Source organism: Medicago sativa, chromosome 6 (genome assembly GCF_051527215.1).
Source record: "Medicago sativa cultivar Bolivia chromosome 6, Bolivia_mono, whole genome shotgun sequence".
Taxonomy (NCBI): Eukaryota; Viridiplantae; Streptophyta; class Magnoliopsida; order Fabales; family Fabaceae; genus Medicago; species Medicago sativa.
Genome location: NC_140754.1, coordinates 942,117 through 996,504, shown reverse-complemented (window position 1 = coordinate 996,504; position 54,388 = coordinate 942,117). Strand labels below are relative to the sequence as shown.

Here is a 54,388-nt window from a genome sequence, read left to right as displayed (position 1 = left end):
GCTAGGCAGGCAATCCTTAATTTTTTGCCAAAGATCAAGATCATGTTGAATTCGAGGATTAGGATGTGTCATTCCTTCCTCTCGGACAATTCGGTTGCTGTTTGTATTTTCCAGTTCTGCACCGTCGTTGTCAACAAATTGGGCAGTTGGTGAGACCTCCCTGTTAACAATGTCGACCTCAGTGTCTGTACCTTCAGTGATATGCACAACTAGTGTGTCCTGTTCTGCTGCCATACCAGTTTCAGTTTCCACAAGATCAGCTGCTGAAGCTTCTTCAAAATTTGGAATTTCTACATTGTCAACAACGTTTCCAACATTAGAAACAGGCAACGAATGTTGTACCATAACTTCCAATTCCTCCTCATCAGTGGGATGTTCCTCAATGTGCTCTTCAAGGGTCGCCAATTCTAACACGGGAACGGCCGGCTTAGGAAGCGTACCTTGAGGGATAACATCGGTGACATTTTTCTGAGCAAAACTAAAGCTACTGATTGATGTATTGATTTCTGCCGTATCTGTAGTAGCATTATTCGACACATCCGAAGTTGGAACTTGTTTAACCACAGGGACATATTGACTTGAAGAAGAAGCCCCTTTATCACCGCGAGGCTGGTGTGACACATTCTTAGGACCGGCTGCCACCTTGGCTTTACCACGATTCTCCTTATTCATATCTGGGTGCAGCCACTTACATAACGTTACGTCGTGCCCGATAACATAGCAATGATGACAAAAAAGGGGACGACGTTCATATTGTACTTCCACTTTGAAGGCAAAACCCTCCCGTTCGACAAGACTTGAAAAAGATTTATTGTATAAAAAATAAAACTTGTTTTAGGTTTCGCTTTACGGAATTGTGAATAGTTTAATCCAAGAAAAATTAACCACATGTACTAATTTAAAATTTTATGTAAACTCTAGTGTGGAATTTGTCTAGTGATAATCAATTGATATTTGCCCATAATTTAGCAAAGACGACCATATTTTCAACAAATTTTCAGATCATAGTTGATATACCGCATTGTATTGAACACATTATATATGTGTGTAATTTAATATTATTACCAAAAAGAAGCTACTCAATCACATACAAAAGATAGATAAATGAGATAAAATAAAAGTATAAGTAAAGACTTATTTTTAAATTAGGCTAAATTGCATATTTAATCCCTTAATTAATTTGTGAGTTTTATTTTGATCTCCTAATTGATAAAAGTTTGTTTTTGGTCCTTTAATTTCATGTCTTTTTGTCAATTTGGTCCTAGTCCGTTAATTTTAAGATTGTAGGTGGTCCACCGTAGACCTTATTAATTTATTTAATTTTAACCATTTGGTTATTTTGAAACAAAATAGACCCTTGAATCATGCAAGACCATAAAATGTAACAATGACTCATCAACACATAACCTTTCGTTCCTTTTCTTAATCCTCATCCTTCTATTTCTCCTTTATCTTCATCGACTTTAACAGAAATAATTCCAGAAGAAAAAAAAACTCAGACGGACCACCTACAATATTGGTCTATTTTATTTGTCAAAAATAATTTTGGTCTATTTTAGACATTTTGGATTAAAATTAATAGACGGTGACCAAATTGGCATACGGTGATGAATTAAGGAACCAAAACGAAACATTTATTAATTAGGGGACAAAAATGAAACTCACAAATCAAATAAGGGACCAAAAATGCAATTTAGCCTATAAAATAATAGCAAAGATTTGTTTGAAGGAAATCAATTAATAGAAAATACATTATATTAAAATTGTTTCAAAATATATATTTATATAAATAAAATAAAAGATATGGATTTGAAATTGTTTCAAAAAAATCAAAGAGTATTGAAGTTGTTTCAAAAATATCAAAGATATTAATTGTTTAGCCTATAAATTAATAGCGAAGATTTTGTTTTTAAGGAAAATTAATAATAAAGATTTGTTTGAAGTAAAACAATTAATAGAAAATATATTATATTGAAATTGTTTCAAAATGTATATTTTATTTAAATAAAATCAAAGATATTGATTTGAAATTGTTTCAAAAAGGATATATTTTGGACTTCAAAAAAATCAATGATATGGTATTGAAATTGTTTCAAAAATATATATTTTGGATTTAAATAAAATAAAATATATGGTTTCGAAATTGTTTCAAAAGGTAAATTTTGCATTCAAATAAAATCAAATATATGGTTTTGAAATAATTTAAAAAAAGTTATTCAAAAAAAAGAAATAATTTAAAAAGAAAAATATTTTCGATTAAAATAAAATCAAATATATGATTTTCAGAATTTTCAAAAGAAATATATTTTGGATTTAAATAAGAAGAGGCATATATTGACTCAAATAGTTACTCTTCATCTCCATCCTTCATTTCAACTTAATCGAATGGACTAGATTTTAGTCTTACTCTTGCAGTCAATATATCCCTCCTCTTTAAATAAAATAAAAAATATGGTTCTGAAATTGTTTCAAAAAGATATATATTTTATTTAATTTTTTGTTTGGGTCAAATATTTTATTTAAATTTATCTAAGAGGTTAGTCTATAAATAGAACTCAAATGGTATGGAATATCATGTCACTTTTTCAAACACCCTAAATAATAAACCCAAACTGAAAAGAAACCCTATGGTCTCTCTAAAGCTCTCTTTGATTTGGCTAACATCGGTCCCTAGAGAAGGTTTGTTTGACGACAAGATTTCTGCTCAATAGAGAAGGTTTGTTAGACAACAACATTTATGCAATTCATATCATTGATTCATGGCAAAATTGAATTAATCGAAAGAAGGGTAATTATATTTTTAATTATCTGATGCTCCTACTCTGTTTATATCATGATTTCCCTTCAATCGTTATACCATGATTTCCCTTCAATTGTATTTTCTGAGAGATTAACATGTTCTTTCAATTTTGTTATATAGTGTCTTCTATTAATTATCGTTACACTCAGGTTATTTTACAGTTCACGTAATCACTTAAAAAGACAATTCATTCTTTAAAGAGTCTAATGTGTCTAGGCTTATAATCGTGACCTAAAATTGATTTTTTTCTCCAAAGACTATTATGATTTCGGTATTTTTCATGATTTAGAAGAAAATACAACAAATTATGAATTTGTTTTGTTTAGACAAATTATGAATTTTTAAAACAGATATCGAAGTTTATTTTTCCTTAGGAAATATTTTATTATATGTAGTTTTTTGGTTACTCATATGATTTCGGTGTTTTTTATTTTAGAAGGAAATACAACAAATTTTGTTTTTTCAATACAAATTAAGAATTTTTAAAATAGATATTGAAGTTTATTTTTTCTTAGGAAATATGTAATTATATATTGTTTTTTGTTTACTCATATATTTTTTTTTTACAGGAAAGTTCATATATATAGTTTAAAATCCTAATCCTTGTATTAGAAAACAAAAACAAAAAAAAATGGTTGAAGCTGCAGATTTTTATTTACCTGATGATTGTTGGGAACATGTCTTACAATTCCTAAACAACGATGACGACGACCGTCACTACTTAAAGTCTCTCTCCGTCGTCTCCAAACAACTTCTCTCCCTTACCAACCGGCCCAAACTCTCACTCCGTGTGGTTAAACAAACACACCCTTTCCTTCATCGCCTCTTTAGAAGGTTCGCGTACCTAACATCCCTCAACCTCATGTATTTCTACTGTGACAAGGACGCACTTCTCTCTCAAATTGCTTGTTTTCGATTGAAAGTCACATCGCTCAAGCTCTCCGGAAAAATTCCCACAAATGGGTTACGAGCTTTCTCCAAAAAGATTACAACTTTAACCTCTCTCACATGCTCCAAGATTAATTGTGGTAGCAATGACCTGTTTCTTATCGCCGATTGTTTCCCCAATTTGCAACAACTTGATTTTACTTATTGCATTGACGTATCCGAGGAAAGTATTTATCATGTTTTAAGGACATGTCTTAAGATTACACATTTGAACTTAGACGGGTGTTATTTCGTGAAGCTACTTGGATTAAATTTTGAAGTTCCGAAATTGGAGGTGTTGAACTTATCAAATACAATAATTCATTGTCCAACACTTGATGTGATATCCAAGAGTTTTCCTGGGCTTTTGGAACTGATATTAGAACATTGTCCAGCTATCTCAAAAAGGGGAGTTGGGTGTGTGGTAGAAAAGTGCACACAATTGAGAGAGATCAATTTGAAGGAATGTCCTCTAGCGGCGACTGATATTGTTGCCTCAATTTCATTATCAAGGCCATCATTGAGAATGATAACAACTCCATTAAGTGAATATGATAAGATATTCGGCTGGCGTCATCGATATTAAGCAAATTTTTTGTTTTCAAAATAATTTTTTGCTCATCAGGTTGTCGTGTATTGCAAGTAGTTGGGTGTTATATGCTAGCTAATATATCCATGATTATTATTTGCCTAGGACGTATGAATTATTTAACTTAATTATGTCAATTTTATCATGTATTTTTGAGCCATTTGTGATCCTCTTGGCAACCTTTAAAATTAAAGATGAATTCAATAACTTCTTCTAGTTTTTGTGATTATATTTGTTACCTTTCTTCTCGGTTAACTGATTGTTATCCTTCTTCTTTTCTTTTCTTTTTTTTTTTTTTGAACCAAAATTATCCTTCTTCTTATATAATAGATACCTATTTTCTATATATATATGCTTTCTTGGTTAAACTTATACTCTTTTCTTTTTCTTCTAAAATAAAATTTACATATATGCTTTCTTGTCTCTTTCAAGGCATCATCATCCCCACTAACAAGAGTAAAATCTTATACCTCCTCTTGACCCACTTTTATATCTCTAAATTTTTTATCTCCATTGACATCATTCTTGGATCACATCTCTTCTAAGAGTATAAAGAATATCATTCATCTTTTCATTATAAAAATCAATTGGACCCCACCATTTCACATGATATTTCTCCCATCAACAAACCAAAACCTTCTCTATATAAACTCATTCCCACACAAACATATACTCTACCCCGTGAGAGTTCCTACATAAACTCATTCTATCTGTTCTTGCTTTTCTCAACAGTTGTGATCTTGGAGAAGGTTTTCGGTGATGGCCGATGATGGTAGTTATATGGTGTACACCCTGTACCCTATAACTACCCCCATTATCCATCATCGTTTGTAACATCTTCATCTCCCTTGTGTCTTTTTTATGATTTTTGTGTTGGACTTATGACTGTTATGACACTTAAGAATGCACTTATGACTGTTATGTTAAGTTGTTTTTCTTCCATTTGATCTTTATCTTCATCTTATAGAGTTGAAAAATCTGATATTGTAACTATAGTTAGTATCTTATATATAAAATGGAAAAACTATATTTCGGGGACTGTTTTGATCTTTGTGATTTCAAGATTTGCTGCAAACTGTTTTCATGCTACTGACTTTTTATGTTTATTATTACAGTTGTAGATGAAAATCCAAGTAACAGAACCTGCTATCCAACTTCTTGGAAGTTTAGGGTATGATCCAAGCTATATATGTATGGTGCTAGACTTGTGAAGCCAGTGATTCAACAAAATGTGGAAAATGAACTTGCAAAGGGTATTCTTAGAGGAGAATTTATGGAAGAGGACAGAATTTATTTTGCTTTCGATCTACTTTTGTCAAATTAGAATAAAAATTCAAGCAATAGTGGTTACATAGAAACATGTATCAAGTTCAAGCATAAGTGGTGACTAACTTGATCAACATGTCTGATACATTTTTCTTCTTCTTGTTTTTTTTTTTTGACTAAAATGTGTGATGCATTCTTATAAGTATGAACTTTTTCAAGTAATATTCGTTCAAATGCAAATATTTTTATGATCTTTTGAAACTTCACATCAATATGTGTAGTCCTTCTTGACAAGATACAATTGAACTCTACCTTGTTCAACATGTTCCTTTAAACGTTTGTAATTTAAATTTGAATTATTATGGAAGAAAAGAAAACAGATGAAACGTTTGGCTTTGAGAGGCACAAGTATTTTTAGAAACGAAATTCACAAGTCATGGTAATTTTGCTTTCAAATAATGCATATCATAATGATCATGGATGGATACATACAACAATGAAAGGTGACCATTAAATTCAATAAATGACAAATGGTAGTAGAACCTTTAATGATCATGGGGTACCAAATATTTTTCTGCTTTTGTGTTGTGTGTTTTCACTTCTCCATGTTGTTTTCAACAGTTGATGACCTACCCATTGTATTGGAATCATGAAAATACAATGAAAATAGAAAAAGGTTAGAAGTAGCAGAAAAAAGATTTAAATCATGAAAATGGAAGTTGACAGTTGCCTCTGCTGAAAATACAATTTATAGAAAATTTCATCATTATATTAAGGAGTAGTACCAGTACACTATCAAAAAGTTTCAATATTATCACTCCATGAGTTGCTTGTGGTATCAATTCTCTTAATTTATTTCATTTTTATATTAACTTAAACTTACCTATCCTAAGTTAAATTTATTAATGTTCATTTGGTTTATCCAATGTTGCCAAAGATTCAAGATATAACATACATAATTTGGGTTGGTCATCACAAATGAAATTTATTGTTACGTGAATGATCAAAATGTTGTGTGTTTAAATATTTGTAAATTTATTAGAGTTCTATTATTTGTAAGGTAAATGCTAAATACTTCTCTCATTAATTTAATCTCCATGAACTAAATCTTAATTGAAACTATGATCTGGAAGTTTTGGCTAAGAAAATCAAGTCAGCTTAGGCTAATAATATATTTCAAAAGTTAAAATAGTTCATAAAAGATACACATTTTTTTTAGGCTACCATGAATGATAGTGGTCTTGGTTTTCAACGCTGCTTAGCAGTGCCTTGTTTGGTCGGAGAATTTATGAGGTACATAAGATGAGTTCTTCCCTCCTAAACATTTTTAACCGAAAAGATCAAAGCATCTTATGTTTGCAATTAAAAAAATTAAGTGTTTACTATTTATAATTCAATATATTAAAATTGAAGTAATCAAAATGCTTAATTAAACGTTTGTAATTTAAATTAAAATTATTATGGAAGAAAAGAATCTTGGCTTTCAGAAACTACGAGGCACAAGTATTTTTAGAAACAAAATTCACAAGTCATGGTAATTTTACTTTCAAATAATGCATATCATGATGATCATGGATACAACAATGAAAGGTGACCAATAAATGACAAGTGGTAGCAGAACCTTTATTGCTTTTGTGTTGGGTTGGTATCACTCTTACTGCTGGCTTCTCCATGCAGTGATGACCTACCCTTGTATTGGTACCATACAAAAAAATGGAAAAGGGATAGCATGCAGCAGAAAATGAGACAAGGTACGTACAATTTTGTGTATGCTTCTATAATTGAGGACAAATTAATTGAGAACTAATTGAAAGTATCATATAAAAAAGGTAACGTAATGTGCATTTTAGATCGTATTGATATCCTTGTCAAAGGTTAAACAAAAAGCTATTTACTTTTGTGTGATTATCAACTAGAATCATCTTATTTTTATTTATTTAATATAAATTGAGGAAGAGAATATTATTAATTAAAGTGATATTAATAATCATTTTAAAATTGTTCCGGATAAAATTTGAACTTTGTTTCTTAAGGTTAGATAATCAAACTCTTAAGTATGAGATAAGACGTCATAGACTAAAAATATCATTGAATTAGCGAGTCAACTATTTAACTTTGCAATACAACTTTAACTTGTTAGGCCATCATGGACAAAGTGTTGAGAAAGAACCAAAGGGAAAATGATATCTAAGAAGGGTAAATTTCCTTTTTTGTTGGGATTATGTGCACTTAAGTATGATTCTATTGTAATCTCTTCATCTGATTGATTATATATAATCTTTGTTTCATTATATTAGTGAATTATTTATGTTCTTTATTCTTGTTTTCGACATGAAACTCCTCAATTGATTATTTCATTTAGAGTGCTTGACAAAAACTCATTATCTAAAGTATCTAAAATAATTTCATTTGTAGATGCCCACTTTCATATCATAATTCTATCATACAAATCAACTAACCCTGATAATATATAATCTATCAAGAGAATATATACTTGAAAGGTGTAGCTAATGAAATCTAATTCCAACATATCTTTTTTGTCTGTAAAGTTTCACTACATTTAGCGTGTCTATAGTTTATGAATATCAAATACTGTAATCCCTAACTTAAAACTATAGAACAACTAAATGACGAGAAATACCACAAATCTTTGTAAATACTATAATTAAAATATGGTAAATGCTAACAAATGTCCTAGCCCTAATAACACTTGTTAAGGAGTTTAATTTGTTCGACAACAAGATTTGGCTAACATCGGTCCCTAGAGATGGTTTAATTTGTTCGACAACAAGATTTGTGCTCACTAGAGAAGGTTTGTTCGACAACAAGATTCCCGCTTGGCTAACATCGGTCCCTAGAGAAGGTATGTTCGACGAAAAAATTTCTCCTCAATAAAAAAAGGTTTGTTCGACAACATGATTTCTGCTATTCAAGAGATAACATTCATATCATTGATTCATGGAAAAATTGAATTAATCAAAAGAAGGGAAATTATATTTTTAATTATCTTATGCGCCTACTCTCTTATATATCATAATTTCCATTAAATTGCATTTTTTTAGAGATTAGCATGCCCTTTCAATTCTGTTATATAGTGTCTTCTATTAATTTCTGCAACACTCAGGTTATTTTACGATTCACGTAATCACTTAAAAAGACAATTCATTCTTTAAAGAGTCTAATGTGTCTAGGCTTCTATTAAGTTGATTTTTTTCCTTCTCCAAAGAGTATTATGATTTCGATATTTTTTATGATTTAGAAGAAAATACAAAAAATTATGAATTTGGTTTTTTTAGAGAATTTCTGAACTTTTATAACAGATGTTGAAGTTTTTTTTTCTTAGGAAATATTTAATTATATATAGTTTTTTGTTTACACATATATAGTTTATTTGATCCTACACTCATGTACATATTTTTTTTTACAGGAAGGTTGATTGTATTAGAAAACAAAAACACAAAAATGGTTGAAGCTGCGTATTTTTATTTACCTGATGATTGCTGGGAACATATCTTGCAATTTATAAACAACGATGATGACGGCCGTCACTACATAAAGTCTCTCTTTGTTGTCTCCAAACAACTTCTCTCCCTCACCAATTAACCGGCACAAACTCTCACTCTGTGTCATTAAACAAACATGCCTTTTTCATCACCGCCTCTTTAGAAGGTTCACCTACCTCACATCCCTCGATATGATGTCCTTCCGTGGTGACAAGGACAAACTTCTCTCTAAAATCACTTGTTTCCGATTCAAACTCACATTTCTCAAGCTCTCCGAAAAAAATTCCTGCAAATGGGTTACGAGCTTTCTCCAAAAAGATTACAATTTTAACCTCTCTCATATGCTCCAACTGTTAAACTTCTAATTCCTGATATACACTTAACTTGATGCGCAAGTTTCCTTTGCAAACCTAGGGTTCTTATAGTGTTCCTACTTTAGATTACAAAACCTTAGATAGGAATTAGTTAGAGTTTGTTAGATTCTCATTGTATTATATATAGAACTCTGTAACAAACTCATCACATTGATTCAATAATATTCATAGTTTTTCTCTCTCTTTTCTCTTTCTTCTTCCCCAAGTTTCTGGTTTTTCTTCATCTTCCACCATGGAAATGGTGAAGTTTATGATGGTATTAGAGCTTCTCTAAGCTCTGTTGCGCATCGTTTTCTCGACTCTGATCTTCGTTCCAATTTCCTTTCGTTTCCCTGTTTTTCTTTCACCATGGTTCGTGGTAATGCGAATGGTGGCGTTATTGGCGGTCCTGTGGTTGCACCGGTTCAGGATCCGTCGCAACAACCTGGTAACGTGTATTACGTTCATCCTTCTGATGGACCTTCCTCCGTCGCCATTACACCAAAGCTTAGTCATTCAAACTACCATTCTTGGGCGCGTTCTATGCGTAGAGCTCTTGGAGGGAAGAACACGTTTGATTTTGTGGATGGTTCTATCACTGTTCCAACGGAGTTTGATCCGAATTTCAAAGCTTGGAATCGTTGCAATATGTTAGTTCATTCTTGGATTATGAATTCTGTTGAGGATTCAATTGCACAAAGCATTGTTTTTCTGGAAAACGCCATTGATGTATGGAACGAGCTCAAAGAACGTTTCTCCCAAGGTGATTTTATTCGTATCTCTGAATTACAATGTGAAATCTTCAGTTTGAAGCAAGATTCACGTTCTGTTACTGAATTTTTCACTGCTTTGAAAGTTTTATGGGAAGAACTTGAAGCCTATCTTCCTTCCCCTATTTGCGCATGTCCTCATCGTTGCATGTGTATCACTGGTGTGATGAATGCTAAACATCAACATGAGATCACGCGTTCCATTCGTTTTCTTACTGGTTTGAATGATTCATTTGATTTGGTTCGCTCTCAGATTCTATTGATGAATCCTTTACCAACTATAAATAGGATTTTCTCCATGGTTATGCAACATGAGAGGCAGTTTAGATTTTCACTTCCTGTTGATGAGTCAAAAATCTTGGTAAATTCAGTGGGTAAATCACAAGGAAGAGGACGTGGTAATGGTAACTCTAATGGTAATTTTCCCGGACAGAAGCGTTCTTGTTCTTTTTGTGGAAGGGAAAACCACACTGTTGATACTTGCTATAGGAAACATGGTTTTCCTCCAAACTATGGAAAGAAGAATTATGCAATGGTCAATAACTCTTCTCTTGAGATCAATGAAGAAAGGGAGGATTTGGAAGAATCAAAGAGTTGCAAAGGAACTAGCAACTCAGAACCATCTTTTGGTATCACTAAGGAGCAATATGAGCAACTTGTCACTCTTCTTCAGTCTCATCAAGCTTCCACAAGCAAGGTGAATCATGTGACTTCAGGTATAACTAGAATATCCTATTCTTTGAACCATTCAAGTTTTGGAACTTGGATTGTTGACTCTGGTGCTAGTGACCATATATGCTCTTCTCTCAAATTTTTTGATTCATATGCATCTATTATACCTATGCACATCAAGCTACCAAATGGTAATATGGCAATAGCAAAGTTCTCTGGTACAATCACTTTTTCACCAGAACTTGTTGCTAAAAATGTTCTATATGTTGCAGAATTCAAGTTAAATTTGTTATCTGTCCCTAAACTATGCATGGATAATAATTACATAGTGACTTTTGATAATGATAAATGTTTTATACAGGACAAGAGCAATTTGAGGATGACTGGTTTGGGTGAATTGATTGAAGGATTGTACTTTCTCAACCTTAACCCACAAGTTCATCAACCTGTTATAGCTTCATCTCAGGCCAGCTTTTCCACCACTTTCCTACCTCAAGAAGCCATGTGGCACTTTAGACTAGGGCATTTGTCTAATGATAGGTTGCTTAGCATGCAACAATCTTTTCCTTGTATTAAAGTTGATAGTCATTCTGTATGTGATATCTGTCATTACTCTAGACATAAAAAGCTTCCTTTCAAGCTCAGTGTAAATAAAGCTAGTCATTGTAATGAATTAATTCATTTTGATATATGGGGTCCTGTTTCTATTAGTTCAATTCATGGTCATAAGTATTTCATTACTGCACTTGATGATTACAGTCGTTTCACATGGATCATGTTGTGTAAAGCAAAATCTGAAGTTTCCAAATGTGTTCAAACCTTTATTCTTAACATAGAAACTCAATTTGACTGCAAAGTTAAAACTGTCAGAACTGATAATGGTCCAGAGTTTCTCATGCCTGAATTTTATTCTTCCGAAGGCATAAAACATCAAACTAGTTGTGTTGAAACTCCCCAACAAAATGGGAGATAGAAATAAAACATCAACATATCTTAAATGTTGCTAGAGCCTTGCTTTTTCAATCAAAACTCCCTAAAATTTTCTGGTCATACTCGGTTTTGCATGCCATTTACATCATTAACCGTATTCCAACTCCCTTATTGCAAAACAAGTCCCCTTACTTTCTTAGATATGGTCATGATCCAGATTTGAATGCTTTCAAAGTGTTTGGTTGTCTCTGTTATGCTTCAACCTTACATAATCATAGAACAAAGTTTGACTCTAGAGCTCAAAAATGTGTTTTCTTAGGTTACAAGCAAGGTATTAAAGGTGCTGTTTTATATGATTTAAATCATAGAAACATTCTTGCTTCTAGAAATGTAACCTATCATGAACACATCTTACCTTATTCCACTTCTAATCAATTGTTTCAGTGGCAATATCATTCTCATATGGCGACACTTATCTTTCTCATTTTACCTAGGTAAAGATACATACTTTAAACTTTTACCTTAGCCAACACTAATTGAATAAGCATCCATCCTTACTTATCACATCGAGAACTCCTCGCTTGTCTTATGATGCTTTCTTGTTAAACTTGTGTTACCAACCGAATGTTCTTTACGAAGATTCTTTCATACTAAAATTCCATGTTCTATGATTAACATTTAGCTTCCATGGCGCTACTCTGATTCCCACCAGTTGGCTTAAACCATTACTCTAATCCATTAGAGCAATTGAGACTTCGCATCTCTGCTTATCACTTGAATACTAACTTCTTGAACTATTCTCAAGATTTCCCATGTTGTAACCAATGTCACAATCCTACACTTGTCTTCACTACTGCCTTGTAAGAACAAAACTCGGGATAACTCATCTTATGCTCATGATACTTGACTTGGGGGTAAACCTTACGTTTCTGCTGGTTGGATTTACCTACTGAGGTATACATAACATACTTGAACTTGTTTTCGAGTAAACTCGAATTCCTTTAACAAACTCCCTAGCACTTGAACATATCTTCCTTGAACATCTAGCCTGGTACCTTTGCAAACTATATTTTGCTTAATCATACCAATGCTTGCTCGTTGATTTTCCTTTTAAAGAAAACTTCGTAAATTAACGCACGGGTCATTGACGTTGATGATTTTCTACTTTATAAATATATATCAAATTTAGGCCCCGGCCATTGCTTCGGGAATCATAGAACGAGTTGATAACACATACGTGTCACCAAACCTAGACTCTAATGAGTCTAGCCCGCTCTACAAGTGTCGTTGCAACCCGGTTCCTAGAAATTTTCCTATGAATTTTCAAAATGTCAAATTCAATCACCCATACGCACAAATCCATTACAGATGCCACTGAACAAGCTTCATCTCAGATTGAACCAACTAAACAAAACCAACCTGAAACCAACAAAGAGCCTGACCCAAACCTTTATGAACCAGATGTACATATAGATAACAACACTGCAGTTCAAAACCCAACACAAATTGAACCTGAACCACAACAGTTGCATATTAGAAAATCAACTAGAATCCCACATAAACCTAACCACCTTTCAGACTATGTGTGCAATTCTTCAAGTAATTCAACCAATCAGGCTTCTTCAGGTATACTCTACCTCTTAAGCATTATCATTCACTCAACAATATTTCTGCTTCCCACCAGAAATTTGCTTTGGCTATTACTGATGCTTCTGAGCCAGCTATTTACAAAGAAGCCAGTAAGCAAGAATGTTGGGTGAAGGCTATGAATTCTGAACTTAGTGCTTTAACTCAGAACAAAACTTGGATTTTTGTTGATACTCCACCAAATATAAAGCCCATAGGGAGCAAATGGGTTTATAAGATAAAGCACAAGTCAAATGGGACTATTGAGAGATAAAAGGCAAGATTGGTTGCTAAGGGCTATACTCAAGTTGAAGGGCTTGATTTCTTTGATATTTTCTCACCTGTAGCCAAGATAACAACTGTGAGAACTTTACTTGCCTTAGCATCCATAAATTCATGGCACCTGCATTAGATGGATGTAAACAATGCATTCCTCCATGGAGATTTAAATGAAGATGTTTACATGTGAGTTCCTCAAGGTGTTCATAGTCCCAAGCCTAATCAATTCTTTAAACTGTTAAAATCTCTATATGGTTTAAAGCAAGCCAGTAGAAAATGGTATGAGAAGCTAACTGGTTTTCTGCTTCATCAAGGGTACAAACAGTCTGCATTAGATCACTCATTGTTAATTCTACATAATGATGCATGTTTTACTTCTTTATTAGTCTATGTGGATGATGTCATATTAGCTGGAAATTCCATGATTGAGATAGATAGGATCAAAACTGAACTTGATACTGAGTTTAAGATCAAGGATCTTGGAAAGTTGAAATATTTTTTAGGCATTGAAGTTGCTCATTCCAAGATAGGTATAAGCATATGTCAGAGGAAATATTGTCTTGACCTATTAAAAGATACTGGATTACTTGGCGCCAAACCTGCTATAACTCCTCTTGATCCTTCTATCAAGTTTCATCAAGATAGTTCACCACCTCATGATGATATTCTCAGTTATAGGAGACTTGTGGGAAAACTGTTGTACCTTACAACTACTAGACCTGATATAGCTTTTGTGGTTCAACAATTGAGTCAATTTCTTAATGCTTCAACTATTACTCATTATGATACTGCATGCAGAGTAGTAAAATACCTCAAAAGGAATCCTGGCCAAGGTTTACTATTCAGAAGAGATTCCAAACTTCAGTTACTTGGGTTTACTGATGCAGATTGGGCAGGATGTGTAGACAGTAGAAGGTCCACATCAGGTTACTGTTTCTTTCTTGGTTCCTCTTTAATCTCATGGAGAGCAAAGAAACAACATACAGTTGCAAGGAGTTCATCAGAGGCAGAATATAGAGCTCTTTCTTTTGCAAGTTGTGAATTACAGTGGCTTCTATATTTGCTGCAAGACTTAAAAATTAAATGTGACAAGCTCCCATCTCTCTATTGTGATAATCAAAGCGCCATACACATAGCCAAGAATCCAGTATTGCATGAGAGAACAAAGCATTTGGAGATAGATTGCCATTTTGTCAGAGAAAAGCTTCAACAGAACATCTTCAAGTTGCTTCATGTCAAGTCTCATTCACAGCTTGCAGACTTCTTCACTAAACCTCTACCATCTAAGAGTTTTCATTCATTTTTGCCCAAGCTTAACATGATTGATTTATACCATGCTAAGCTTGAGGGGGGATGTTAAACTTCTAATTCCTGATATACACTTAACTTGCTACGCAAGTTTCCTTTGCAGACCTAGGGTTCTTATAGTGTTCCTACTTTAGATTACAAAACCCTAGATAGGAATTAGTTAGAGTTTGTTATATTCTCATTGTATTATATATAGAACTCTGTAACAAACTCATCACATTGATTCAATAATATTCATAGTTTTTCTCTCTCTTTTCTCTTTCTTCTTCCCCAAGTTTCTGGTTTTTCTTCATCTTCCACCATGGAAATGGTGAAGTTTATGACCAACATTGATTGCGACTATAGCAGTGACCTGTTTCTCATCGCCCATTGTTTCCCCAATTTGCAACAAATTGATTTTAGTTATTGCACTTTTATATCTGAGGAAAGTATTTATTATGTTTTAAGGACATGTTGTAAGATTACACATTTGAACTTAGGTGGGTGTTATTCCGTGAACCTACATGGATTGGACTTTGAAGTTCCTAAATTGGAGGTGTTGAACTTGTCAAATACACTGATTAAATATGAAACACTCCATGTGATATCCAAGAGTTGCCTTGGGCTCTAGTCTGAACAAGGTTTTGCACGAGTGTTGTAGTTGCGAATTGACTTTGGACGTCGGGCCACTTTTTGACTGAAGTGGATTGACCTTTTTATGGAAAAAAAAACATGTGAGACTCGGACTTGAAACTATGAATGCAGCATGATGCATGATGTTTATGCAAAAATAGACAATTTTTATTTTATCGAAGGGCTTGTCGAAGTGAATTGTAAACATTGCAGAGGAACATGATTTTATTTGATAATTGTAAAAGTATAGCAATCAGTTTTTGTTTTCAAAGGCAAGAATAAAGCCAATGGAGAAGTCCTTAACAAAAGCTAAAATTTAGTTAAGACTTTTGAAGTTGTATTTCTTACTGTTCCTCCTTACAAAGTCCATACCTTTGATGTTTGCAAAAAACATATCTAAGCCCTACGATATTGATGAGAAAAAATTTATGAATGAATGCATGATTTTGCTAAAGAACGGAGAAAACATGGTGTGACGTTAAGTCCATAATGTTGGAGTCAAGGGTAAACACGCCGCATGGTAGGGACTATGGTTTCACATGTACCTGAATTTCGGGTTCTACCAAGTTCCCAAATTCATTAACCACTTCCGAATATTATCGGATTATGGGACTACTCCCGGTCCAACAACATTCGTAGGAAAGTCTCGTTTGTGTGTAGCATAACGTATCAACCAACTCAAGACTACTCTTGATTAGCCATCACACTACACCCTAAAAAGGCTAAGATGGGTTAAAGGTAACTCTTAAGGTCCTCAACTTCATGGGTCACTTGAAAATAATAAATCCAAACACGACTACTCATGCTGACATAGTATTACTTTCAAGAGACCTCAATTGAGCGGGGTTATATCACATGTACCAAGACCCGAGACTTACTCTCGGTATGACACTTTGATTATACCATCATCCTATCTTATGTTTCCCTCAAGTCCGGGTGTAGGACTTATCTCACCACTCACGTGAAAAGATAAACACATAGGCACATATTTACAATTTACAAGTAAAATAAAGCACAAAGATAAAGAAAGACAAGATAGGTTTAACCCACTTAGGGGATTGTCCCCAGTGAAGTCTCTATTTCTATCGCGGTTATTTTTCGATATCAGGCTATTGATTATCGTTGACTTGCAATTTTTAGTTCACCACCGAGCTTTTATTTTTTCCAAGGAAAATAGGAAAAGATCGAATAAACCCTATATTTTAGAGATTAAAGGTTCGGGTTTGGTTACGTTAAGGGAAGGTATTAGCATCCTAAACGTCTATAGTACTCAATAGAAACCTCTTGCTTTTAATTATCTTGTACTAAAATGTTAATTGCTTGTAAAAAAAGGTTAAGTGTAAATAAAGAAAGAAAGAAAATGTTTTTTGTATTTTTGTTGATTTGGAAATTCAAAGTCTTTGGCCTATGTACCCGAGTGGGATCAAAATCACGTAGTTCGGGGTAAAAAGCCGAGTGATTTGTTAAGATTGATTTTAAAGTTTGAAAATGTTTTTAAAGGTAAAAAGAGCCAAAGTGGCTAAAAAGGTGAAGTTGATTGATTTTTATTGTTGAAAATAAAGTCTAAATATGATTAAAATTATTTGAAATTTGATTTAAAAAACAATGTAGAAGTCACTTGATTGAAAATCAAGGTTTGTTAAGAAAAATATATATTTTGAGTTGTGAATATTTGAATGTTTTTGGTTTTAATGTTTTTCTAATGATCCTTTGAAACTTCACATCAATATGTGACGTGTAGTCCTTCTTGACAAATACACTTGAGAGTTGATGATCGATGATGAATAGACGGTGACCAAATTTGCATACGGAGATAGAATTAAGGAACCAAATCGAAACTTTTATTAATTAGGGGACAAAAATGAAACTCACAAATCAATTAAGGGACCAAATATGCAATTTAGCCTATAAATTAATAGCAAAAAAATTGTTTGCAGGAAAACAATTAATGGCAAATATATTATATTAAAATTGTTTCAAAATATATATTTTATATAAATAAAATCAAAGTTATGGATTTGAAATTGTTTCAAAAAGGATATATTTATTTTGGAATTTGTAATTAAATAAAATCAAAGAGTATTGAAATTGTTTCAAAAGGTAAATTTTGCATTCAAATAAAATCAAATATTAGATTTTGAAATAATTTAAAAAGAAAAATATTTTCGATTCAAATAATGTCAAAGATATGATTTTCAAATTGTTTAGCCTATAAATTATTAGCAAATATTTTGTTTTTAAATAAAATTAATAACAAAGATTTGTTTGAAGGAAATCAATTAATAGCAAATATATTATATTAAAATAAAATCAAAGATATGGATTTGAAATTGTTTCAAAAAGGATATATTTTGGACTTAAAAAAATCAACGATATGGTATTGAAATTGTTTCAAAAATATATTTTGGATTTAAATAAAATATATGGTTTTGAAATTGTTTCAAAAGGTAAATTTTGCATTCAAATAAAATCAAATATATGGTTTTGAAATAATTTAAAATAAAAATATTTTCGATTCAAATAAAATCAAGATATGGTTTTGAAAATTTTCAAAAGAAATATATTTTGGATTTAAATAAGAGGAGGCATATATTGACTCCAAGAGTAAGTTTAAATAGTTACTCTACATCTCCACCCTTCATTTCAACTTAATCTAATGGACTATATTTTAGTTTTATTAATTATCATGTGACCTCATTTACCTTAATTATTCTCACAATATTTATGGTTTCTTTCTTTCTTTTGCAATAATTTTCGGTTTCCTTTTATTACTAAGAGGTTTAGTCCTCAAATAATCAATGATATGAATAAAAGGAAACCTCTTAGTAATAAACCTCCATCTCTTAGTAATAATCTATTATATAAGAAGAAGGATAATTTTGGTTCAAAAAAAAAAAGAAGAAGAAGAAGAAGGATAACAATCAGTTAACCGAGAAGAAAGGTAACAAATATATTCACAAAAACTAGAAGAAGTTCAGCTAAGACTAGAAACTAAGAGGAGATGGGAACAATTGAAGTGGAACAATAATATAAATAACAAATCACATAATAATTTTCAATAATATAATACAATGAGACAACTAAATTACTTATGTGTTTTATTAAATACTACCGCTCTTTTTTTAATGTGGTAACGCGTGTAGATTATGAACGAACGATATTTTATATAAAAAAAAATTGCGTGTATATTACAAACGATATTTTTTGATATAGATTAAAATTATAAGTATGGATATTTGTGACTGTCAAATGTAACAAACTCAACAAATCATATTTATCTTTTTCAACAACAACAATAATATAACCAATCTAAAATAAATAATTTTATCTCTTTTAATAACGCCTATAATATAACATTATTAGAAAAATTTGATTAAGGGTATAATTGGAATAACAAAAAAGTCAGACTGTCTTTTGCTCATTTTATTGCGCTAACGTTTGAAAATTATGAACGACGCTTTTTTATAAAATTTTGATTTTTAGTAAAAAAAAATAGAAACATTTTTTGCTTTCAAATTATAACAAATCAAACTAATCATAATTATCTATTTCAATGACACCAACAATCTAACAAAAAATATAATGTAAATTCTTATTTTTACACTGTTCATAACAAAACCAATTACATCAAGAATTGAATGAAAAGTAGGTTTGCAGAGCAAATGAAACACCAAAATAATTAACGTAACTGAAATATTTGTGCACTTTTCTATTATATAAAACAATCATTTGGGAGATTACTCTAACTAACAACAAATTCATCGTCATCACCATCCATTTGAACCTCACGCCACCTTCCTTTTGAAGATTAAGATCAAAGTTCATCATCTACTCTCACCCCTTCAAATAGTATAATTTTGAGCTATTACATTTCCAACTTGTTGTATCACATCTCATTGAGCATGACTACAAATTTCCATCCCATTGCATTTTTTTCACTAATATCCTAAAATTCGTAGTCTATAGTAAGGAAAAATCCATATAAATCTTATTGGCGAAACTCATGACCGTTCTCGTTCCTATAATTCCTATAAAACTCACGCCGGGGCATTTTGGTCTTTTCAGTTGGTAGCGAGTAATTTCTGTTGGGTAAAGAGCAGAATTCAAATTTGTACTCTATATGACGGGAGAAAATCTCTAGAGAATGTGTCAACGAAAATCTTAACCAATAGAGAATTTCGAGTGGTCTTTATTTTTTCTTTTTCGAAGGGCATGTATTTCAAACGAAACAAGGTGTGTTTGCAATGTTTTGGCTCATTCTATATTTTTCACCAAAATTCCAAAATTTGTAGTCTATAGCAAGAAAAAAGATCTCTAGAAACCATATTAACAAAAATATTTTAATCTCATTGCATATATCATGTCTTGAACTTTTGTGCCAATTACTTTTTTAATTAAAAATAAATAAAAAATCATACTCTATAGTAAAGGGAGAAAATCGTATATATCATACCTACAAAATTTTGATCTATATTTTTTCTAAAGCCCTATATCAAATTGAATAGAGTGTGACTGCAAAATTCCGGTCCTTTACAAAAAAAAAAAATCACCAAACTGAGAAAATTTGTAGTCTATATGGCAAGGAAAAAATCCCTATAAATTATACCTACAAAAATTTTGACTGGAGCATGGAGTTTGTAGTCTATATATCTTGACTGGATTATGATTTAGGAACTTCAAAGTTCAATCCAAGTAGGTTCACGCCGCACCAGTCTAAGTTCAAAAGTGTAATCTCTAAATTCATCTGCATAAGAACATTTCAATGTAAAAACAATATCAACCAAAGTGAGCAGACTAAGAACAATATCAGAGAAAACCTGACATATCCTAAGCAATAATCTCACGCTTAGGGTCGCAGATATATATATATATATATATATATATATATATATATATATATATATATATATATATATAAGAGGATACACTTTTTTAAGTTGGATTTTTTCTTTCATTTAAACTATTTTATCATTTTATAATATTATTTAAGTAATCAATTAAAAATTGAATTATATCTCATTAAAATATGATTAATTCACAACAATAAGGAGAACAATCCACGACTATATGACTAATGTTTGACACAATAAAAAATCTTTATTGACTTTATGTAAAAAAATTATTGTGTTTTGTCGTAACATTTCTTCTTTTAACTTTACCATTCACTTGATTATTTTTTTCGTTTTATCATTTCGTGTCAATACAGCAGAAAGACGTGTATTTTCGTGCTCATCTTCACGTATTCAAATTTTGGAGTTGAATATATAATATTGAATTCATCTTTAATTTTAAAGATTGCCAAGAGGATCATAAATGGCTCAAAAATACATAATAAAATTGACATAAAAGTTAAATAATTCATACGTCCTAGGCAAATAATAATCATGGATATACTAGCATATAACACCCAACTACTTGCAATACACGACAACCTGATGAGCATATATAATTTCCTTTCGAAGTTATTTTGAAAACAAAAAATTTGCTTAATATCGATGACGCCAGCCGAATATCTTATCATATTCACTTAATGGAGTAGTTATCATTCTCAATGATGGCCTTGATAATGAAATTGAGGCAACAATATCAGTCGCCGCTAGAGGACATTCCTTCAAATTGATCTCTCTCAATTGTGTGCACTTTTCTACCACACACCCAACTCCCCTTTTTGAGATAGCTGGACAATGTTCTAATATCAGTTCCAAAAGCCCAGGAAAACTCTTGGATATCACATCAAGTGTTGGACAATGAATTATTGTATTTGATAAGTTCAACACCTCCAATTTCGGAACTTCAAAATTTAATCCAAGTAGCTTCACGAAATAACACCCGTCTAAGTTCAAATGTGTAATCTTAAGACATGTCCTTAAAACATGATAAATACTTTCCTCGGATACGTCATAGCAATAAGTAAAATCAAGTTGTTGCAAATTGGGGAAACAATCGGCGATAAGAAACAGGTCATTGCTACCACAATTAATATTGGAGCATGTGAGAGAGGTTAAAGTTGTAATCTTTTTGGAGAAAGCTCGTAACCCATTTGTGGGAATTTTTTCAGAGAGCTTGAGCGATGTGACTTTCAATCGAAAACAAGCGATTTGAGAGAGAAGTGCGTCCTTGTCACCGTAGAAATACATGAGGTTGAGGGATGTTAGGTACACGAACCTTCTAAATAGGCGATGAAGGAAAGGGTGTGTTTGTTTAACCACACGGAGTGAGAGTTTGTGTCGGGTTGTGAGGGAGAGAAGTTGTTTGGATACGACGGAGAGAGACTTTAAGTAGTGACGGTCGTCATCATCGTTGTTTAGGAATTGTAAGACATGTTCCCAACAATCATCAGGTAAATAAAAGTCTGCAGCTTCAACCATTTTTTTGTTCTTGTTTTCTAATACAAGGATTAGGATTTTAAACTATATATATGAACTTTCCTGTAAAAAAAAAATATATGAGTAAACAAAAAACAATATATAATTACATATTTCCTAAGAAAAAATAAACTTCAATATCTATTTTAAAAATTCATAATTTGTATTAAAAAAACAAAATTTGTTGTATTTCCTTCTAAAATAAAAAACACCGAAATCATATGAGTATAGGATAAAATAAACTAACCGATACACAATATATGAGTAACCAAAAAACTACATATAATAAAATATTTCCTAAGGAAAAATAAACTTCAATATCTGTTTTAAAAATTCATAATTTGTCTAAACAAAACAAATTCATAATTTGTTGTATTTTCTTCTAAATCATGAAAAATACCGAAATCATAATAGTCTTTGGAGAAGAAAATCAATTTTATGTCACGATTATAAGCCTAGACACATTAGACTCTTTAAAGAATGAATTGTCTTTTTAAGTGATTACGTGAACTGTAAAATAACCTGAGTGTAACGATAATTAATAGAAGACACTATATAACAAAATTGAAAGAACATGTTAATCTCTCAGAAAATACAATTGAAGGGAAATCATGGTATAACGATTGAAGGGAAATAATGATATAAACAGAGTAGGAGCATCAGATAATTAAAAATATAATTACCCTTCTTTCGATTAATTCAATTTTGCCATGAATCAATGATATGAATGTTATCTTTTGAATTGCATAAATCTTGTTGTCGAACAAACCTTCTCTATTGAGCAAAAATCTTGTCGTCAAACAAACCTTCTCTAGGGACCGATGTTAGCCAAATCAAAGAAAGCTTTAGAGAGACCATAGGGTTTCTTTTCAGTTTGGGTTTATTATTTAGGGTTTTTGAAAAAGTGACATGATATTCCATACCATTTGAGTTCTATTTATAGACTCACTTATGTGAACCTCTTAGATAATTTTAAATAAAATATTTGACCCAAACAAAAAATTAAATAAAATATATATCTTTTTGAAACAATTTCAGAACCATATTCTTTATTTTATTTAAAGAGGAGGGATATATTGACCGCAAGAGTAAGACTAAAATCTAGTCCATTAGATTAAGTTGAAATGAAGGTGGAGATGTAGAGTAACTATTTGAGTCAATATATGCCTCTTCTTATTTAAATCCAAAATATATTTCTTTTGAAAATTCTCAAAATCATATATTTGATTTTATTTTAATCGAAAATATTTTTCTTTTTAAATTATTTCTTTTTTTTGAATAGCTTTTTTTAAATTATTTCAAAACCATATATTTGATTTTATTTGAATGCAAAATTTACCTTTTGAAACAATTTCGAAACCATATATTTTATTTTATTTAAATCCAAAATATATATTTTTGAAACAATTTCAATACCATATCATTGATTTTTTTTAAGTCCAAAATATATCCTTTTTGAAACAATTTCAAATCAATATCTTTGATTTTATTCAAATAAAATATACATTTTGAAACAATTTCAATATAATATATTTTCTATTAATTGTTTTACTTCAAACAAATCTTTATTATTAATTTTCCTTAAAAACAAAATCTTCGCTATTAATTTATAGGCTAAACAATTAATATCTTTGATGTTTTTTTTTTGGTTCAAATCCATATCTTTTATTTTATTTATATAAAATATATATTTTGAAACAATTTTAATATAATGTATTTTCTATTAATTGATTTCCTTCAAACAAATCTTTGCTATTATTTTACAGGCTAAATTGCATTTTTGATCCCTTATTTGATTTGTGAGTTTCATTTTTGTCCCCTAATTAATAAAAGTTTCGTTTTGGTTCCTTAATTCCATCACCGTATGCCAATTTGGTCACCGTCTTTTAATTTTAATCCAAAATGTCTAAAATAGACCAAAAAAATTTTTGACAAATAAAATAGACCAATATTGTAGGTGGTCCGTCTGAGTTTTTTTTTTCCTTCTGGAATTATTTCTGTTAAAGTTGATGAAGATAAAGGAGAAATAGAAGGGTGAGGGTTTAGAAAAGGAACGAAAGGTTATGTGTTGATGAGTCATTGTTACATTTTATGGTCTTGCATGATTCAAGGGTCTATTTTGTTTCAAAATAATCAAATGGTTAAAATTAAATAAATTAATAAGGTCTACGGTGGACCACCTACAATGTTGGTCCACTTTAGACATTTTAGATTAAAATTAACGGACTAGGACCAAATTGACAAAAAGACATGAAATTAAAGGACCAAAAACAAACTTTTATCAATTAGGAGATCAAAATAAAACTCACAAATTAATTAAGGGATTAAATATGCAATTTAGCCTAATTTAAAAATAAGTCTTTACTTATACTTTTATTTTATCTCATTTATCTATCTTTTGTATGTGATTGAGTAGCTTCTTTTTGGTAATAATATTAAATTACACACATATATAATGTGTTCAATACAATGCGGTATATCAACTATGATCTGAAAATTTGTTGAAAATATGTTCGTCTTTGCTAAATTATGGGCAAATATCAATTGCTTATCACTAGACAAATTCCACACTAGAGTTTACATAAAATTTTAAATTAGTACATGTGGTTAATTTTTCTTGGATTTAACTATTCACAATTCTGTAAAGCGAAACCTAAAACAAGTCTTATTTTTTATACAATAAATCTTTTTCATGTCTTGTCGAACGGGAGGGTTTTGCCTTCAAAGTGGAAGTACAATATGAACGCCGTCCCCTTTTTTGTCATCATTGTTATGTTATCGGGCACGACGTAAAGTTATGTAAGTGGCTGCACCCAGATATGAATAAGAAGAATCGTGGTAAAGCCAAGGTGGCAGCCGGTCCTAAGAATGTGTCACACGAGCCTCGCGGTGATAAATGGGCTTCTTCTTCAAGTCAATATGTCCCTGTGGTTAAAGAAGTTCCAACTTCGGATGTGTCGAATAATGCTACTGCAGGTACGGCAGAAATCAATACATCAATCAGTAGCTTTAGTTTTGCTCAGAAAAATGTCACAGATGTTATTCCTCAAGGTACGCTTCCTAAGCCGGCCGTTCCCGTGTTAGAATTGGCGACCCTTGAAGAGCTCATTGAGGAAAATCCCACTGATGAGGAGGAATTGGAAGTTATGGTACAACATTCGTTGCCTGTTTCTAATGTTGGAAACGTTGTTGACAATGTAGAAATTCCAAATTTTGAAGAAGCTTCAGCAACTGATCTTGTGGAAACTGAAACTGGTATGGCAGCAGGACACACTAGCTGTGCATATCACTGAAGGTACAGACACTGAGGTCGACATTGTTAACAGGGAGGTCCCACCAACTGCCCAAATTGTTGACAACGACGGTGCAGAACTGGAGAATACAAACAGCAACCGAATTGTCTGAGAGGAAGGAATGACACATCCTAATCCTCGAATTCAACATGATCTTGATCTTTGGCAGAAAATTAAGGATTGCCTGCCTAGCACCTCCGTACATGTATTGGAAGAGATAACTGATGTTGCAAACATAGAGCAAGTTTCCAATGCTGCAGCGTCCGAGCATTCTGTACCACAAATTCAGCACGCAACTCATAATAACAACGAGGACACTACTCAAAATGATGCAGAGGTAAATTTACCCGTACAACAACATGTTAGCAGGAACATTCAAAATGGTCTTGATTTATGGGCCAGAATCCGTGAATATGATCAACGAATGGCTGATGAAGGCTTCACTCAAGTTCTTACCAAGGCGCAGAAGCAAAATCGTAAAAAGCAAATCATTGGCACACCCTATCAAACCCGGGCAAAGGGTGGTCTTCCATCTTCCAAATGATTATGTTATTGGCGAATATGGGTCATGGGATTCAAAGTTCTATTTGGTTAGAAACTCTTCCGGCTGATTGTCAGTTGCATATGGATTTCTTCGTGATGGAGTCAGTTTGTTTAACTACATATTTTCTTAGTATGTAGTAGTTTATTTCAGCATTTTTTTGTTTGTTTTTCTTCTGAGAGTTTTGGCCTAGTCCCCCCTCTTCTTGTATATTTTTTTCCTTTTTTTAATAAAATTTTAGAGTTTGGCGGCATAGGATGGAGGTTTCTCAGATGCCAACCTAGTTGGTATGTCGGTGTTTCCTCTTGATGTCTGCCATTACTCCTTGCTTAGCAAAAAAAAAATATATAAATATGTGTATCTTGCCGACAACAGATTCATCCAAGTGATAGAGAATTGGACTCTTTGCGTGTGTGGGCGGGAATTCAATTAACATCAAACTTATTTCTAATACCAATAACAATGTTAAGAAATGTTGCCAACCCTAATTCTACACCTATTGGCGCCAACTCTTTGATGTTCCCAGATTTAATGCACTGCAAGCACAATTCAAGAAGCTCAATTCAGTTTCAAAACCGCACAATTCAAGAGGCTCAATTCAGTTTCAAAACCGCATGTAGGCAATCATATGCATTGAATCACAGCAGGTGATTCAGTTTCAAAACCGCTATATTTGAGGAATGCAAGCAATCATATGCATTGATTTCCCAATTCTGAATTCAATGCATCACCATTTCCAGGAGTTGGGTGCAGGAGTTCAAGAGTTCCCAGCCTGCTATATATTCATCCATTGAGAGTTTCTGATGCTCATTCATCCCTTGCTGTTGTGGGTTCATGGCGCACCAACATAGCATGCAGGCTTTGCTTTCATATCAAATGTTGATAGGTGGTTCTCCAAAGTCTGGAACTTTTTTATTCATGGTTTCTATTTTTTTAGATCATTGCAGCACTAATTTTTTTGGGTCCTTTTTTAGATCATTTCAGTCACGGTGGAGCTGTGATAAATTTGGGAGCTACTTTAATTTTGTTTGTTCCAAGAAGGTGTTTACAAAAAAAATAGATATCTTACCATTTCAGGTAACCCTCTGATTGATGAAATCTCCATATCAGAACTCATCCTGGCTGAGAAATTAGAAGAAAAATCTGCTTAGTTTTTTATACTTCAATTTCACATGTGCATGCATTCATACATATATACTATAAAGATGTTATTGAATAATGTTATATGATGGAGAAAAAACTTACTAATCAACATATATGAATTGATGCTTTGAGAGTTCCTGAGTTTTGGTTTGTTCACTAGACCTCACTGTATTATTTGTTTCAAACTTACAAGAGTTGTATTATTATATGCTCACGGATTTGGATGTGAAATTGGCTTTGGTACAACAATATAGAAGCCTATATTTGAATCAAAGACTAATAGACATAAACCAATTTTATATTATGAAGCCTATTTCAAGCTGACAAATAAATTACCTAAACAAAAAAAAAATTTTGCGGACTTTGGTGGTTTCTTCACCAACTAGACATTGAAATTTTGATCAAAGGGTTTGCAAATTATCAAAGGACCATTGTGGTCCCTTGCCACGTCTCAAGTCTCTAAAGTTATTTGCTGAACTCATAATTACCCATTTCTTCATTTTTCTACCTAATTAATCAAGTTATTTTTTTAGATTTCATTTTCTCATTCGCTTTGGTCAAAGATTGTCTAAAATTCATGACTAATATAAGCAAGGGCACATTTGAAAATCCAATAGCATGTGTGATATTCTAAGTGTTTATGCTTGCAATCATCTCAGAAACAGAAGCAAGGGGCGCATGTGTTTCTACACACAGAAACAGCAGCATAAAACCTGCAAAAAAAAAAAAAACAGTAGCAAGGGGCGCAGCACAGTCCCTATAACAGATCCAATTAATCAAAATAATGGCATTTAATTGGTATACATGATGGGATTGTTCACCTTTCAGCTGTCATAAAATGAATCTCTTGAGTTGGAGCATTAAAAACTGCACTAATTCATACTTGGTTGATGTTAGATAAAGATAACTACTCACATTATATATAGAAAAAATGTAACTTCTCATTGTAGAATAAATGTGTCAACCCAATGTTTTATCTTGGTTTTCGGGTGTCAAACATTGATTACGTTTGAACCTTTTGAACCTTTGATATCTCATTTTTTCTTGGGAAGGGAAAAAATAAGCAAAACCCTTGAGAATCGAGGTCCGGGAGTTGTTTTCGCTACGGGAAGGTGTTAGGCACCCATAACGACTATAGTATCCTATAGGAACCATCTTTACTTTCTACGCGCGCGCTTTATTTTTAAATGCTATTTTGAAAGTGATATTAAGCCTAAAGGTATTCTAAGTGAAGAATTGGAGGGAGAAGAATGTGTTTGAATTTTTGTTTTATTTGAATTGAAGGAATGTGTTTCCTTGCCTACGTACCCGTTTAAGGGATCAAATCCACCGTAGTTCTCTTCCAAAAAGATTTTTGTTTTTGTTGGTTGATTTTAAGTTTGAAAATTGGAATTTTGAAGAATGGAGATTGAGAGGCCTTAAAGGCATGAGAATTTAAGAAAAGGTGAGGTTTGATTAGTTATTTTGGAAAAAAGTCAAGTATGATTAATTTTCATTGAAATTTGATTAAGAAAATAAAAGAGAAAATGCAATGGGATTTTGATCCCAAGGTTTATTTGGAAAAAGGTTTTCAAGTGATGTTGTTCAAGTTTTTTTGGAAAATTGATTTTTCTAAATGTAAATCCTAAACATTCATCTAAACATGCAATCCTAAGCATATATCTAAAGTAACCATGTGAGGTGTGTGCTAGTGTCGGTGCTCGTGTCGGTGTACATTATTAGAGTCCATAGTCCATATTACATCATGCCCTAGTTTACATGCTATGGTCTTGCAAGAATTTTAAGCAATATTACAAAATACCTAAATTTACATACTAGTTCTTGGCAAAAAATTAAATTGCAAGAAAATAAAGGTGAATATGAGATGAGATGGGGATGCTTATGAAACAATGAACAAAATGGTTAGTAATATAAGGCACAAAATGATAGAAGAGATAGGCAAGAGAATATTAGGCAAATCAATGAGAATTAACACTAAAAAGTGGCAAAAATATGCCTAAAATTTACCATAACATGAAAGCAAGATCACGACCTATAATTTTCATATCCTTTGCAAATTTCCAAAGAGTTTTATTTCAGCATACGACATGAAAATTGTAAAGCAACATCAAGCTTCCAAAGTTTTGGCACACTTTAGACCTATTTTGCACTAATTTTCCACAAACAATTATTACCATGACTTGTAAGACAAGTAACTAACAACAACACATTCACAATCCGTAAAAACATTAAAACAGAGGTAAACTCATCATAAATTCACATACCAAAATTCAATATCATGCATCAAGATTTAAAGTCAAGAGCGTTGCAAAATTTCACAAAGTTTAACACAAAACATCACATATAAGCAAGAAACTATCACACTGTTTTTCATCAATGTTCAACATGTAAAAATCATCGCAAAACTTCATAAAAAATATCAAGAAACATGCAAGAAATTATTTAGAATTTTTCACAAAGTTTTGGCATGGCAGGGGTGTGAACAGCATTAGGCTGTGTAGGAATAGCAAGAAAATTCAATTGAAACAAAAACTGCAAACAAAAAGGGGCCCAAGCCCAAGCCAGGTTGAAAAACGGGTAGGGTTATGGGTCTGAATTGGGTTTTCACGTGGGTTATGGGTCAGGGAGGACCCATGTCGGTTGGGTGAAGCACAAAAGGGGGTTTTGTTGGCTTTTTCTTCATTTTGGACTCACACTTCTCTCTCTATCCTACAGGATGCTCTCCCTCTTCCTCACAAACTACTCAAACACATGAAGAAACTTCATCTTCAACCTTTTTCCGGCGCGGTGGCCGGCCACAATGAGGTGGCGGCGCCGCCGCCGAAAAACCTCCAGACATCTCCGTTTCGAAAATAAATTACACATTTAGAATCAGAATTTCTCCCTCTTTTCAAATCCACTCTTAAAAATTTTCAAACAATCATACAAACGTACTAGATCTCAAATTTCACACAACACCGAAAGAAAGGGAACAAGAATTACCTCTTTATCGTCGATCTGGACAGTTTCAGATTGCTTCTTCTTTCACGTGTTGCTTCTGGATCTGCGCCGTGCTCTCTTCTTCTTTCCTTGCTTCACTTTGATTCTGGATTCGGTTTGTTGTTGTAGGTTGTTATGCGGAACGGATTTGTTCTGATTTGTGTGCTTGAACCAATTCGAGTCCGTTTGATTTGATTCAGTTCCGTTTTCGAGTTTGGATCGTTGTTGGATTTGACTGGATCGTGATTTGTGTATCGAAACCAGCTTGCTCAGATTTGTGATTGTGTGGTTTTTTGTTGAATCAAACAGCTTGCATTTGGCTTTGTTAACGTGATTTCAAAAGATGTATGAGTTATCTTGTTGATGATTGTAGGTATTCGGATTGAAAATGATGAAATGGATCGGTTTTGCGAAGATTTTTGGTGAAGGTTTGTGATGATGGAGTTTATAGGTGGTTATGGAGGTTGTAGGTGGTGGTTGAAGGTGGTTATGGTGGAGATGTGGTGGTTATGGAGGTTGTTGAAGCTTTTGGCTATGGTGGAAGTTAGTTAGAGGAGAGAGAAAGTTGTTAGAAGAGAGGGAAAATAGAGAGAATATAATTATGAACTTTTGGGATTTTTTTGTGAAAATGATTGAAAAATAATTGGTGAGTTTGACCTTGACCATGACCTTGACTTTTATAGGTGATGAAAGGGATGCTTGCCCAATAATGTGATGCCATGTGGCACTTGGACTTGTAACAACCCTTGACTTTGACTCTAACAAACTTGAAAAAGGATTAAAATGCAAATAACAAAAGTACAAGGACTAAAATGAAAATTAAAACTAAAATTGAATTGAAAAAGTAAATTGAAAATTAACGTAAAGCGAGACAATTAAAAACAACAAAGCAAATTAAAATGAATCATAAATTTTATGTGAAATGACCAAAATGCCCCTAGGGACTAAGTCGACCTAAAATGACGCAAATGCAAATTTGAAATGGATTTTTATCAGGGAATTAAAGCAAGAGTTTATACAAACAAATTAAAAGACTCAGAGACAATTTTAAGAGATTAAACAGAGCTTTAACACATGAAAAGACTAAAATGCCCCTAGGGGCTAAACTGACTCAAAATGACTTCAAATACAATCTTTGAAACAGATTTTGACATAGAATTGAAATGAAGACTTATTCAAACTATTTGAAAGGACTCAAACAATTTTTAAAAGACTGAAATAAATTTTAACATAGGAAATGACTAAAATGCCCTTTTATGTGAATTTTGCAAGTAATATTGAAATAGGAAGCAGAGAAAGGTGCAATTGCTCAGAGACATATTCAAATGACTTGAAATGCAAGAAGAGAAGAATTGAACAAGTATTTTTAGGTCCAAAATTAGGGTATAACAGCTGCCCCTGTTTAAGTTTCTTTGTCCGGAGAGTCAAGAGACGAAGTCTTTGGGTTGACGGGACGAAGATACTTAAATATTAACATTTGCACTGTTTTTGGACATAAAAATACGTTTTCAGATTTTCAAAGATATGAATGCCATGCAATATTTTGATTATGAATGCAAGACAAACAACTGGAGTCTATGGAGCATGTCATGTCACTGGGGATCTAGGTGGACATTGACAGGGTAGACAAACCAGGGGATAGAAAATAGGGTACAAGCTGTTCTTTGGATCGAACCAGCCACTTGACCAAGGAATACAAAACAAGAGATAGGTGCAAGCTGTTCTTGGGATCGAACTTGGCACTTGACCGAAAACATAGACATACAGGCAGATACAAGCTGTTCTTTGGATCGAACTTGACACTTGATTGAAGATACAAACAGATGGACAGGTACAAACTGTTCTTTGGATCGAACTGGCTGTTTGGCTGGAGATATAGACAAAAGGGTAGATACAAACTGTTCTTTGGATCGAACTTGCCGCTGGATCATCACCACATCATTTTCAATTTACGTAATTTATTTACTTATACTTAAAACTTAACTAATTTCTTGATTTCCATCATTTTCAATTTACGTAATTTATTTACTTAAAACTTAACTAATTTCTTGATTTCCATCATTTTCAATTTACGTAATTTATTTACTTATACTTAAAACTTAACTAATTTCTTGATTTCCATCATTTTCAATTTACGTAATTTATTTACTTAAAACTTAACTAATTTCTTGATTTCCATCATTTTCAATTTACGTAATTTATTTACTTAACGAAATAATAATTTCTGATCTGTATCTATAGTGGACCTATTAGCTTAGTATGATTTGAATCGAGAAGAAGTTTTGACCATCTGTCAGAGAAAAAAAGACCGATTGGCTCTGTATCAATGGAATCTCATCATCCATACATAACGAATTGGTGTGGTAGATTCAAATTTAAATATATGAACAGTAAATAAAACTAGTATTCGTATTGAGACTAGAACTCATAGGGAAGAAAATAGATTTATGAATGGAATAAAATGTGCAATATTTACAGACAAAAGTATTCGGTTATTGGGAAAAAATCAATATACTTTTAATGTCGAATCAGGATCAACTAGGACAGAAATAAAACATTGGGTCGAACTCTTCTTTGGTGTCAAGGTAATAGCTATGAATAGTCATCGACTCCCAATAAAGGGTAGCAGAATGCGACCTATTATGGGACATAGACTGCATTACAAACGTATGATCATTACGCTTCAACCGGGTTATTCTATTCCACCTCTTAGAAAGAAAAGAACTTAAATAAAAATACACTTAATAGCATGGCGATACATTTATACAAAACTTCTATCCCGAGCAGCCGCAATGGAGCCGTAGACAGTCAAGTGAAATCCAATTCACGAAATCGTTTGATTTATGGACAGCATCATTGTGGTAAAGGCCGTAATGCCAGAGGAATCATTACCGCAGGGCATAGAGGAGGAGGTCATAAGCGTCTATACCGTAAAATAGATTTTCGACGGAATGAAAAAGATATATATGGTCGAATCGTAACTATCGAATACGACCCTAATAGAAATGCACACATTTGTCTCATACACTATGGGGATGGTGAGAAAAGATATATTTTACACCCCAGAGGGGCTATAATTGGAGATACCATTGTTTATGGTACAGAAGTTCCTATAAAAATGGGAAATGCCCTACCTTTGAGTGCGGTTTGAACTATTGATTTACGTAATTGGAAGTAACCAATTAGGTTTACGGCGAAACCTATCAATCGATCACGGATCCAATTTGAGTATGTGGGTAGGTGCAAACTGCTCTTTGGATCGAACTTGTCGTTTGACTGATAACAAAGCATAAACTGGGTACAAACTGTTCTTTGGATCGAACTTGTCGTTTGTCCGGAATTATAGGTATATAAGCAGGTACAAGTTGTTCTTTGGATCGAACTAGCCACTTGACCAATAACAAGATACAAATTGGAAGTTGGATTTAGAAAGATACAAATTGAGAGTAAGTTGATATTGACTTGATTTGAAGATAGACATGACCATTTTTGTTGGCCCAAGAGCAAATTGAGAGTGGATTAATATTGACATAGACATTGAATTGAAAGTTTGAGATTGAAAGAGAGATTGAAAGTTGAGATTAATCAGAGACATAGACATTGAATTGGAAAGTTGAAATTGGATTGAATTAGAGATTGAAATTGAATCGAGTTAGATTGACATTGAAATTGGATTGAAAGTTGAAATTGAATTGAAATTGAATTGAATTTGACAGTTGAAATTAGATTGAAAGTTGAAATTGAATTGAATTTGACAGTTGAAATTGAATTGAGTTTGACAGTTGAAATTGAATTGAATTGGACAGTTGAAATTGGATTGAAAGTTGAAATTGAATTGAATTTGACAGTTGAAATTGAAATTGTGATTGGATTGAAATTGGAGATTGAAATTGAGATTTGGATGTGAGTTGAATTTGGCATTTGAAATTGAATTGAAATTGAGATTGAAGATTGGATTGAATTGGAAATTGAAATTGGGTTGAATTAAAAAGGGAGTTTGAACTGAATTGAAAGTGGACACTGAGTTGGATTGGAAGTTGAAATTGGAAATGCAGCATGTATGTATGGTATAACAAGATTATTGAATGTATGAGCACATAAAATGCATGATTATGCATGTATGAATGCTTGAAATGCATGATTGGTTTGTAATTTGACAAAGAAGTTTCCCAGAGGCAGATGAAACATTGGAAGATTGGGCACGTAGTGGCTCGTGCTGCAACATATTCACATAGAAATCCTCTTTGGAGAGACCGTCGTTGAAAGACGTATCAAAACCATGGCTGAGGGCAATATAAACTTGTAGAGGAGGGAACCTTTTGAAGATTCTTGGATACAGGTTGCCGTTGCTAGGCGTGTCAGTGCTGGGTAAACATTGGATGTTCGCATCTGTGGTCAATGCTTTTCAATATTTCATTCTTTCATTCTTTCATTTTCAATCCCATTTTTGCCTGAACCGCCCTTTCGGGTTTTCGATTCACCGGGGAATAAAATTCTTTTCATTGCCCCATTTTTGTCTGAATTGCCTTCATAGGTTGTCAATCAGCGGGGTGCTCATTTTTGCCTAAGCCGCCCTTTCGGGTTTTCAACTTAGCGAGCTTTTATTTTCATTTTTTTCAATTTTCATTCTGTTTTTTCATTCTTGCCATTGACCACAGATCATCCTGGGGAGTAACCTGCTCGTAACATGTATTGAAATAGACATTGACATTCATTTATTCATGCATGCTTCATTGAAATGTACCCTATTGCTCAGGTTTGCTTTCAAAATAGACAGGGAAAGAGTTTTGCAATTTTCAAAAATGTTTGTTTCAGACATTGACATCATCAAATAGAAAGAAAATACTTTGTATATATAACATTGAAAATAGAAAGGAAAATAGAGTTTCAAACAATAGCACAGGCTCAAATTGATGTAGAAGAGTGAAAATTAGCCAAAGGCATAACTCCACGGATTTACAAAGCTTGGAAAATGGTAATTTTATTGGTTGGCGATACATTGAACACGATGACCGCTACATTTCATAGAAATTTTGAATTCACCAATACAGAAGCTTCTGATGAATATGACCATTGACAGTTGTAGATGCCCCAAGGAGTGATGGTGATTTGCCAGATATAGTTACTTGTCTTTCATTGTCAACCTCTTTTTTGCATGAACCGCCCTTTCGGGTTTTCGGCTCATCGAGGCGCTCATTCTTGCCTGAGTTGCGTACAATCTCAGCGAGCTCTTTCATATTCATTTTTTTTGTCCCTAACTTTTGCCTGGATCGCCCTTTCGGGTTTTCGATCCACCAGGAAGCGCATTTTTGCCTAGGCCGCCCTTTCGGGTTTTCGACCTACCACACTGTTCTTTTCTTTTTAGACAAAGTATTTCTTGACTATATCGGCATTAACAGGATTTGGGAGTTCAACGCCATCCATGTGTGTAAGAATCAAAGCACCACCAGAGAAAGCCTTCTTGACGACATAAGGACCTTCATAGTTAGGTGTCCACTTGCCCCTTGAGTCGGGTTGCTGACTTATCCTTCTTTTCAATACAAGTTCGCCTTCCTTGAATTCTCGAGGTCGGACTTTCTTGTCAAAAGCATTCTTCATCCGCACTTGATACAACTGTCCATGAGCCATAGCATCCATACGTTTCTCTTCAATCAGATTCAATTGATCGTACCGACTTTGACACCATTCGGCTTCGGTTAGTTTTGCTTCCATGATCACTCGAAGAGATGGAATCTCCACTTCCAGAGGGAGAACTGCTTCCATGCCATACACAAGAGAGAAAGGAGTTGCCCCGGTTGAACTACGCACTGTAGTACGGTAACCATGCAAGGCAAAAGGTAGCATTTCATGCCAGTCTTTGTAAGTAGTGACCATCTTCTGAACAATATTCTTGATGTTCTTGTTAGCGGCCTCAACTGCACCATTCATCTGAGGTCTATAAGGAGAAGAGTTGTGATGTTCAATTTTGAATTCTTCACATAAAGCTTGCATCATGCTATTATTCAGATTGGAACCATTATCAGTAATGATCTTGTTGGGAACACCATATCGACAGATGATGTTATTCTTGATAAACTTCACTACCACTTGCTTGGTCACATTTGCATAGGAGGCAGCCTCAACCCACTTGGTGAAGTAGTCAATTGCCACTAGAATGAAACGATGTCCGTTGGAAGCTTTTGGCTCGATTCTTCCGATCATGTCAATGCCCCACATAGAGAAAGGCCATGGGGAAGTCATAACTTTGAGAGCATGTGGAGGCACATGAATCTTGTCAGCATAAATTTGACACTTGTGGCATCTTTTAGCATGTTTGTGGCAATCACGCTCCATAGTTATCCAGTAATAGCCGGCTCTTAACAGTTTCCTTGACATAGTGTGACCCGAAGCATGGATCCCAAAAGTACCATCATGTACATCATGCATCAGTTTCTCAGCTTCTTGTTTGTCAACACACCTCAACAAGACCATGTCATAGTTCCTCTTGTATAGGATTTCTCCGTCCAGAAGGAATTTGCTAGCCCATCGTCTCAAGGTCTTTTTATCCTTGTTGGAAGCACCAGGTGGATATTCATGATTCTGCAAGAATTGCTTGATGTTGTATGTTATACCCTAATTTTGGACCTAAAAATACTGGCTTCATTCTTTTCTTGCATTTCAAGTCACTTGAATATATCTCTGATCAATTGCATCGTTCTCTGCATTTTATTTCAATGTTATTTGCAAAATTCATGAAAAAGGGTATTTTAGTCATTTCCTGCATTCAAATTCATTTTAGTCCTTGAAAATTGCTTGAGTCCTTTCAAATAGTTTGAATAAGTCTTCATTTCAATTCTATGTCAAAATCCATTTCAAAGATTGTATTTGAAGTCATTTTGAGTCAGTTTAGCCCCTAGGGGCATTTTTGTCTTTTCATGTGTCAAAACTCCGTTCAAATTCTAAAAATTGTCTCTGAGTCTTTTAATTTTGCTTATATAAGTTCTTGCTTCAATTCTCTGTTAAAAATCCATTTTAAAATTGCATCTGAGTCTTTTTTAGTCGTTTTAGTCTCCAGGGGCATTTTGGTCATTTCACACAAAATTTCGGCAGAGAGAGGTTACTTTAACGTACCTCATTTAAATAATTGGTTCATTTTAGTCCGTTTTGTCATTTTTATCGTTTCACTTTACGTTATTTTCCATTTACCAATTTTAATTCATTTTAATTTTCATTTTAAGTTCTAAAAACTTCTAAATTTGCCCTTTAGTCCTTTTATTGAATTTTATTCCTTTAAGGGTTTTTTATTATTTTAATTTTTAGTCCTTTAAGTCAAAATTTTTAGTTTTTAAGTCTTTTTTAGGTCAAATACAGAAAAGTCCTTTTAATTTCATATTTTTGCATAATGGTCCTTTTAGTTTTAGAAATTGCAGGTTGGTCCCTAAGTCCAGAAATCAGTCCAAGGTAAGGTCCAGATACGTGGCAAGTCCTAAGTGGCTCAGAGGCCACATGGCAGCCTATATAAGGGGCCAAGTCATCAATGCAACAGAAGGATACCATTCAATCACTGACACATCATCAGAAAACCCTAACAAACGTTCTCTCTCTCTTCCAAACTCTAGCCACCGTAACTAACTTTCCACCACCACAAAAACAACCGTAACAGAATCTCAGCCACCATAACAAACACAAAATCCTCATCAATTCAACACAAAAAACACATCAATTCACAACGATTTCCACAGAAAAACCAAAGCTCAGAATCAAAATCAAGAACACGAAGGAACAATCACAAACCCTAGAAATTCCAGAATGCAAATTCAAGGTCAGACGCGAAGAATTCGAAGCGATTCTCAGTGATTCATCAGGGAATCATCATCATCGAATCACCACCTCTGCAATTCGAGTGTGAATTCACCATTGTCAACGGTGAACTCAAGCACGATCACAGAGGGTTTGAAAGAAGTGAGAAGAAGAGAATTGAAGCAAATCCTGAACTAGTGAAGAGGAAAAGAACAAAGAACACCGATTTATTTTCGGTTCAACTTACCAGAAGCTTTCGCAGGATCTGTTCGTTCGAATCTCCAAACAAATTCAGGTAAACACATAAAAACCTTCTCGTTTTTCCTTTAAATCATCATCGAAGGCTCAAAATTGGAAATAAACGGTGAATCGAAGTGAAAACTTCGAAAGGTTTCAAAAAAGTTTGAAACGAAACCCTAAAATGTAAAATCACGAAGGTTCACCGTTTATTTTTCGAATCAGAGTTCAAATTCGTCATCAGCATAGAAAATAGGTCAAGGTAGGGTTTGGTTTCGAGAAGATTAGCAAAAAATTTTGAAACCCTAGAACGTAAGATTCGAACGTAGATCTGTTCGAATTTAAGCCTCATTTCATGAAAACAGTCTCAGATTCGTAAAGAGGGGAGGAAGACGAAGCGTTTTGGGTATTTAGTTTCAAGAAATAACGTTAGATCGTCGGAGAAGATGAAGATTCCGATGAATCTTCATCCCTCTCCGCCGTCCTCCGCCGTCCTCCCCAGTTTACGGCAAGGCTGAGTTTTAGAGAGAAGATGAGAGAAGAACGAATGAAGAGAGAGAAGTTAGGGTTGAAAATGAACTGAACCGGCCTTTACTTGTTTTTAAAGGGAAGTGAACCAGACCGGTTCAGTTGAACCAGTCTGGTTCGTCCGTGAACCTTGTGTCTAGGCCGTCTGATCTAGGGTTTGGGATCCTGGATCAATCCAACGGCCCTGATGAGTTTGGATGATCCAGGATCCATGCAGGTTTGGGGTTGGGCCTATTTCCTTCGTTTTGTTTTGAATTTCTTGCTATCTTCTACACTGCTTGATGCTTTTTACACCCCTGTCTCTTTAAAAATCCTTTGAAAATTCCTAAAAAAATTCCTATGTGTTCTTAATCTTTTTCTTGATATTTTTGTGATGTGTTAGGTGTTAAATCTTGATTAAAAAATATGTGTGGTATTTTCTTGTTAATTGTTACTATTTTAATTGAAATTTGTGGAATTTTATATGTTCTTGAGCTTTAAAAATCCTTTTAAAAATTCTATAAAAAATTTTGTATGTTTCTTTTTAATTTTGTGATGCATCTATGCATTTGGTTCACTGAAAATTTTGCCAAGAGGTGTTAACACATTGTCTTGCATTATTTCTTGTTCTTTTTATGTGAAAAACCTCTAAAAATTAGTTCAATTCTATGCCATGTTCTTGATGACTACTTGATACACATGATATATATTTCTATGAATCTTTAGCCACTGTTTGTACATGGTTTTGATGATTGTGTGTGGATCTTGGTTAGTTGCTTGGTTTACAAGTCACATTTGTGAATAAATGATGCATATATGTCTAAATTCCCCTTAAAAATGTCAAGTCCATCATATTGCCCTAATTCTCACTTTAAGACTTGATTCTAAGCCTTTTAAAAATGTATGAGAATGTGAGGATTTTAGGCAATAGGATTCTTACATTTTGTGGGTGATTTTTAGTCATATTTTGCACTTGTCTTGGTTTATTTTGTGTTAGATTCCATGCTTTTATTATAGTATTTTTCTTGCCTTATTTTTCTCCATATTATCATGTGCTACTAACCATTTTCTTGTGTTTCATGTTTCATACATCATGAGCATACTCTCTATCACACTTTTTCATCCCATTTCTTTACATTTCTTTTGATTTTAATTCATTTGTGTGGGATTAAGTTCTCACAAGGAAGTAGTGTGTATGTAGGTGAAGGATGTAATATGGACTATGGACTCTAATGATGTACACCGACACAAGCACCGACACATGCACACACATCACATAGATATTTTTAGATGTATGTTTAGGTTATGCATGTTTAGATGTATGTTTAGGATTGCATGTTTAGATGAATGCTTAGGATTTACACTTAGAAAAATCAATTTTCCAAAAAAACTTGAACAACATCACTTGAAAACCTTTTCCAAAAAATATAGGAGTCAAAACTCCTTTGCATTTTCTCTTTATTTTGTTAATCAAAATTTCAATGAACTTTAATCATACTTTGACTTCCTTTCTCAAAATAACTAATCAAACCCCACCTTTTTCACAATCTCATGCCTTTAAGGCCTCTTTCTATTCTTCAAAATTCCAATTTTCAAACTTAAAAATCAACCAACAAAAACAAAAAACATTTTTTTTGGAAGAGAACTACGGTGGATTTGATCCCTTAAACGGGTATGTAGGCAAGGAACAAAATTCCTTCAATTCAAATAAAATAAAATCAAACATTCTTCTCCCTCCAATTCTTCACTTAGTAAACCCTTAGGTGTAAATATCATGTCTTAAATAGCATTTAAAAATAAAGCGCGCACGTAGAAATTAAAGACGGATCCTATAGGTTACTATAGTCATTATGGGTGCCTAACACCTTCCCGTAGAGAAAACAACTCCTGGACCTCGATTCTCAAGGGTTTTGCTTACTTTTTCCCTTCCCAAGAAAAAATAAGATATCACCGGTTAAAAAGGTTCAAACGTAATCAATGTTTGACACCCGAAAACCAAGATAAAACATTGTAATACCAAGGTTTTCCATTATTCACGTCTTTATCAACTTGATCTAGCATATTTTCAATAGTAAACACATGAGCGGGTCTATCAAGACGCTGCACTTTGATTACGGGCACGTCATTCCAGTGATTGACACGAAACATAGAAGACAAAGTAGCAAGAGCGTCAGCCATCTGGTTCTCATCCCGAGGGATGTGGTGCAGCTCGACCTTGGTAAAGTATGTCAACAGACGTCTGGCATAGTCACGGTAAGGGATCAACTTCTCATGATGAGTCTCCCATTCACCCTTTATCTGATTAATAACAAGTGCAGAATCTCCATAGATGTCAAGGTGCTTAATTCTCAGGTCCATAGCTTCTTCAATGCCCAGGATGCATGCTTCATATTCTGCTATGTTGTTTGTGCATTCAAAAGTTATTCGAGCGGTGAAAGGAATGTGGTGCCCCTGTGGAGTTACAATGATGGCCCCAATTCCTTTACCATAAGCATTAACAACACCATCAAACACCAATCCCCACTTGCTATTGGGGTTTGGCCTTTCATTAATCAGTGGTTCTTCACAGTCTTTCGCTTTCAGATACATGATCTCTTCATCACGAAAATCAAACTTAATCGGCTGGTAATCATCAAGAGGTTGACAAGCAAGATGCTCAGCAAGGATGCTTCCCTTGATTGCTTTCTGAGCTTTGTACACAATATCATATTCAGACAACAACATTTGCCAACGTGCAATCTTTCCAGTAACAGCAGGTTTCTCAAAGATGTACTTGATTGGATCCATTCAGGATATCAACCAAGTTGTATGATTCACCATATAATGATGTAGGCGTTTGGCATCCCAGGCTAAAGCACAACAAGTCTTTTCAAGCATTGTATACCGAGTCTCACAGTCGGTGAACTTCTTGCTCAGATAGTAGATAACATGTTCTTTCTTCCCAGTCTCGTCTTGTTGACCGAGAACACAACCCACTGAATCCTCTAATACTGACAAATACATAATCAAAGGCCTTCCTTCCACTGGTGGGACAAGGATAGGTGGTTCCAACAAGTATTCTTTAATGCTATCAAAAGCTTCCTGGCATTCATCATTCCATACAACAGGCTGATTCTTTCTGAGCAACTTGAAAATTGGTCCGCAGGTAGTAGTCATGTGAGATATGAATCTTGAAATATAATTCAGACGTCCGAGGAAACCTCTAACTTGCTTTTCAGTTTGAGGGGTCGACATCTCTCTGATGGCTCGGACTTTATCAGGATCAACTTCAATGCCTTTTTGGCTGACAATGAAGCCCATCAGCTTTCCTGATCTTACACCGAATGTACACTTATTAGGATTCAACCTCAGCTTGTACTTTCTCAATCTTTCAAACATCCTTTTCAAATACACAACATGTTGCTCTTCATCACCTGACTTCACAATCATGTCATCAACATATACTTCAATCTCTTTGTGAATCATATCATGAAACAGAGTGGTCATACCCCTTTGATAGGTAGCACCAGCATTTATCAAGCCAAACGACATCACTTTATAACAGAACGTTCCCCACGGAGTGATGAAGGACGTCTTTTCTCTATCTTCAGGTGACATCCGTATCTGGTTATAGCCAGAGAAACCATCCATAAAGGAGAACACTTTGGATTGAGCAGTACTGTCAACAAGCACATCAATATGAGGCAATGGGAAGTTATCTTTTGGACTGGCTTTATTCAAATCTCTGTAATCAACACACATTCGAACTTTCCCATCTTTCTTTGGTACTGGTACGATATTGGCAATCCACTCAGGATATTCAGCTGTCATGAGGAAACCCGCATCAATCTACTTCTGCACCTCAGCCTTGATCTTAAGAGCCATGTCTGGACGAGACCTTCTCAATTTTTGTTTGATAGGAGGACATTTAGGTCTTGTCGGTATTCGATGTTCCACAATCTTGGGATCTAGACCCGGCATATCTTCATAGGACCATGCAAAGACATCTGGATAATCATGGAGAAGCTGAGTAATCTTCTTTTTCACCTCTGGCTCAAGTGCAGCACCGATCTTGATCTCTCGCTTGTTCTCTTCAGTACCCAGGTTGATAAGCTCAATCTCTTCCTGGTGAGGCTGAATGGCTCTTCTTTCTTGCTCAAGCAGTCGAGTGATCTCATACGGTATCTCTTCATTATCCTCCTCATCTTCAGCTTCATATACAGGGAATTCAAAATTTGGAGGAACCATAGGGTCACTGTGTTCAACGGGTTTATTGTGGTTCAATCTGCATAATATGATTGGGATGATTTTAGAAAAAAATTTCATGCAGATTTTTGAAATTAATAAGAAAATACAGATGTTTTGGTTTTTTTTGGCATTACCATTATTTCCAAGAAAAAAGGCACTAAAAAGTAAGAAAAAAACAAAGAGTCGTGAGAAAGACGACAACTTTTATTGATAACGGCAATGCCGAAACAAACATGCCCTTACAATGATATCACTTTCGCCTGGGGCAGAGCGAAAGGATTGTTATTTTGAAAACAAAGAAAAACATGAGCAACAAGACACATTACATGGAAGCATGCATGACTAAAGGAACATCAATGGCCTCCCAATTTCTCACAGTGCCTCCTGGTACAACAAATGTAGGCACATAACTACTTGCAGCAGCATCTTCAGCAATAGCATTGATAAACCCAGCACTGTAGAAAGTTCCTGTTGAAACGCCTGAGGTTGGGGAGAATCCAAGGCCCTCTTTACGCTTGTTTTCCAGAATCTGAATCACTTTGCCCCAGCCGGCAGCCTGCCCTTCTTGAACAGCCTTCTGGGCGTCTTTCAGTGAAGCCATGCTAGCACTAGCCCTCCGGGGCTCTGCACCTTCAACAGTCAAGCCTTGAAATGACTTCCCTTCAGCGGACCCTGATTCAACACAAGATAAAGATGACACTTGGCTAACCAGATATGCTTCTTCACCATGTACAGTGACAATCTTACCGTTCCTCATGAACTTGAGCTTTCTGATGCAAAGTAGAAGTGACTGCCCCAGCATCGTGAATCCACGGTCTTCCGAGGAGACAGCTGTAAGAAGCATTGATGTCCATGACCTGGAAAGTGATCTGGAATGTCTCAGGACCAATGGTAATTGGCAAGTCTACCTCTCCAGGAACATCTTTGCGAGATCCGTCGAAAGCCTTAACCAAATAGCTGCTTCCCCTCAGAGAAATTCCATGATGACTCAACTGTCTCAGTGTAGATTCAGGCATTACATTTAAGGAGGATCCAGTGTCCACCAACACATTGGATATCATGTCAGACTTGCAGTGTACTGAGATATGCAGAGCCAAGTTGTGGTGTTTCCCTGCTTCGGGGAGCTCATCATCACCAAACCCCAAGTTATTGCAAGCAGTAATGTTACCCACTATTCCATTGAACTGGTCCACGGAGACTTCATGATCAACAAAGGCCTGTTCCAGTACTTTCATCAACACTTTCCTGTGAGCTTTTGAGCTCAAGAGCAGAGACAAGATGGATATCTTTGACGGAGTTTGCAGCAGCTGGCCAACAATCTTATAATCGCTCTTTTTAATAAGCCTCAAAATCTCGTCCAGATTAGACTCTTCAATGGGCTGGCCCGAGGGGCTGGCATTCTCTTACTCAAGGTTAGCCATGTTTCTTCTCTTGTACAATCTTGTCTGATGAACTCTATCTGGTTGGTGAATCTTGCGAGCACGAGCCACTTTTCAGACTGCGGCAGAAGAACCAGGAGACAATGAGCATGGGAAGCCATTTGTGACCGATGAATGATGCATATGATGCATGATATGCAAATGCGAAAAGACTCTTTTTTGTCAGAGGACTTTGTCAAAGTGGTTGTGAACATCACGGAGAAACACGGTTTTATTTGAAAATCTTGAGCAAAACTAAAAGTTTAGTTGAGATGGTATCACTTGGCGTTCACATCCGTGATGTTCATAAGATGACTTGTCTAAGTCCTCCGATAAATGCATGGAAAAAGTTTATGCATGTATGCATGTATGCATGAATGCATGGTTGTGTTCAAGTTCGGGGAAAACATGGTGGGTTAAAGTTCAAAGTCGAGGAGTCATGGGTGGACACGGTGTCCGGTGAAACTAGGGCTTTAGGAAATAGTAACCGGGTTCTAAAAAAGGGTTCCCAAGTTGCAACCTCTCCGACGTACATCACGGTGTCACGAGACAACACTCGCTCCATGATTACACATAAGAAGGTCTAGCTTGAGTGTAGTATCGCGTGACAACTAAAACTCGAGACAACACTCGGTTTAGTCTCCGCACTACGTCCTAGAAAACGGCCATGGATGGGTTCGGTTATCTACGGTTCATAGCGTCATAGAACAATTAGAAGTAAAGTGCCTAAACGCGACAACACGCGCCGACAACATCACCTCCAAAATGCCTTAGCTATGTGGGATTTGATCGCATAATCCAAAACACGAGGCAACCCCCGGAATGAATTGTCGATTATATCCCTCCTAAATCCTAAGTTCACTCAGCCCGGGTGTAGGACTTTTGATATTCTCACCCCACACGTTTGCAAGAATTTAAACATTTATTCACATAGGAAAGCAAGTAAAAGAAACAAGTAAAAACGAAAGCGCAAGCGTGGAAATAAAGACTAGGCGTAACTCTCGAATCTCCCCAGTGAAGTCGCCAGCTGTTTTATCTTGCTTTTCGGGTGTCAAACATTGATTACGTTTGAACCTTTTGAACCTTTGATATCTCATTTTTTCTTGGGAAGGGAAAAAATAAGCAAAACCCTTGAGAATCGAGGTCCGAGAGTTGTTTTCGCTACGGGAAGGTGTTAGGCACCCATAACGACTATAGTGTATCCTATAGGAACCATCTTTACTTTCTACGCGCGCGCTTTATTTTTAAATGCTATTTTGAAAGTGATATTAAGCCTAAAGGTATTCTAAGTGAAGAATTGGAGGGAGAAGAATGTGTTTGAATTTTTGTTTTATTTGAATTGAAGGAATGTGTTTCCTTGCCTACGTACCCGTATAAGGGATCAAATCCACCGTAGTTCTCTTCCAAAAAGATTTTTGTTTTTGTTGGTTGATTTTAAGTTTGAAAATTGGAATTTTGAAGAATGGAGATTGAGAGGCCTTAAAGGCATGAGAATTTAAGAAAAGGTGAGGTTTGATTAGTTATTTTGGAAAAAAGTCAAGTATGATTAATTTTCATTGAAATTTGATTAAGAAAATAAAAGAGAAAATGCAATGGGATTTTGATCCCAAGGTTTATTTGGAAAAAGGTTTTCAAGTGATGTTGTTCAAGTTTTTTCGGAAAATTGATTTCTCTAAATGTAAATCCTAAACATTCATCTAAACATGCAATCCTAAGCATATATCTAAAGTAACCATGTGAGGTGTGTGCTAGTGTCGGTGCTCGTGTCGGTGTACATTATTAGAGTCCATAGTCCATATTACATCATGCCCTAGTTTACATGCTATGGTCTTGCAAGAATTTTAAGCAATATTACAAAATACCTAAATTTACATACTAGTTCTTGGCAAAAAATTAAATTGCAAGAAAATAAAGGTGAATATGAGATGAGATGGGGATGCTTATGAAACAATGAACAAAATGGTTAGTAATATAAGGCACAAAATGATAGAAGAGATAGGCAAGAGAATATTAGGCAAATCAATGAGAATTAACACTAAAAAGTGGCAAAAATATGCCTAAAATTTACCATAACATGAAAGCAAGATCACGACCTATAATTTTCATATCCTTTGCAAATTTCCAAAGAGTTTTATTTCAGCATACGACATGAAAATTGTAAAGCAACATCAAGCTTCCAAAGTTTTGGCACACTTTAGACCTATTTTGCACTAATTTTCCACAAACAATTATTACCATGACTTGTAAGACAAGTAACTAACAACAACACATTCACAATCCGTAAAAACATCAAAACAGAGGTAAACTCATCATAAATTCACATACCAAAATTCAATATCATGCATCAAGATTTAAAGTCAAGAGCGTTGCAAAATTTCACAAAGTTTAACACAAAACATCACATATAAGCAAGAAACTATCACACTGTTTTTCATCAATGTTCAACATGTAAAAATCATCGCAAAACTTCATAAAAAATATCAAGAAACATGCAAAAATTATTTAGAATTTTTCACAAAGTTTTGGCATGGCAGGGGTGTGAACAGCATTAGGCTGTGTAGGAATAGCAAGAAAATTCAATTGAAACAAAAACTACAAACAAAAAGGGGCCCAAGCCCAAGCCAGGATGAAAAAAGGGTAGGGTTATGGGTCTGAATCGGGTTTTCACGTGGGTTATGGGTCGGGGAGGACCCATGTCGGTTGGGTGAAGCACAAAAGGGGGTTTTGTTGGCTTTTTCTTCATTTTGGACTCACACTTCTCTCTCTATCCTACATGATGCTCTCTCTCTTCCTCACAAACTACTCAAACACATGAAGAAACTTCATCTTCAACCTTTTTCTGGCGCGGTGGCCGGCCACCCTGAGGTGGCGGCGCCGCCGCCAGAAAACCTGCAGACATCTCCGTTTCGAAAATAAATTACACATTTAGAATCAGAATTTCTCCCTCTTTTCAAATCCACTCTTAAAAATTTTCAAACAATCATACAAACGTACTAGATCTCAAATTTCACACAACACCGAAAGAAAGGGAACAAGAATTACCTCTTTATCGTCGATCTGGACAGTTTCGGATTGCTTCTTCTTTCACGTGTTGCTTCTGGATCTGCGCCGTGCTCTCTTCTTTTTTCCTTGCTTCACTTTGATTCTGGATTCGGTTTGTTGTTGTAGGTTGTTATGCGGAACAGATTCGTTCTGATTTGTGTGCTTGAACCAATTCGAGTCCGTTTGATTTGATTCAGTTCCGTTTTCGAGTTTGGATCGTTGTTGGATTTGACTGGATCATGATTTGTGTATCGAAACCAGCTTGCTCAGATTCGTGATTGTGTGGTTTTTTGTTGAATCAAACAGCTTGCATTTGGCTTTGTTAACGTGATTTCAAAATATGTATGAGTTATCTTCTTGATGATTGTAGGTATTCGGATTGAAAATGATGAAATGGATCGGTTTTGCGAAGATTTTTGGTGAAGGTTTGTGATGATGGAGTTTATAGGTGGTTATGGAGGTTGTAGGTGGTGGTTGAAGGTGGTTATGGTGGAGATGTGGTGGTTATGGAGGTTGTTGAAGCTTTTGGCTATGGTGGAAGTTAGTTAGAGGAGAGAGAAAGTTGTTAGAAGAGAGGGAAAATAGAGAGAATATAATTATGAACTTTTGGGATTTTTTTGTGAAAATGATTGAAAAATAATTGGTGAGTTTGACCTTGACCATGACCTTGACTTTTATAGGTGATGAAAGGGATGCTTGCCCAATAATGTGATGCCATGTGGCAATTGGACTTGTAACAACCCTTGACTTTGACTCTAACAAACTTGAAAAAGGATTAAAATGCAAATAACAAAAGTACAAGGACTAAAATGAAAATTAAAACTAAAATTGAATTGAAAAAGTAAATTGAAAATTAACGTAAAGCGAGACAATTAAAAACAACAAAGCAGATTAAAATGAATCAGAAATTTTATGTGAAATGACCAAAATGCCCCTAGGGACTAAGTTGACCTAAAATGACGCAAATGCAAATTTGAAATGGATTTTTATCAGGGAATTAAAGCAAGAGTTTATACAAACAAATTAAAAGACTCAGAGACAATTTTAAGAGATTAAACAGAGCTTTAACACATGAAAAGACTAAAATGCCCCTAGGGGCTAAACTGACTCAAAATGACTTCAAATACAATCTTTGAAACAGATTTTGACATAGAATTGAAATGAAGACTTATTCAAACTATTTGAAAGGACTCAAACAATTTTTAAAAGACTGAAAGAAATTTTAACATAGGAAATGACTAAAATGCCCTTTTATGTGAATTTTGCAAGTAATATTGAAATAGGAAGCAGAGAAAGGTGCAATTGCTCAGAGACATATTCAAATGACTTGAAATGCAAGAAGAGAAGAATTGAACAAGTATTTTTAGGTCCAAAATTAGGGTATAACACCCAAGAGTTGTTTTATTTTTCAACGTGCTCATTAAAAAAGTTTAACTCCAAAATAACTTTCTATTTTTTGAACTTCTCATCTTAAACAATCTTAATTGAATTTATCTCATTACAATTCCTAAAAAAAAATTCATATTCACTCCCACTCTTTATAACCATCACTTATCCAACAATCATTTTCTCCTTATTCTACATATTTGTTACTTCTTTTCAATCCTTGAGTGCTTCCACAGCGATGTTATTGATACTATCATATTCATTTGCACTAAGGTTTGTTTTATTGTTCATTTGTACTAAAGCTATTGTATATTTCTTTTTCTTTTTTCAAAAATTATTTTTCACTCCATGGATGATGCTGTTATTTAAAAAGTTGTTCTTTTGCTCAAAAAAATAATATAAAAAGCCGTTCCTAATTCCTCTTATCACACCATTGTTAATTCAAAATTAATCTTTGACTTAAGTTACAAAAACTTTTAAACTCTACTTTATATTTATTTATATGGTGTGTGTGTGAATTGCATTATCCTTTCAGATATTCAGGAAACCGGAAAGGTGACCAATAGGGGGGCGAAACACGGTTCCTCATGTCATAATAGGCTCATGTTATGTTTTTCATCATTGTTGATCAGAAATGGAATCTACTAAAAGGCTCAAAACCAGCGGTATGTAATTTTGATTCATAATTTTAAATCACATGAAGGTAGCATGGTAGTTTTCATTACTATAAAAGTGGCAAGCTGTGTCACAGTCCTTGATCAATGTTATTTAATGTAGCTGACACTCCATCAACGCATAGAGACAATGGAATTTTGCCGTCAGATAAAGTAGGCCTCAAACCAATTGGTCCTGGAAAATATACTCTAAGGCATGTGGGAAATCAAGGTAGTGGTCTCAGAATTCAAAATATATGCCCAGAAGATGTCCCGCCGGCAGTTTCCAATCAATGCACTTATGATAATGAAGGTGCTCACATGTACTGAATTATTGTAGTCAAGTATAGACCTATAATGACAAAATATACAAAACCTTTAATGTCCTGTTTTTCGAAAATATTGTCCCTGTTTTGTTAAATTTTGTGAATTTCTCATTTTTTTCCTTTAGGAGATGACATTGATATGAGCGATAGTGAAACACTATCGGATGAATCGGATGTGGATGAGATTGAACCCCCGCATGATTAGTTTAATTGCGCACAAAATAGTGAGCAGTATGATGTTCCTGACAATGATTATGGTAGGTTAAAATAATATATGTCGTTCGTGCATTTCTCTTGAGCGAATAGTTTTCTCTTTTTTATGTTAATATGATCATTTGCGTGCCACAGAAGGCGTGGAGCTGATGGAAAACATCATGCCATCTAAAAAAAAGGACAAGACGCAGGAGAACAAAATTATTGGTTGAATCCGATATAGTTGGTAAATTTCCAAAAATACTTGCCGATTCTCTCAAATTTATTATTGTTAGTTTTTTTAATTGATTGGATGACACACTCTCAAACTATTAATGTTGCGCATGTCTCCCTTGATTATTCAGAATATTTCGATGTTGGGGAACCGCGGTATGTTTGTAAGGATTGCAACGCATTAATGTGGTATGAAGAAAGGGCAAATAAAAACAGGCGCACGTCAACGCCAGAATTTTCTATGTGTTGCATGCAAGGAAGGATAGAGATTGCACCATTCGCCCGCCTACCTCAATCCCTTCATGAGTTGTACTTTAAAGATGATAGAAAGAGCAAATATTTTTTGGATAACATTAGATCATTTAACAGCATGTTCGCCTTCACTTCAATTGGTGCAAAGATCGATAAGACCAAAAACAATGGCAGAGCACCGCCAGTTTTTACAATGAATGGAGAAAATTACCACCAAATCGGTAGTTTGCTGCCTAAACCAGGGGATCAACCTAAGTTTGCACAATTGTATATATATGATAATGATAACGAAACTCACAATCGGATAGCATCCGTGAGGTAATTTCCTTATTTCACCAAATATGAGTGCATGTCTTGCTTAATTTAGTTACCAAATCATTGGTTCTTACAATTTAAGGATGTGTTTCATAATGTATAGCCTTATGCATTCAAGGAACCAATTCATAAATTCCAATTTTTTTGCATTTGTCATAATATACTGTATTTTGATTTCTTACTATATGATACTTGGCTTGGTACTCTACTTTTTATAATCAAGACTATAACTGCCCGTGCGATAGCACGGGTAGGGGGACTAGTTTAGTTAATGGAGATGGAGATTAAATGAGTGAAGTATTTACTATTTAGAATTTACCTTACAAATAATAGAACTCTGATAAATTTACAAATATTTAAACACACAACATTTTGATCATGCACGTAACAATAAATTTCATGCGTGATAACCAACCCAAATTATGTATGTTATCTTGTGGAAACATAGAACAAAGTTATATGAAAATTTACGTGACTCGAATGCATTCCAAGTCCGAGTAAAAAGCGATTGATAATAATGCGGTGTGCAAGAATGGAACGTAACTCCAATTGAAGGTGCTACAAATTACTGAAAATTTAACATCAACTTCCTTTTGAACATTAACATCAACTTCATCATCGATCATCAACTCTCACACCTTCAAAGAAATATAACACTTCGTTTATGACGTCTCATCTCATATTTAAGAGTTTGATGGTCTAATCTTAAGAAACGAAGTTTAAATTTTATCCAGAACAATTTTAAAATGATTATTAATATCACTTTAATTAATAATTTTCTCCTCCCCAATTTATATTAAATAAATTCCAATAAATAAAAATAAGATGATACTAGTTGATAATCAAACAAAAGTAAATAGTTTTTTGTTTAACCTTTGACAAAGATATCAATACGATCTAAAATGCACATTACATTACCATTTTTTTATATGATACTTTCAAATAGTTCTCAATTAATCTGTCCTCAATTAGACTAGAATTTGTCTTTGTATCTATATATCTAACTTAACATCATATTCAACTTCAATAGAGGTTAAACGTAGACCTTGTTGATAATTATAAAAGCATACACAAAATTGTACCCTGTCTCATTTTCTGCTGCATGCTATCCTTTTTCCATTTTTTTGTATTCGCCTAGCTTGCTCTGCATGGTACCAATACAAGGGTAGGTCATCACTTCATCATCGATCATCAACTCTCAAGTGTATTTGTCAAGAAGGACTACACGTCACATATTGATGTGAAGTTTCAAAGGATCATTAGAAAAACATTAAAACCAAAAACATTCAAATATTCACAACTCAAAAAATATCTTTTTCTAGACAAACCTTGATTTTCAATCAAGTGACTTCTACATCTTTTTTTAAATCAAATTTCAATCATTTTTAATCATATTTAGACTTTATTTTCTACAATGAAAATCAATCAACTTCACCTTTTTAGCCACTTTGGATCTTTTTACCTTTAAAAACATTTTCAAACTTTAAAATCAATCTTAACAAATCACTCGGCTTTTTACCCCGAACTACGTGATTTTGATCCCACTCAGGTACATAGGCCAAAGACTTTGAATTTCCAAATCAACAAAAATACAAAAAACATTTTCTTTCTTTCTTTATTTACACTTAACCTTTTTTTACAAGCAAGTAACATTTTAGTACAAGATAATTAAAAGCAAGAGGTTTCTATTGAGTACTATAGACGTTTAGGATGCTAATACCTTCCCTTTACGTAACCAACCCCGAACCTTTAATCTCTAAAATATAGGGTTTATTCGATCTTTTCCTCTTTTCCTTGGAAAAAATAAAAGCTCGGTGGTGAACTAAAAATTGCGAGTCAACGATAATCAATAGCCTGATATCGAAAAATAACCGCGACAGAAATAGAGACTTCACTGGGGACAATCCCCTAAGTGGGTTAAACCTATCTTGTCTTTCTTTATCTTTGTGCTTTATTTTACTTGTAAATTGTAAATATGTGCCTATGTGTTTATCTTTTTACGTGAGTGGTGATATAAGTCCTACACTGTAACATCCCGCTCGTCAGCTAATGGAAATTTTACCTGTTAAATGTATCAGAGGAATGATATTCATGGAAAGTAAGTTCATGAGTAATATTTATTATGAGATGTCAGCTTAATACGGACAAAGTACCAGTGTCGGATTTAACACGTTTAAGACAAGGGCAATTTGGTAATTGCGCGGGAAAGGATATTTATTTGGAAAGGCACCAAAATATCTCACAATTTCTATCCCTTTTATCTCTCTAAGTTTGGGAAAGCAATTTTCTCTCCCTTCTCTCTCCAATCTCACGCCCTCTTCCTCTCTTTTCTTCACAAATCCATTCCAAAACTTCTTCCTCTTCATGATCAAGCTTATGTTATGGTACTTCCAAGTTTTATGAACAAGTAAAAGCTTCTATTGAGCTTATTATTTCTTCTCTATCATCACAAGGAAAGAATCATGAGATTAGGGTTTTGGTGAAGGAAGTTTGGGTTGGAATAGAAATGAGCAAGCAAGGATCATGGTGCTTAGATTGCAAGAAAGAACAACAAGATTGAATGGTTTGAGCAAAGGGAGTAAGTTGACCAAGAGCTAGGGTTAGGCTTGTTGAGCTTAGAGCTTAAAGAGTTGGCAAGATTATTTTAAGGTGAGTTCCATAGATAGAGTATCCTACCTTTGGGTTTGCTAATTATGTGAAGAATTATGTTTTTATGTTAGTTAGTTTTTATGAAAACTTTAGTAACCCCAAAGTTCTTCTTGTTGATTACATGATAAATTGCCATGAAATATGATATTGAATATGTTTTTGTAAGTTATTTTGAGTACATAAACTTGTTAACAATACTTGGAATGAGTTGGTACATTTAGGAGATCAAAATTTGGAGTTTTGAGTCGAAAATGGCACAAACCCGTAGCTGAAAAATGCAGGATCGGAACTATAACACCCATACTAGACGTATCTAGAAAGTCTAGCACGTGCGTTGAATTTAGTACTGGATACATTAAAAATATACAACATAAAAACTTCGAATGAATTTATATACAACAAAACGCGTTCGTACATTGTCAATACATCATATCTTATCTATTTTAAAATAAATACATCCTTGAGATCCATATTCTTCATGCTTCAGGTACGAACGAGCTCTTGCTGAAATATCCATCCAGCTACTACCTTGACGTCCAACCTGATATCTGAAACAAATAAGGATTGGGATGAGACATAATGTCTCAGTGAGTTCCCCTAAATCCTAGGCTATAGGTAACCTCAGGGGAAACCTACGGTCACCACGTGTCTACAATACAACCTGACGGTTGATTATACGTGTGTGGTCATGATTCCTAGACGGTAGTGCATGCTAGATCCGTCATAGGCTTATCTCACTTGTTATAGGCTTCACTTCCTATACGTGTCATGGCAGTCGAGGGGAACCTAGGTCCGCATTGCCAAGAATACGCTCTACGTATCAAGGCCTAAACATAACATAATCATGACACAATTCTAAACCGGACGTTAAGGGGGAAACCTAGATCGTCATTGGTATCATGTTCTTTACTTGCTCTATCCATGCCTTGTACTTGTCTTATAGCACCTAGTGCTATTGTTCTTAATCATAAATGTGCATGGATTCATTCTTGCATAATCATGAACCTAATCATAAACATAACATGCGTGAGCGTACATAAGTTCATTAATTATGTTAGCATTGAACAAACAATCATTATCTTGGTTCATTTTATGGAGAGCCCCGGGTGGAGTAACCCCGAGTACAATCCCATCATGACCGATGTACGTACGTCAGACTCCCTCGGTGTCGTGCGGGTCCCTTACGGCTTGAATCGTTCCCCTTGAGTCGAGAAC

General features: G+C 34.2%; 1 protein-coding gene and 1 long non-coding RNA gene across 2 annotated transcripts; both read left to right on the top strand.

Moving 5' to 3' along the window:
* Positions 1–3,431: 3,431 nt before the first annotated feature.
* LOC146911872 (F-box/LRR-repeat protein 16-like) lies at positions 3,432–4,313 on the top strand. The gene has a single exon (XM_085717902.1). It carries the CDS (start codon positions 3,432–3,434, stop codon positions 4,311–4,313), a length of 882 nt encoding a protein of 293 aa, XP_085574028.1.
* A 21,953-nt stretch (positions 4,314–26,266) lies between these two features.
* On the top strand, positions 26,267–50,742 carry LOC146911871 (uncharacterized). Its single transcript, XR_015013946.1, has 8 exons — positions 26,267–26,481; positions 26,575–26,720; positions 26,809–26,911; positions 49,088–49,217; positions 49,330–49,518; positions 49,657–49,788; positions 49,880–49,970; positions 50,089–50,742. It is a non-coding gene; the product is annotated as an uncharacterized LOC146911871 (long non-coding RNA).
* The last annotated feature ends 3,646 nt before the right edge of the window (positions 50,743–54,388 follow it).

Bases quoted from the DNA above. Each gene is read 5' to 3' on its own strand.
- LOC146911872 (XM_085717902.1), top strand. From the start codon at position 3,432: ATGGTTGAAGCTGCAGATTTTTATTTACCTGATGATTGTTGGGAACAT.